We start from the raw sequence: 72,089 nt of genomic DNA on the forward strand, positions 1-72,089 counted from the left end.
GTTTAGATTCATTCATTTGCGGCAATATTTCAAGTATACCTATTTATAGTTTCAACCTTAGATGATGCCGAAGCATAGATTAAACTGTAGTCTGTAGGCCTACTATTGAGATCCAGTGGCGTAGCGTCTATGGCGCGAAGGGGTTCAATGAACCCGGGCCCACGACCATTAGGGGCCCACGGTCAAATAATCGTGCAAAGGGGTTGATTGCACTTGGGCCCATAACTCTTGATCAGTTGGACCCACTTTAGGGATGACACTAAAGAAAAAATAAATGCACTTTTGTAAAGTGTGATATAAAATCTGAAAAGCTCCCTTAAAATATCCAAATCGTTGCACGAACCTTTATATTAGTTTTAAAACATTAACCCGAGTTTTAAGCTAGAGTGTATGTACCAGTGGCTTCGGTTACTTTAATGAAAGGAACTGCTTTCCATCAGGTTTACTGTAATGTTGTCTCCTCAAAACCATTGATAGTATTAGTATTAACGCGGAGGGGGGGGGGGAGTTTGGTTTACAATATATAAATGTCTATAGGGATAGTCCTGATGGTCACGATTAATATTTCGAAACATCTTTTAATTATTCAATTTTTTTAAAGCTTAATATGTTTCTTTTATTTTCTGTATTTAAAATATTCAAATTATAGTTTCTATCTTTTATATTAGCTGGTTAACAAGTTTACAAGCTATATTGAGTTTGAGATATTGACTAACTAAACAAATAATTAAAACTATATTTGAACAGAGTCCGACTAAGCAGATACTGACTGTGTAATAGTGCGTAAAGTCTTCATCACATTGTTTTGTTGTCCTCTGTATTGTGTACAAAATGTTTACAACAGAATAAAAAAAAGGATCATTAAATATTAAGCAAACAAAAGAAACATCGAAGTCAATGTATGTGACATTACTTTCGTGCTTGTGGAACTCCAATGAATGGCGAAACTGAATTGAAGAGCAGGTTTATAACAAAGATCTAGAAGATAGAAAAATGTCTACATTAATCATTTAATATTTTCTTAGTATTTGGTTCATAGTTCTTAAAGAAAGTTAATACCATTATATTTAAACAAAAATTGCTGACCTGATTTATTTAAAATTGCAATGAATATTGAAATCTGACATGAAAACAAAGCCCCACAGATTCGAAACGAAGTAATAGACCTGTTGGGCGATGTAGTGCTGATCAAAATACCGGTACTATAAGAGGTCATAGCGGCGCCATTTTTCTCTTTCGTTGCACTTATGTCATATCAAAAGTTGATCAAATTACTGAAATTAGCTGCAAATAATGAATAATGCATAATGTGGCCTCAGAACGAGACAGCTGGTGGTCACTTACAGAGGCCTTGGGATACATATAATTGGTAGACGTAGACGGCGAAAAAAAAAATCTAAATCAACCACCGGCGGACAATGGTTATGCCTGCGCTGGATGTGGCAAAATACGTAGGCCACATCCGGGGCTGCGTAGTAACCACTTCTCCTTAATCTTCGGACTCAAAGAGAAGCCATTTTGTCATTTCTTTACAGTTACTTAACAGATTTCATTGACATAAAATATTGTCGTCATGTTTCAGTCGTAACTGCCCAGTTACATTTCAAGTGCAAACGACAAAGGCTTGTCTGATGCCATAATTATTCTAGTCGCATGTCCCAGGTGATATTGCCATAGCATATTGTTCACAGATGCAATCCTTTAAAGAAACCTTTCATAACGACAAATCAAGTCTGTGTACACGATTTTGATGTTTATTTTATTTTATTATAAGCAGTTACATTTTTGTTTTATAGACAATTACATTTTATCACTACATTTTCTTAACAATGTCACAGCATACATCTTATTTCTCACTTTGCCTGTATCAGTTTGTTAACCTTAGCGGTCACTTTCAAAATTTCGATTGATCAAAAATTATTTAAGAATTTCTATAACACAAAGCAGGTTGTGTTGTTTTTTTTCCATTGAGCGAGAAATAGCCAAAAGTTTAGAAATAGATGCACTGGTTACTGACTTAGCTACTTTTAAGGCCAGAAAAATGTTCGATCTATTTACAGTTAAATGATGGAAGTAGAATTAGATTATAGTTTGTATCAATATTGAAAACTGTTCTCCTAGAAGTGTTTTAGGAATATAAATGTGAAGAATGTACAACTCATAAAACATTTCTTTAGTCATTTGAAACATCTTTAAGTCATTTAATTCTGTTAAGAAATTGTACAAACATTAACTTTTAAGTCACTATTACTTGCCTGAGTCCTAACTGAATCAAACGTAATGACATTGTTACTAATTACTGATCTAAAAAGATACACCGCTTACATTGGAACGTCGTTTGATAAATGAACCGATACTTATAAATTATTCCATTGTTTTGTCTCACTTTACATTTTTTTTGGGAGGGACCCCATAAAAATATTCTTGAACCCGAGCCCACAGTTTGGATTTTCAGTTATTTAGATTTAGAAAAACCTACGTTTAGCGTGATATAGTAAACTGGCCCAATCATAAGGGTCAAGACATAGTAAAAAAATATATATATGACAGTTTAACAGTAATGTATGTAGGCCTAGTATAGATTGAAAGTGATATGTTTCATTGCTAATTATATTAACACACCTTGTCTTTGTAATACAGTGTAATGTTGCTTGTTCAGGCTGTCTTGAGGTCAACTATAGATGACTCTTGAATTTCAACCAATTACTCTGCAAGCGTTTGAGTTTTATTGTTCGAGTGTATTCAGTGTAGTTGATCAACAATCCAGACAAAACAAGACATCTATTTTAACAAGTAAAGAGATGTAGTCAACGCTGATGAACAACTTCACATATATTTATTCTAAGAAACGGCCACAGTAAAAGTCTCTGTCAACTAAACACGTCTTTACCCTAGAGCAGTGATTCCCAAACTTTTTTGTCTCGTAGACCCCTTGCCATTTTTTATGGTTTTCCTTAGACCCCCTGCTTAAGTTATATTGAATTTTTGAAAATTCATCAATTTCAAATTACACATTTTGTTTAAAATAGTATCTAACCTGTGACACGAGGAGGAAAAGTAATTTAAAACTACGTTTTAAGTTGAATCTATTTTTTTAAATAAATTTATTAACAAAATTTAAATTTTAACCCATTATTTAATAGTTAACACGTACAGCATACAATCACTATATATATAATAAACACATTGGAAACATTTGTTTTTAAAGGCTTGCAAGCTCACCATCCGTTGCTACGGAGATTATTTTTCAGATACGGATTGTTGTTTTATGAAGTAGTTCTTCAAAATATTAAATATTAATGTGCCTTAAGTATCACTATAAAAGTTTTCACAAAGAGCAGTTTTTCGTGGATTTCTTGAGCCATAATAATTTGAATGAAAAAATACATCATTACCAGACAAGGTTGATTCAGCCAGCTTTATAGAAAAATATGTTGATTGCAGAAATATGTCGTTTGCAAAGACTTACATAAGAAGAAAGAAATATTTGACAATATTCCAACAGAGCTCAAGAATTTAGTGAACTCTTCTACAAATCCATTGCCCTAACAACCGATAAGTCAGAGTTTGCATGGATGGTTCTCAGAAAGCCTCCACAAACGGAGGAGCTGGAATACTCATTGAACGATCAAATGGAGAAAAAATAATTTAAAAATTAAATTCATTGTAACTAATGAGCTCTATGACAACCCCAGAGAAGAAATAAGAGCACTGGATCTAACAGCTACCATGCTAGCCAATCAGCCAAGTTCACCAAACAGTTAAATTTATTTCGTGACCAATATAAAAACTAGTCCTTCAAAGCTTGACAAACTCTGATGCTTCCTAAATAAAACAACTCATGATGCCTGGACTGACGTTCGGTGGTCACTTTGCCTGCTCGCATCTCCCGTCGGGAGATTTGGGATAGGGTGTAATTATCCACATAATCAACATCCAAAAGATTTTGTACAAAACATATTGTGTGACCTTGTAAAGCTCAACAACAACAACAAGAACACTATTCCTCAATGTTGAAATAGAAGAGAATAGAAGGCTGACACTCTTGCCAGATGTAAGAAAACAAATACACACTTGAACATCGCACTTTATCAGGAAGAAATGAAGAAACTAATAGTGAATTGTAAAAACGAGAAATGGACAAGCTCTCATTCGATATACAAGGAAGATGAAACCTATTATAAACTATCCAATAGGACCACCTATAACTGTTCACATCAGAACTGTAGACATTATAATGAGAAAATATATGTTCCGGAAGCTTAAAATTGGGGCCATTGTAATTAGCCCTTTTGGAGTCTCAACAGAGAATGCCGACCATGTCTTCAAAATTGCATTCTTCATCAAGAGTCCCAAAACAAGACACCGGCCACAAAACCCAAACATGAAATTCTTTTAATGATATAATTTTGTGTAAGAGTTTTTTACTATTTCTTCAACGGCTGGTAAAAATCAATATCGTGTGAGGTTTTCAGTATTTTACTTTAATCATCATCTTCTCAATATCAGGTCAAAGAGAGATTTTGTGGGTGTATTCTGAACTTTATCTTTGAGTGTTTGAAAGTTTTGCAAACTTTTATCTTTTTATCAGGGTGGCATCATCTCAAATGATCCTACAGCTTAATTGGTTTCATAGCATCATAAAAAGGCACATTAACACCCCCTTGTTTGACTAGGAAGTAATGAAGTTCAATTTCAAATACTTAACGCTGTACAGTCTACATTTCTGTTTGTTAAAGTTATAACTAGACAAAACTACACTATTTAAATATAGTTATCAAATTAAATTAAACAATATTTCATTTAATCAGCAGGATAAAAATTTTAAGGATTTCCTAAGGTACAAATCATAAATGTGTGGATGAAAAAATTCCAATTGTCAAAATTAAAGTCACGACATGCTGAATTGCGATTCTTTATCGTAGACCCCCGACCACATCTCATAGACCCCCATTTCCCATTTTAACTTTCGTAGACCCCTTAGAAGTCTTCGTAGACCCCTGGGGGTCTATATAGACCACTTTTGGAATCACTGCCCTAGAGGATTATATCGCCAACTGATTTTCCGGTCTCTAACCCAATATATCCCAAACGTCACTAGTCCCGTTCAATATGCGTCTTCTATGGTGCGTCGCTAAATAACTAAACTATAAATAAGGTGTCTAACAACAGTTATTTCACACATTTCCACATATTGCAAAGCACATTTTGATATTTTAAATATAAACTTTAATACATCCCATAACAGGTATTAATGAAATCACATACACGTTATACCCTATTAATAGAAATGTAGATACTACTGTGTACTTTTTAACCATACGGCCAACTGTCATCCAGTTTATATTATTATTATTATTATTATATATATATATATATACTTTCGAAATTCTTAGACCTTCTACAAAATAAAGAAAAATATCTGGTCTATTTGTCCCGTCAATGAAAATATATAAACTTCATCTTCATTAGCAAAAAAAATAATTAATTAATTGATTACAAAATCTTGATGAACATTACTTATTGAGCAGTATCATTCACATCAGTTCTTTCGTCAATAGAAATGGAACAGAACATTGGGTTACCAATCTTTGAGATTAACTGTGATTAAAAATGTCAATGTATTGAATTCGACTCTAGATGTTACAATTCTTTGAGATAAACTTAACATCTGAAAACATTTATTGTCAAAATGTCTTTAAAAAACTTAAAGAGAAAGAGAGAGATAAAGAGAGAGAGAGAGAGAGAGAAAGAAAGAGAGAAAGAGAGACAGAGAGAGAAAGAGAAAGAGAGAGAAAGAGAGAGGGAAAGACAGAAAGAGAGAGAAAGAGAGAGAGAGAAAGAGAGAGAGAGAAAGAGAGAGAAAGAGAGAAAGAGAGAGAGAGAAAGAGAAAAAGAGAGAAAGATAGATAGAGAGAGAGAGAGAGAGAGAAAGAGAGAAAGACAGAGAGAGAGAAAAAAAAAGCATTTCTTTATAGGATTTTTTTTTTCAAATTCGACCTTTTCAATATTATTCGAATATTGTTGTTTTTTTTTTTCTTTTTAATGGTTACGTTATCAAAAGTTACGAAGGTCTATCAAGTTGAAAAACCATCATCTTGTTTCTTCAAACATTAGAGTCAATGGTTGAAAAGCTTTTAATAGAACGACAGTATAATGGAAACGAGGCAGTGTTCTAGTTTCTTAGATTCATGGCAACATTGAAACAAAACAAGTGTAATCAAAGTGCTTTAACTCTTTGAATGCTAGCAAATACATCGTGTCTTATCTATATATTATTTCTTTTTTAGTCTGGCTCTAAGTTTATAGTGTTGCTGGTGTATGTATGTGTGTGTGTGTGTCACTAGATCAGAAAGTTGGTACATTTCAATTTTCGACCTTGGTATCCAATTTTGTTTTGGTCTTTAAACTAAGCCCTAGACCTTTTTTTTTTTTGATGGTCATATTTAGTCTGTTCAAGTCATTTCACGTACGTCTGACATCAACAATTATGTAAGTTTAATTTTGACGTCTTTATATGGTCATCATGTGTTCAATTACGTTCAATTATGTTCAGTTATGTTCAATAATGTTCAATTATATTTAGTTATGTTCAATTTTGTTCTGTTAGGCTCAGTTGTGTTTAATTATATTCAAGTACGTTCAGTTTTGTTCACTTAGGTTCAGTTTCGTTTAATTATGTTCAAGTATGTTCAGTTATGTTCAATTGTGTTCAGTTATGTTCTGTTATGTTCAATTATTTTCTATTATGTTCAGTTATGTTCTGTTATGTTCAATTATGTTCAGTTTTGTTTGATTATGTTCAATTATGTTTAATTTTGTTCAGTTTTATTCCATTAAGTTCAATTATGTTCAGCTTTGTTCAATTATGTTGTGTTATGTTCAATTTTATCCCATTATGTTCAATTATGTTTAATTATGTTCAGTTATGTTCAATTATGTTCAATTATGTTCGCAATCGTAACATTGTTAAAATCTAAGCCAAACACACAAGATCTGATTGCAAAGAATTGACTCTTGTTTTCTAGAGACTTGCAGACATCAATCAGTGACCATGAAGTACTTCTGCCTTGTCATCACAGTGGTCATTAGTTGGACTAAAGGTCAGACGGTGTCTCCATGTAAGTAATTTCATCAAGTATCCAAGTTTCATTGTTCTATATCATTCTCTCTATATTATTTTGTTGTCGTACTGTCTATAGTCAGTGGTGTAGCTAGGGAAGGTGGGGGGTCCAAATTTGAAAGTTCCTCCGGGGCCCCTTCTTGAAGAGGAGGCCAAATGAGAGTCTGAACTTTTTAAAAATTATATATTAAATGGTTGTTATATAAGTCAGTGACCGTGTTGCATGTATTGTCTGTACTCCGGAAACACCAAAAATGTCCAGATTTTTCATAGTTTTTCCACCATGGATGATCTACCAAACTAATGTCAGATATCTAGACATAATTTTTCTTAGACGCTAAAACGGTTAGATAATTGGTTCATAATAACAGTATGTTTTGGTAACATGTAAAAGTTATATAAAAATGAATGGATAAATGATGATGATAATGACGATGATGATGATAATGATGATGATGATGATGATGATGATAAAGCACTTTCTCACAAGATAAGAAAAACTAAAAAGGGAAAAAAAAATATTTAAAAACTAAAAAGATTCTCTTTACTTCGCCACATCACCAGAAAATTCCTCAGTCGACACTGCTAAAGGGACAACACTGACTTTAGGTTCCCTTTAACGAGCCTTTAGTCTGGCAGTGCTAGAGAAAGAAAATTAGTTCATAGCTACACATTTAATAATAATAGTCTATCTGCTAGAGGGCGTTGCTGCTGCACACGTGACTTTTAAAGGAAGTACAACGAATTATGTTTTCCTCCTCACATAAGTGTGGGCGCGGTGGCTGAGTGGCTAAGAACTTGGCTTCCAAACCTGGGGGTCCTGTGTTCGAATCTCGGTGGAGATTTTGAATTTCGGGATATTTTTGAGTGCCAGTGAGTCTACCCAACTCTAATGGGTACATGACTTTAGTTGGGGAAAGTAAAGGCAGTTGGTAGTTGTGTTGGTCACATGACACACTTCTCGTTACCTTAACCTTAGAAACAGAAGGTCGGAATGTGGAAACTTTACTTACAAACAAATGTCCATCTAGGCCGCGCAATAAAATTTGAAACATATGTTTAATATATTAAATAATCAATGATAGTAATACTTACATTATAATGTGAGTCAGTTCATTAAATGCTTTAACCTTTTAGTTCCCGATGTTGTAAGTGCTTTGACAGCCAGTGGTCACTTTGAGACTTTTCTCGATCTGTTAAAGCCTTCTGGTCTCCTAGAGAGAATCAATTCATGTAAGTATGCAGGAATAATTAAGATTTTATCTTAGCTCATATCAATAACAGTTATTGGTAAACTAGAGTCCATGGCCCAGAAAAACAGTTTCAAAATTGTACCTAGTAGAGGCCTGTGATAGAACAATGTTATGAAAACCAACCCGGAGATCAATGAAAAGTTACAGTTATAAAGAAAAAAAAAAACGTTAACGCGGAATCTACTTATAAATGTCCTTCAGAAACAGAAATTCCTAAGAAAACAACTTGAATAATATTGTAATTTAGTTAATTAAACAAGAAAAATATTTTATTATAGAGCGATTATTTTGGTGTAATAACTGACGAACTTTACTTTTTAAAAAGTAGGAGAGTTTTTACCCCGTCCAATTCCCTCCCCTTCCCTCCGAGAGAAAAAAAATCCCTTTTAAGCGATTGTGTAAGCCTACTAGACTTTGTAATATACTCATGATAGGCCTTTAGATCTAGACTTGAACCACCCTAAGACGGTACGCAAAATGTTCCTGAAGATTAATTTCGAGTATTGTCTGTTGAAGCTAAAGATTTTCTAGTTCTCTTGCCAAATTTAAATAAATTTATTTTTACACTTGAAAAATTGTAAAAGCCAAACTAGTATCTTTTCCAATGTGGCCAACGAGCTAGTAATTCTTTTTCTAACGAAATACATTCACTGGCAAATTTGAAGGAAAATCGTTAAAGCCGTTTTCAAGAACCGAGTCTACCCAGGTTTTAGGTTTCGCTCGGCAGGTTTCGCCCACCATTTCGGAATGAGCAATTTTAATAGAGGTATTGTAATAAATTAATCATAACTGGATTCAAGAGTTAAGAAAAATTTAAAACACAATTTAATACGTTTTTCCTTTTTTTCAGCCAGTCATTTCACTTTGTTTGCGCCAACGGATGACGCCTTTGCAAAGTTACCCGCCGACACCTTTAACGCCCTGAAGAGCGACCCCAATCAGTTAGCCCTAGTTCTCGGGTACCACGTGGTTTTGTCCTCCAGTTTCAAGGCGGGAACACAACAAGACACAGTTCTGAAATCATCTAACGGCTTGCCTATTAGGATTAATACCTACAGCTTGATACACGTGAGGGCATACCAAGACATCGTATAGCAGTCATCTCCAGACATCATATACACAAGTCATCTACAGACACATTCTACACAGTCACCGACGGACACATTCTACACAGTCATCTACAGACACATTCTACACAAGTCATCTACAGACACATTCTACACAAGTCATCTACAGACACATTCTACACAAGTCATCTACAGACACATTCTACACAGTCACCGACGGACACATTTAACACAAGTCAACTACAGACACATTCTACACAAGTCATCTACAGACACATTCTACACAGTCACCGACGGACACATTTAACACAAGTCAACTACAGACACATTCTACACAAGTCATCTACAGACACATTCTACACAAATCATCTACAGACACATTCTACACAAGTCATCTACAGACACATTCTACACAAGTCATCATTAGATACATCAAGCACAAATTGTCTACAGATAAAGCATACACCATTTATGTACAGACACAATACTCAATGTACACCTACAGATGTAAATGTACTTACAGACATCATGTACACCTAGAAATTCTAGAAATGTAAATTTACTCACATATGTCATGTAGACCTAGATACATAAATGTTCTTAAGATGTCATGTACACCTAGATATATAAATTTACTCACAGATGTCATGTACACTTAGATATATAAATGTACTCACAGATGTCATGTGCACCTAGATATGCAAATGTACTCATATATGTCCTGTACACCTAGATATATAGATGTACTCACAGATGTCATGTACACCTAGATATATAAATGTACTTACAGATGTCATGTACACCTAGATCTATAAATACACACATATATGTCATGCACACCTAGATATGTAAATGTACTCACAGATGTCATGTACACCTAGATATGTAAATTCGCTCACAGATGTCATGTACACCTAGATATGTAAATTCGCTCACAGATGTCATGTACACCTAGATATGTAAACCTATACATATACATTGTTCTTACTTTCACTGTAGAGTAATGCAGCTAGTGGTGTCAACATCACCCTCAAAAACATACCTGTGGTCCACGGCTACATTCAAGGCGTGAACACAGTCCTGAATCCCCCTATCGGTAACATAGTCCAGATTGCCATGAACAGAACTGACCTGAAGACATTTACCTCCTGGGTTATTAGTTCCAACCTGGTGCAGTTCTTTTTAAGTAAGTAAAGTCGTTTGAGACTCTAGTAACCCTTTAAAATTATTAAGGTTATGCGTATGACTCTTTCTTCAATATATAAAGCATTGACATACTGCATTCTTATGCACCATTGAACGATTATTAATGTCTTAATAATTTCATCACTAATGAAGATGCCTTTCTTTGTCACCGTGAAGCATGTTAAACATCCATAGGCACTGTTTATACTTAAGAAAACCACAGCTTTCTATACTGTATCTATAAAGTTGATTTTTAAGATCCTGATTAAAAGTGTATCCAGCGGCCTTTGTGAGTGACCTCCAGCTGTCTCGCTCTGAGGCCACATGCAAACCAGGTGCTCTCTTCTATGTCAGCCAAGGCAAGTTGGCACCTAAGCAGTCTTTGAAGCGTCTCACACCACTCACACACACCACCCACACCACTCACACACACCACTCACACACACCACCCACACCACTCACACCACACCAAACTTTGTTTGAACTCGGTCACGTCTAGCAATCACGTTCTCTACTCATTTCAACTCTTTTATTTTTGTGTTTGATTGCTATTGCTATGTTATAATTTTTTGTGTGTAAATTATTCCCTAGATGACGATGACGTCACTCTGTTCGTTCCCAGCGATGACGCAATCAAGAAGCTAAGTCCAGCGACTTTAGACTACTTAAACAGTCATCCCAGCGCCTTGGCAGGTAAGACATTGCCAGGGCTGCTTGCTGCCCTGCCTCATCGTGGCGCCCGGGTGGAAACGGTCGTGAGAGGGGACGACTAGGCCAAATGGGCAGCAAAACAAGTCTCCCGCGGGAGTGCCTAAGAGGGTGCGAGAAAATCTCCATTGGACTGTGCGGTGGTGTAAAAAAGCTCCCGCAGCGATCTGTCAACCTCCCTCAAGGGACCGTTACATAAATTGTGTGTCCCGGGCGGTTAGCCTGATACGAATACGACGGGGTCCCAGTGGTGCGGCTTTCGGCCGTGTCTCTAGTCCGCGGGTCTGGAGTGTCCGTGTCCATTGGAAGTGATCACATAACAAACTGTAAGTTTAATCCCGAGTCTCACCCACCGTCGGACAGGGTTGCAGAAAGGAGGAACTCGCTGTCCAATTCAGGCTGGTGAAAGGGAGCTTTTGTTCGCTTTTGCTGGCCTTAGAGTTCCAAGTGGGACTCACAACACTACTAGACAATTTCAGGTGGTAAGAAATTGTAAATGCAAGTGAAGGGATATTCCTCAAGTACTTACAATCCATACCAACGCAGTACAACTATTTTAATTAAAAGTGTATATGCTATAATGAATGTTTGTAAAGGTTTGAACTCTTGCCGCCACCTGTCTTGTTCGCAGATGTTTTGAAGTACCACGTAATGAGTGACTACACGCTGTTCACCATTGGCATGACCCACAGCATGACCCTCAAGTCAGCTGACCAGCACCATGACCTCCTGATGATCTTAGAAGATGGTAGTGAGTACATGTAGCACGAGACTCATTTGTAACTTTCATCGGTTTTAGTTAATACCGAAACAAACAATATTTGACCTTTCATAGCACACTTTAATGTTATACTAGCCGGGTATTACCCGCGCCTGCGGGCCTCAGTTTCGGTATTACTAATCTAATGGATAAGATTTACATTTATTTCAACCATGGTGAATGTTCTCTTTACATTTTTTTTTAAATTTTGCCACGAAAATGAAAGTAGAGTGTGAAAATGGGTTTACCCGATTTGTTAAAACATTTCGTCCTTAAACAGAGATAAATTTGGGTATTATTTTGTTTATATTTTAGATTTATCCGGTTATTGGAGGGACATTAAACATGCACTACGGTCTCCGCCATGATCTAATGAACATTTATGCCAAATTTGATCAAGATTGGTCATACGGTAATGCCTATACAAGCTGCTATAATATAATGCAACAGTTACATGATAAAATCACGCATTTATATTCAGAAGACTTCATTAGGCAACGTATCTTAAACATATAACATGAATTGGGAAAGTGTATTGATAAATACAGAATTATGTGCGCGGTTGAACACAATTGAAAAATTTAAACTAACAAAGACATTGGTAAGGGTAGCATTATTTATGGATGTAGTTTTGTTTTCAAAAGACTATAGTGACGATTTTCTGTTGCTTTCAGACGGCGGTCTGTTCGTGAATCATGCAAAGATTGTAGAGAGAGACATCGCTTGTATTGAAGGTGTGCTCCACATCATTGACAACGTGCTCATTCCACCCCATGTTCTTGTTGCCATACAGGACGCGTCTGTCGCTGTGGGTTAAATATCAAACGCTGGGGGTCAAAGGTCGGAAATTCCGTGGTCCCTATGTTATTTATGAATATTTGGGAATACATTTTCTTATTTCATACAAACTGCGTTTGTTCTTTTGTTTGCTTTCCGTGTGTTTGTAACTTTATGATACAAGCTAGTTACAAAGCTTATATCAACTCACTCTTTCAGTCGGTCTGGTAAAAGGTTTGTGCACTTTCAGTTTTTTTCAAAAATATTTTTTGTACCTGAAAAAAACATAAAAACAAACAAGAATCACTTTACAAAATTAATCAATCAGTTAATTAATTGTTTCGTTTGGTATCGAACAAGGAATGAAATGGTAAGATGTGGTGGTATAAGTTTATATTATTCCCCTTGAGGAGGCTTGAACCCTAGAGTTCGAATTCAAATCGTACAAGTTTCTTTTTAATACATTGAAAGCGATCATAGTAATCTTCACAGATACCTCCTTCTTCCCCCACTGCCAATTCCCGACAAGGGATAAGATCATTGCGCTTCGAGAACGCGAAAAGCATTGAATTGCGCAGAACAAAAAACAAATTTATTATTCTTAGTCTAGATTCTAGATCTATAACAAATATAATTACATGCTAACTTTTTGATACAACTACACTTAATAAAAGCTTTGTTTTTATTTTATTTTTATTTTTTTTTAATTAACATTGTGACCATAAAGTCGTACTATGCTTAAAGAGATTTTTTTTTGTTTAAATTTTGAATTTTCTGGTCAATAGTAAAGAATAATAAGACGTAGCCAGCACAACGACTGATCAATGAGTGTGTATTAGGTCTCACATAAAGAAAGGTGGACATGAGGACCTCGCGTATCTTTTAAACTCTCCATTATGATAAAGGTCACGCTTCAATTAAGTAGTTATCACAATGCACTTAGCGGATAGTGACCTGAATTCGATGTCGAGGTCTAAGGCCTCTTTAGCCTCCTCAAGCCTCCTCAGTCTAAAGCCTTCTCAAGCCTCCCCAACCTCCTCAGCCTCCTCAAACCTCCTCAAGCCAATACGGCAACCAGGGAGCTGATAACAACAATTGGCTTTATAGTTATTTAGAAACTAGAAACTTTTCTTTCTACAAACAATAAAGGGGAATAATTTAACATATACCACCGTAAAATTCTTTTCGAGATACCAAACAAAATAATTAATTACCAATAGTTAAGTATCCAATTGGTAATTATTTTTTTATTGATTCTTGTCAGCTAAAAGAAATAATTGTGCAATATTTCAGCTTGATCCGAAATTGGGTGTAGGAAAAACAACGAGTATAACAGACCACAAACAAACAGACAGACAGACAGACAGACAAAAATGAATCCTGGCTAACAATCTCTGAAATCAAATGTCCGCCAGGATCATCAATAAATGTTAATTTTTTCTTCTATTTCAGTGAAGATTTAAGTTAATCTTATCTTATACATGTTCCTTTAAATAAGAAGATATCCATGTGATAATCTAATTAGACACTCTGTTAGTTGGTTGGTTCTCATGTCTGACTTAGGCAACCCGCTCCATTCTATAGTGACAAGTGGTAAGAAAGAGCACATGTACGACTTTGTCGTAGCATGTAGAATATGAAAATAAATGTGTTTTTTTTGTGTGTCTTTCTGGGTATTTATTACGTAGTGTGTTTGTGTATTTGTAGTTAATGGCTTAGTGTTTTATGTATTATTGCTAATTTACATTTTAATATTTTCTCCGTATTTTTCTCCAAATTTATTGATTTTACTTAAGATGTGACTTAATTTACACGTGAATATTTGTTTGTAATAAACCTTGTCGGTTCGGGTTTAAATGTTTTCTTTAGTTGAAGCGTCACCAAAGAGAGGATATATCTGAAATATTAAAGTAAAGTTCCCATTTCAGACTTGTGATCTATAGGACAACAAAACTCAGGGGTGCCCTAAAAACCTCGAAATTCAAAATCCCAGCCGTCACCGAGATTTGAACCCAAGACTCCAGGTTCGGAACCAAACGCTCTATTATATTTCCCGGGTGCCCTTTATCTGATATTGGTGTTGTCTTATTTTCATTGGAATAAATTTGAAATAGAATTGGTTACAAAAAAATCTATAAAAAACAACAACAACAAACATATGAACATCAAGATATAGACGTCCGCCACTCACCAGGAAGGACGCAGCCAACCTTAACTGCCCCACTGTCAATACTTTATGACCACGCAGTGACCAGGGTCCACTGTCCACTACTACTACTATACTAGCCCATCAGTCTCCAGTGTGACATAATTTAACTCTACATTGTCTAAGGTAACCAGATCTCCGTCCGAAAAACATTGTTTTCTTTAATTGTGAAAATGTCCGGCTTTTAAATCTGTTGTCTTCTGCATTACAATTGTATCTATCATTGGAATTCAATCCTTCAAATCTTCTGGTCTAAGCATAAAAGCCCAGCTAAAATAAGAGAAAAAGGACCCCACCGATTTTGAGAACCTTTTTAGTTAACACGATATAACCTTTTATTTCAAGCTGTTTAAAGATAAAGATACTCAAGATCTATGATTTTATTCCTTCTGCATGTACCGGTCTGATACTCAAAACGACAATGCGTTTTGTCTGACTTATATTTGTTGGACAAGCTTTATTGACACAACCTTTATAAGTTTCCCTTTCAGACCTTGCGATCTATAGGGCAGATGATGTTAAAGTCATCTGTTTCTTTGGCAATCAGTTTACGAGCAGGGTGTCATGTGGCCAGCACAACGATCAACCGCAGTTTATTTCCCTAACTAACGTCAGGTACCAAACAGAGTTCGGTGAATTCCGAAATTCAATATCCAAGTCTTCACCGAAAAATCGAATCCAGGACCCCAGGTTCGGAAGCCAACCACTCAACCTACTCCCTTTATTGACACGCTCAGAAGTATTCATCTCAAAAAGTACAATCTAAGTTTGTTTCTTTTTTTTAAACCCAAAGACATCAAATTTTATGACCTTAGGATCGTAATGTCTGTTAGCATACAATGAAAACATACGGAAAGTTTATCTCAATCAGCTGAAAGATAAGTCGATTCTTCCTCTTTATTGACCTATCACAGCCAAAGAATTGTCTAGATAAAATGTCCATGTTACGTTAACTTAAGAAAACAAAAAAAAAAACCCAGCTCAAGGTATGTTCAAGTATAAATTAAATTAATACACTTACACAGATCTGTGCGATACAGCCTAGTTGTATATTCTTATTTCTCCTGAAGGTAATATCTTCAATTTTTTTTCTGTGTTGATATATTTATCACTAGCCGATTATAACCTGCGAGCTGCAGGCCGGATTTACCCGATTTGTCTACGCGCTTCGCTCATTCATAGATATAAATGTAGGTATGTTCTGTAATTTTAAGGCGCCCAGGTTGTGGGAGGACATTAAAGATACACCACGGACTCTGCCATGACCTAAGGAAGATGTATGCTTTGTTTTATCAAGATTGGTCAAATGGTTTTGATTTCTATGCGGGACATACATACATACAAACGCATTACTTTCTGCTTTATATAATAGATTCTAACTATATTCTCTGGAAGTTTAATGGCAGAGTTGCTAAGCAGCTTGCTTCAGAAATGAGAAACTCTTTATTTTGATTTGAAACCTCGGTATTTTTAAGACGCCTCACTCTAATGGGATCATCTGTTTCTTCGGCCACCGGTTAACGATCAGGGTGTCATTTGGCCAGCATAACAACCAACCGTCTTTACTTTCCCTAACTAACGTCAGGCACCCATTAGAGCTGGGTGGACTCAGGGGTGCTGTAAAAATCCTGAATTTCAGAATCCCAGTCTTCACCGAGATTCGTATGTTCGGAAGCCAAGCGCTTAACCACGCAGCCACCGCGCCCCCACCTGATTTATGGGGGGGGGGGGAGAGAAAAGGCGTTTGGTGGTTGTATTGGCCACATGACGCCCTCATTTTGCGCCGGTCATCAAAAGCGGATGCTTTAGAGATTGTAAGGTGTGAAAAGGGTACATTACTCTTTTACGTTTTATTCATGGACTCAGAGAGGAAAGTGAGTGTTCAGTTAACGAAGCCTACCGTCGATACTAAAACAGTAGAGATGGAAGTCACAGCGCTTCTCTGTAAGGATAATTGCGCAATATTTGCTCAATGTCAGCTCCAGCTTATTGAGTACTCTGCTTCTACAGCCAAACTGTGAAATCTCTGTATATAATTCTATCCGTGGGCCAACCATGCGGGACACTATGAAAAAGCCTTGGAAAGATAACTCTTTTATTTCTGCAAGTCGAACTAGAGTTACCTCTCGTAACTTTCGCGGTGACAGAGAGCACGGCTCAGATAAAAAGAGGGGGGGGGGAATTATGTGTGTATTTATTTTTACAAAAGTCAATATCTGGTGTCCTTAGAATAGTTGCATGTTTTTTCTGTAACTTTGTTTTGCTTTTGCCCTTTCGTATTGCCTTTCGTTTCCTAACCATGGCCACCGCTTCACATATATTTCGTGGAGTCAACAGGTCTTTCAATGTAGTCGACATTCTTGCATCAGGTAACTGTTTATTTCTATTAGTCGCATAGTTCTGGAAAAATGTCATTGACGAAACTACTCTCGAACTTCGCAAGATGACCGTAAGCTTTGTTTGCGAACATTGTGATAACTATGGAGACGTCCTGTCCGATGTTCTTACTGACGGAAGCACAGTCTGCTCGACAATACGCTGCCTACATGAATACTTCCGGCAAGTAGCGGCGTATGCTACGCGCGGATCAACTTGCGTTATTTAATCCTTAAATATAGATTTTCATTCCTTGATTTAATTATTATTTTCATAATAATGAAGTTTCTCGGAAGACTATTTCTATTCGCCAATAATCTGAACAATTAAGTCGTGTTTTAAAAATATGGAGTAAGTATCAATTACGACTTCACTGTCTAAATCTGTATGCTATGTTCAACGTAATATGATAGATAAATTGTTAATACACATTTTTTCTCCATTCCTCTCTCTCATTTGCTCTGGATATAATTTTTTTCAATGACAGACCCGTCTAGTCTTTTATCTTAAAAATGTTCCGGACAATATAAACATAAATACCAACTATTTAAACCATAGTCTAGCGTCTTCTAGACTGCATTACGTAGATGTTAGTTATTCTACAGAATGTGCAGGAAAACTTAAGAAGTGGTGAAGTAAAAAGTCACTTCCAACTTTGTCAGAAACACAAGGCTTTGTAATCAATGTAGTTAGCATATTGACATATATTAAAAACAATATGACAATTATTTTCTCTATAAACGAATCTGTATCAGTATCGGACCAAACAGAACATATAACATTCTAGAAAGTCATTGTTAAAAGTTTGTAATATAACTAGTTATACTAATTTGCATGTACATCAATAATAACGCAAGAAGAAATTTCTTTCACTATACTGTTTTGACTAAATGGATTTTTTTTTTTTTTTTTTTTTTTCGAAATAGCCCGTAGAAACAGCAAATCATGAAAAGTATTTATCTGCTGCTTGCTGTCCTACTATTAAAACGAGGCTCTGCACAGACCACAGAAGCTCCACCCTGTAAGTCAAGTTGGTGTATAAATCATTGGGACTGGCGCATAAACTACGACATGTGACATAAACTAGGACATGTAAAATACACAGGACATGTCTCATACACTAGGACATGTGACATACACTAGGACATGTAAAATACACAGGACATGTCTCATTCACCAGGGCATGTGACATACACTAGGACATATAGAATACAATAGGATATGTCTCAGAAACTTGTACATGTAACAATTTCTATGACATATCTCATACCCCAGGATATGTTACATGTACTAGAGTATATTATATACATTAGGGCATGTCACATACACTAGGACATATGACATACAGTAGAACACATAACATACACTAGGACATCTCATTGACTAGGGCATGCCATATACAAATGACTTGTCCAGGACATGTTACATACACTAGGAATGTTATACTCTAGGACCTGTCTTCATACACAAGGACATTCACTACGACATTTCTCATACCCCTGAACTTGTCACACGCTGTGGCATACACTAGGACATGTTACATACACTAGGACATTTATCATATCTCAGGAATATTACATACACTAGGATATTTTACATACATTAGGACACTTCACATACACTAGAACATGGGACATATACTAGAACAGCTATATGTACACACCTAGTACTAGTACAGGTAGTAACACGAGAAGAAGCTTTTTTATTCTAAATTGATTTTCCCTCAGTTTCCCCTTAGAGAACAATAGGCAGATATTTAATTGATCACTTTTAAACAATACCACACATGTTTCACCCAGTGCCAGACGTGGAAGATGTCCTGGCTGCTGACTCTCGCTTCACAACTTTCTACCAGCTACTGAAGACCACAGACCTGCTGGAAGAGATCAATGAAAGTAAGCTGTATATTTTATGACGCAATCGTAACCTAGCAACCAAAATAGTTGCCAACTTAACATTATTTTAAAAACTCTTTTGACACTATTAGAAATTTGGAGCGAAAAGTTATTCATAGAAACACGTGACTTGGACTACATTAAAATTCTGCCATCTACATAATAGCTTCAAGAAACGGCTACTTCCGATGGCTTGTTCCTCAATTTGTCAAAAATACTCTTGTATGAAAAGCCCAAGATATCCAAAATCATTTCTCTTACGATTCGAATGTTAGTCCATCTTTCTCCACAGGCCGGCCTTAGGCCACTGTAAATTATTTAATTAAACCTTTATAATTTAAAACATGTTTTTTGTGGCTTCCTGATTTTCAAGCAGCTTCTGCAAATCTCCTAATATTGCAAAGTGTACAAAAAAATCCTGGAAATGTCTTGAAATTATTAAAATCTCCTGAAAATTAAAAAAAAAATCTCCTGACAAATAGACAAACTTGTCATTTTGGTTTGTCACTCAATATGGAAAACTCCAATCTTACGCTCGAAAAAAAAAAGAACAACAACAACGCATTATACAATACATTTAATGAAAAAAGCTTCTCGCGCTTCAAAGTAATCAAGAATTACTTGATGTCTACAACTCACGAAGATAGGTTAAACAAACTGGCAATTCTTGCTATTGAGCGTGATCTATGTGGGAAACATACTTTTGATGATATACTTTATGACTTCGCTACACGCAAGGCTCGTAAAGTTAATTTGATCGTGAGTTTGTACTTTGTAAAGAATTAATTAAATACCAAGAAGAAATTATTTTCGAATACAAAATTTTGATTTTCACTTTTTATCCTTATCCTTACCCTGACTAGGCCCCACACAATCCATTTAGCATAGGGCTCCGCAGTTGTTAGGGCCGGACCTGTTTCTCCATAACTTATTTAGACTTATTTCACAACTAAAACTAGTTAATAGTATAAGCAAAAGACTGGTTTGTCAGAGGCTATTAATGACACATATTATTGGAAGCATTTTATAGATTGGTAGAGTATGTTACTTCGATATACCGCTGTTAAGGTTTTAATGCTTTGATCATTCGTCAGGTAAAAAAATCTAGAAAATTTGTAAGGAGAACATTTATTTAAAGAAAACAATTTTTACAAAGTCGTTTATCGCATGCATTAACCAGAAACTTGACATAAATTATGTTAACATCCAACCTAAACTTACTATTGTGTAACAATTATAAATACCATGGGCCTCCACAGCCAATCATTTTACAATCTTCGCCCCGACGGACGCCGCATTCGCCAAACTTCCGGCCGGCAGCTTGGATGCTCTCAAAGCGGATGTGGATAAACTGAAAGAAACGATTGGTTATCACGTGGTACTCAACAGTTCCTACCACGTGCACGGAAGCCAGCAGGACAGCATCCTGAAGTCTTCAACCCAACTGCCAATTAGAATCAACACTTACAGCCTTGTACATGTATGTAGGTCAAATTATGACTATAAATGAGCTTCTTTTGTAAGGCACAGCGTCCAAGTAAAGGGAAGATAATTGACTTAAAAATTAAAGTAATATTGGAGTTTCTCACCCTTTTATTGTGACGCTTCTATGTTTGTTAAACCCATTATTCCAACTAAACACAGTTAATAGTATAGTGAAGCCATTTTAAACATGTGTTTTTCATTTCAACTAATGATTTCAGCGACTTTTTCCTGATCATAATCTAAGACACAGCTTTTGAGAGCTTTTTGCTGCTGAGCTGTCAGCTCTATTGCAGACTGTGCCAAGGAAAAATAGTGTGCAGTTTTCTTCAGTTGTTCAGCACTGCCGTACAGGGTGTTGGTTATGTTGGGCTTGAGAGGAAGTAGGGTCTGCCTAAGGTGGGTTAGGAAGGGACATTCAAAAAATAATATGGTTTACGGTTTCATAAGGGTGGGCGCAGTGTCTACAAAGGGGTAGTTGTGTGGAATTTATTTTGTTAAGATGGCAATTTAACAGAGGTGTGTGTCCTGTCCTTAGTTGAAAGATTGTAGATTGCTCTTTGCGGGGGAGGAAGTCAATACTGTCCTGTTTGTTAGGCATGTTTATTTCTTTGTACATGGCTCTGCCTTGTGTTTCCTGTTGCCCATTGGTTGAGCCACTCCTCGTTGAGGTTGTTGATATGTTTTATATAAAAGGGAGCTTATTCCTGCAGTATTGAGATATACGACAATATATTCAAGTTTACTCCCCTTAGATAAGCTTTTTTTTAAAAATGTGTTTAAATATTTTATTTATTCCAGACTGTGACCGCTGAAGGGGTCAACATAACTATCAGAAACATATCAGTGAACCATGGTTACATCCAGGGCATCGACGGGGTCATGAAACCACCTACAGGAAACGTAGTTGACCTGGGCACCACTAGATCGGACATCTCAACTTTTGAGAGTCTCCTGGTGAAGGCCAATCAGACAGCCTACTTCACCTGTAAGTTAGTTTGATATAGAAGTACTGTATGTTTTATTGGGACTTATTTGTTCACACGTAAACATGATGAAACATATATAGAGTTTGAAGCTTTCCATTCTGAAACAAATTATGAATAAACATGAAAAGCAACATATAATAATAGTAAGCTAGTTCTAAGATTAAGGAGAAATACAGTACATCATGTGCCTACTCAGTTCTCAGTCCCAGCTGTGACCTACATATTTTGTTACATACATTAATGACAACACTAAGTTACCAGGATTATCATTATGAGACGGTAAAAAACGTATAGCAATGCGGAAATCAGATAACAGCTATGCCTTTTTTTTTTTTTGGGGGGGGGGGGATGGGGGGATCCGGATGATCTAGATTCTAGATAAATATTATAGTGGTACATGGAGTCGGTTCAGGGTTCGAATCCTCCTCAGGACTTATCTGTGCTTCGACATATGTTCTTTACTTTTTTCTGCCAATAACCATTGCAGTGGCGTAGCTAGGTCAGAATTTGAAAATTCCCCTGGGCCCCAACTTGAGGGGAACCTCAAATGAGTGTTTTTCACATCAAAAATTAAATATCACGCAAAATGCAGGGGGCCCCAAAGAGGTCACGACCCTGGACCCCCAAACGATGGAAAATTCTTAGCTACGCTTCTGAACCTTTGAAACTTAGTGTATATTATATGACATGTCATATTAACTTAATAAACAGCACTATATAGCTTTCCGAGCTTCAGTAGATGACCTCCCCTGGCTTAGCCACTTTTTTTATTTTACGCTTAAAATTATTTGTTCTTTTCATTATATTTTCTAGCGGACCACTCGACCACTCTCTTTATACCCACGGATGATGCTTTTAAGAAACTCAGTGCTGAGACCCTTGACTATTTAAACAACCACATCTCTGATCTCACGGGTATGTCTATATTGATGAGTGTAGTTGGTTCTTGCACACGAAAGTAGTTACACACCCTGCTGGACTTGTAGGAAGAATGTACGAACTTTCTGTAAATATTTGTAAAATTTTTATTTGACATGTTTCGGATGTTCCTTTAGAGTTGAAGGTAATTTACTTCCTAGTCCTCCATCTGGACGACGGGGGATGACAGCGGGCAGGGTTTGGACCCGGAACCATTGATAAGTCTGAACAACTGTCCAGCCAGTAAACCGCACGACCAGGCAGCCTTCTGGACTTGTTCGCTAATGAACTATTTCAGCCAAAACTAAAGGATTGTCACCCTGAAGACATCTTGAAGACATCCTAAAGACATCCTGAAGACATCTTGAAGACATCTTGAAGACATCCTGAAGACATCTTGTAGGTATCTTGAAGACATCTTGAAGCAGGAAGCGTGGTCGAGAGGCTATGTGCGCTTGAACTTGGCTTGGCTTGGCTACCTAGAAGGGGGCTGGAGGTTCGACACCCGACTCGGGCAGAGTTGTGTTTACTGAGCGCCTAAAGGCAGCACGGAAAACCAATCCCTAGATACCCCCTCCCCCACTGGTCCACAAATGAGATTGGACCAAAGCGCTCTTTCATGCTATAAGCATGAAAGTAGCTCTATATAAAAGCTATATATATATATATATCCTGAAGACATCTTTAAGACATCTTGAGGACATTGAAGGCCTTTAATTTTTCCAAGTTTCTTGTTACTTGCCAGGAGGATGAGCAGCTTCATAATATTCCTCAGTGGATACTGTTAAAGATATTATACGTTGTTTGTACAAATGCTCCTTCTTCCTTAGTTCTATTAGAGTATGGAATGGGTTGCCTGAGCCAGACAAGAAAACCAGTGACTTGGCAGAATTTAAGTCATTGGTTAACATGCATGACTAGATGCATGACGTGTAGGAAGTAATCATCCTCTTTTTTTTAAGTAACGTCTGTATTTTATAAGATAAGGGGAGGTATCCCTAGAGAAAATTGAGTTTTAGGTCTAAGATATCGATTTTTAACTAATAACATAATTAAGTAGATCAATCATTTTTCTTTACATTACAATCATTTTTATTGCTTAAATCTGTGTCTAAAACATGTTTTTTAAATGTTTTTGTAAGGGCTATGAGACAAAATCTTAATAAAATTTATACTTTAAAGTCATTTTTCTCAAAATGTTAGTTTTTGCACATGTCATTGTGCTTTACTAGAAATTTCTCCTAAACTACTTGATAGATTTTGATGAAATTTGAAACGCTTCTTAAGGACATCATTAACTTTACTCGTACAATGAGTTTTTTTCAATATTTTATTTACTTTTTTTTTTAAAGTATTTTAAATTAATATTTATCCTGTTTTTTTAGGTCTAAAAAATACTAAAAATTCAAAAATTTGTAAAAAATTTAACATACTTAAATCTTTAATTCTGACGTTGTATCAATTTAGAGGATTCTTTTTTCTTATCTTTTAATTCAATTTCATGTATTTCTGATCAATAGTTTTTACAAAATTCAGAGTTTTAATTTGTATACAATAAACAATATGGCCGCCGTTACCATGGCAACCATCATTCAAAAAAATATTTTTTTTAGCATTATTTATTTTAGATTTTCATTATATGTTACCATAAAAAATTTCAAAGGCCTAGCTTCAGAAATAACAAAAATAAGATTTTCAGGGATACCTCCCCATAAGATAGTCGCGTTCTGTTGAATATAAAATATCTGATCATGTTTAATGACCTGTTTAAAGTCGTGCTTTTGGTTCCCCCCAGATGTCCTGAGATTTCATTACGTGAAGCAATACTCCCTGTACAGTCTTGGAATGAAGCACGCATTCACCATCCAGTCTGCTGACCACAGTCATGACTACTTGATGTTACTAGAAGATGACAGTAAGTCCTCCTGTCCAGGTCTTCCAAATGTCTCTATACACTTGTAGCACACGTCATCTGTTTTACCTATTTTTTTGTTCTTTCCAGATGGCGGTATGAGGGTCAACCAGGCGAAGATCATTGAGAAAGACATTAGCTCCATCAACGGGGTTATCCACATCATTGACGATGTCCTCATTCCACCAAGAGTTCTTGTGGCTATCCGCGACCAGTCCATCGTCGTAGGTTAATCTAGCCCTCCTGTAGGACCAGGGCAAACAGATGACTCAATGTTGACTTGTAATTTAACCCATTATAAACATTCTTGAATTTTCTACATACACTTTTGTTGATTTTTCTTTTACTGGAGATTTTTCGTAAAAGGGAATTCCACCCATAAACAATGGAGTATTTGATGATATACTAATACAGTATTTATTTTTTTAAGCAATTAAATAATTTTTGGATACTTCTTAGCAGTGTATAATAAAAAACTAATAAATGAAAATTAAATTTTCTCTAGAAAGTAGATTGGTTTGCTTAATCGTTACAAATTGTCTTCAACTCCGACTAGACTTTGAGTTAATACACGGGAAATACATTAATAGAATAGCAAAATAAAATAGATGAATAAAAAAAATGGATATATGATAGGATATTTGATATTTTGGTTTTTTTTGACACATCATCGAAATTGAGGCCATGTCGTGCCCATAATCCCTCAAGGGTTACTGCCCCTATCTAGGTCAAAGGTTAAGTTATACAACTGAAGTATTAAAAAATAAATAATACACTGAAAAAAAATAGGAAAAACAGAAAACAGAATTTAAAAAAAAAGCTTATATGAAGAATAGTCGATTAAATAGTCTCCATTAGGTACACGATTGTATTTGGAATAATTCAAAACAAGGAGTAATAAATACATGTTATTATAAATAAGTTTTTAATTTTTTTTTTTTTTGTAATTTCGCTTGTCTTGACCAGTTTGGGAAATGAAAGGGGAAGTAAAGACAGGGATATACAATCAAATTTACAGTGATCACCCTTTCAGTGCATAGAAATGTTCACTCAGGGCTCAAAATCTTTAAGGGGGTCTAATTCAGTGTATTACACAACAACTGTCAAGTACGATTTCTTCCCTTGTTTGATAAAAAAAAACAACAAAATAATTAATTGCCAATAGCTTTTTAACTTTTTTTTTTTTTTGTATCGATTCTTGTATTGTTAGGTACAAAAGATATATATTTTTTTAAAATTTCAACTTGATCCGAGATTGGGTGTGGGTGAAATAACGAGTGCAATTGTTTTACTAGACAGACAGACAGACAGACACACAGAGTTAATTGATAAAATCTTTGTAAAAAGTGTAATGTGTGAATTTCACCAAAATAATAATGACTTAACAAAGTCCAACCAACTTAAGTGTGCAAAGACCAATATCTCATTAGTAATTGGAAATTAAGGGAAGTCAATTTTAGATTACCTCACAAATAATGATATGCATGGATTATCTTCCCTCCCTGCTCACCACTTTATACAAGTGTTTTTTATTTCGTGATAAACTCTTACATTGTGTAGTTATCAGATACACTTGTTTCTTGTTCTCTTCTATACAAAATGTTTATTGAAATATGTCTCTGAGTTCTTACGTGTGACTTTCCTCACTATTGACTGCCTCTCTTTACAATTCTCTCTCGGTAGGACACCTGATCACCCCCCTTCCCTCTCTCTGTCTCTATCTGTTTCTCTGCCCACTTCTATATTTCTAAGTAAACTTCTCTATCCTACAATTCTGTATCATTTACGCCCCCATCTATTTCTTTGTGTTTCTCTCCTAATCCACTTCTTCTTGAAACTCCTTATCTAACTCTCTTTATTTCATCTCTTACCTTCTCTCTCTCTCTCTCTCTTTCTATCTCTCCATTTCTGTCTCTCTCTTTTTCCGTGTCTCTCTTTCTTTCTGTCTTTATCTCTCTCTCTCTCTCTTTCTGTATGTCTCTCTCTCCTTTTGTGTGTCTCTCTTCTTCTATGAGCCGCGGTGGCTGAGCAATTAAGCTTGGCTTCTGAACCAGGGGTCCCGGGTTCAAATCCTGGTGAAGACTGGGATTTTTAATTTCGGGAATTTTTGGCTTCTCTGAGTCCACCCAGCTCTAGTGGGTACCTGACATTTGTTGGGGAAAAGTAAAAGCGGTTGGTCCTTGTGCTTGCCATATGACACCCTTGTTAACCGTAGTCCACATAAACAGATAACCTTTACATCATCTGTCCTATAGACCACAAGGTCTGAAAGGGGAACTTTACTTTCTTACTCTCTTTTTCTGTCTCTCTCTTTTTTTTTGTATCTCTCTTTCTGTCTTATCTTATATAATACAGACGTTACTTCAAAAAAAGAAGATGATTACGTCCTACACGTCATGCATTCAGTCATGCATGTTAACCAATGACCTAAACTCCGCCAAGTCACTGGTTTTCCTGGCTAGCTCAGACAACCCATTCCATGCTCTAATAGCACTAGGGAAGAAGGAGTATTTGTACAAATTTGTCCTAGCATATGGGATGGGAATTTGACAGTCATCTTTGTGTCTTTCAGAGTATTTTATTAAATTTTGTTTTGTATTTCAAAATTATGGTTCAGTGTTTTATGCATTATTGCTACTTTACTTTTAATACTTCTGTTCTGAAGGCTTTCTTAGTTTAGTGACTTTACTAAAGGTGTTACTCTGGTCAAATGTGAATATTCTTTTGTTATGAATCTCACTGCTCTATTTTGTGTCTGTTCCAGTTTCTTGAAGTTTTCTTCAGTTGAGGGGTCCCAAACAGAGGATGCATATTCTATTATTGGCCTAACCAAGGTGAAATAACATTTTAGTTTTATGTTCTTATTTGATTTATAGAAATTTCTTTTAATAAACCCTAATGCTTTGTTTGATTTTTTTATAGTTTCATCAATATGTGGATTACATGACAGTTTTTCATTTATTATAACACCTAGGTATTTTGCGTTTTTAGTCTGTGTTACTGGTTTGCCATGAATAAGATGAATGGAATTAATTTCTTTTAGTTGTTTTGTTACTTTTAATTACTGACATTTTTTTGATTGGAAAGACATACTTCAATTTGATTCCCATTTCTGTAATTCATCTTATTCTCTTTGTAAAATATCTGTGTCTTGTGTTGTTTTTATTGTTCTATATATTATGCAATCGTCTGCGAATAATCTGACTTTTGTTCCTGAAGTAATGCAATTTGGTAAATCGTTTATGTAAATTAAAAATAGTAGTGAACCTAAGACTGTTCCTTGAGGTACGCCTGACTTTACTGTTATCGGTGTCTCTCTCAATATTTCTCTCTTTTTTGTTGTATCTCTCTTTCTGTCCCAGTATCTGACTCATCCATTCCCCCTCTGTGCGTCTGACCAAATAATTTCACATTTAGATTAATTTATACTATTGCTAAACCTTTAAGAAATCATAATTGTATTTTCCATATAGATCCAAGTCTTTTAGTTCGCTTTCTGTTGATTCATTCAAATCTTTGACTTTTCCGAGGCCATTTTTTTATCCACGTTATCTCTTGAAAACCGACAGATGGTCACTGCACAGATACACACACACACACCTGGTCACTGCACAGATACACACACACACACACCTGGTCACTGCACAGATACACACACACACACCTGGTCACTGCACAGATACACACATGGCTAATGCTAATCTTTCTCCAATAGTCATTTCTTTTATAATTCAAATCTTTTTTTTTTTTAAGCATGTCATCAGACTCGGTAGAACACCGCCATCATTCACAATAAAATAAACCCAATTCACTTGTGGACCCAGCATTTAGTGAACGTATCCGTCAAGCCGTTAAGTGTCACACAAGCCAATCAGATTGAACGTATCTGCAGGGGCGGCCAACAAGATATTTGCTAAGTCAAGAAAATAACAAATTATTCCATTACTAGTGTTAAATACTCCTTTATTTAAAAAGATTTCAATATACGGATGTTGAATTGGTAATCTAATTGGTGATTTTTATTATAAACCAAACAATATCAAGGATCCTTTATATGTTACCAACTAACCAACAACAAACGAGCTACAAACGGAAGTGCTTAAACATGTGATTCTGTAGTGCTAAATAGTACACAAACATTATTACACATCTTTTAAAAACAAAGCTTATCAAAACTTCTTTTATGAAGACTGGGATTTTTTATTTCGGGTCTCTATGGGCGCCTTTGAGTTCAACAAGGCTTTAATGGGTACCTGACTTTAGTTTGGGAAAAGTAAAGACGGTTGGTCGTTGTACTGGCCACATGACACCCTCGTTAACAGTAGGTCACAGAAATAGATGACCTTTACATCATCTGCCCTTAGAGCACAAGGTCTGAAAGGGGAACTTTACTTTACTTGCTATATATTTTTGTCGCCATTGATGAAAATATGTCATTTAAAAAATTGGACAAATAATGTGAATGGAAGTAAACATCATCCTGTTTAAATAAACTAAGTGGTTTTCTCTGTTTTTTAATTGTGTTCAACTTGTGTACATGCTAATTAAGACTCTTGTTCTGATACAATCTTATCTTTCATGAATGCTGAAAGGCTAGAATGATTTAGTATTGAGAACCACAGTAAAAAGAAAAAAAAGTCTACATGTACTAAGTTCTTTATCTTAAATGCGGCGTTTAAAAAGCAGGTCAATAAAACTATCGCTCTTAGTTCAAATTCTACAACAGAAGGTAAGACTATTTACTTTACAGTTAATGTCACATTAGTGTTTGTCTCAGAGATACATAGTAATCAAGGCTATATTTGTCGACATGGTCCCAGAGAATTATTTTTTTTGTATCAATATACTAAAAGTGAATATACACTAAAAAGAAAAAAAAAGGCTAAGGCTTAGAAAAATGAAAGCTGGATAGATGTGTAGACTAGAGGCAGTGAAATATAGTTCATGAATGAGACGGTGGGTAATGAAAGGATTGCGTTCACTAAAGACCTTGGTCTACCTCATGACTTAGGCTCTAAAACTATCCTGCGTTAAGTTGAGAAATGTATATTGGTCGTCTACTAAATCTTTACTCATGATAGAAGTTCCTTGCCCTCGCCTCTTTTGCTTTGATCGCTTCTATGTATCTAATGGACCTCATTCACCAATCGTAAATAAACACGTTTAGCCACGTCATAATATTGATAAAACAATGAAAAATACGTATCACGTGACAGACACTATGGATTACATAATTTGTATAGAAGATATATAGAATCACGTGGCTAAATGTTGTTTCTTTACGGTTGGTGAATGAGGTCCATTAGACAAGATTGTTGGCTCCGGTGAAGCTGATATTGTGGAACATTTCATTATGACCACTGCGACTTGTTTTGTTGTCCTTTGGGCGTGTGTATAAGCTATTGATGTAGCTACAAAAATACTGAATCAAAAAGAAAAACAATAAAAGAAAGTAACAACCTTCATGCCCCCCTCCCCAAATAAAAACAGGTTCAAATATCAGAGTACAAAAACGTTTAAAACATAACTCATTAGTATTGAAGAGTTGCCTTAACTATTTTAAGTCTTGACAACTACAAACTTTGTGATTAACAAAATAAAAACTAATCTAATTCTGTTAACGTACATAGACTCTTACATGAACTCATAGTTCTTAAATTGTGGCGGGTATAAACCAATGAACAATCTACAATGTCTCGATAATGTCTGGACGCCGTTTGATTGTCTAGTGTTTTATTCTTATTGAAATAGTAACTGAATACAAAATTATATACCTTCAAAAAAATATAAAGAGTCTAGATCTGGGACCCCTTTTACAATTACCCACTATTCAGCTAGCTAGTATTGTTCGTTGATAAGCATGCATTACTTGTACTAAGGTCATGAAATCGTGATCGTTATATAAAAATCTGATACACATTGCCAAAGTCTTATGTTTGATCATGAAACAATAAGACATTTTATTTGGTCTGATATATAGTTCATCGAATAACTAAATAACACATAAATGAAATGTATCCTTCACCGCTTTTGGCTAGATGTCTAGTGTAGAACTTGTTTAAAAAAATGTGAAATTTTCTATTTGAAAAATATATCAATGATTAAATTTTAAGAGAAAAGTAATCGCAAAGTTTGGTAATCTGTATAATGGATATTTTTTTTAAAAATATGTTTACTTTTATTCATGTTATTTTTTTTTTTAATTTTCACAAAAAAAATAATAATTCAAGGTCGAACGATGAAGGTCATTGGGTTTTTCTTAGCATTCCTGATTAGTGGAATCAGTTGCCAGGGGCAAACACTGACCACTCTTACTACACATGTGACGGCAACAACGGCTCCACGATGTAAGTTAATTATAAGTCAATCAGACACTTAACGTAAACTATAAATAGACTTAGACAAACAAACAAACAAACAAACATTTTAGAGTTGGATGTTTTTAAAATAAGAAATGTCTACATGTCTCTATATGTCTCTATACAAGTCCAACTAAAAGGAAGCGTTTCTATATCCAGAGATCGTAAAACTATGTAGATGTCAGTCGACGAGACGAGTCTTTCTATCTACATTCAAATCGAAACGATTATTGAAAAGTGTCATAGGTTTTAAACAGGGCCGGTCTATGGCCACTGCAACCTACGCGGCCGCAGTGGGCCCCGCACTTTCATAGGCCCCGCGCTAATTCTTGGTGTAAATTATTCAATTAAAAAATTCCCTCTTGATTATTCAGGAAATGGAAATCTCCTGACCGCACTACAAAAAGTGATGTCATTGCGAACGCAGGTAAGGATAGTATAGATGGACTTCTTTTGGTACGACAGTTACGCTGGGTAGGGCACGTATCCCTTATGGGGGACGAACGTATGCCAAAGGCAGTCTTTTTTGGTGAGCTAAAAGGTGGTCGACGTAACAGAGGCGCCCCACGGAAACGCTTCAAAAACCAGCTTAGGCGTCAACTTTCCTTGGCTGACATAGAAGAGAGCACCTGGTTGGATGCGGCCTCAGAACGAGACAGCTGGAGGTCACTCACGATAAACATTTGAGACCAAAAGAAAATCCGCTGCCGTGGACAAACGCAGATGGCGAAAAGAAAACCTAATTCGACCACCTGCGACAATGGTTATGCTTGCCCAGTATGTGGCTAAATATGTAGGTCACGGCTGAGGCTGCGCAGCCACGGGAAATACTGCATTCCTCACTAATCTTCGGACTCGAAGACAATCCTTATTATTATTATTATTAGGTGGGAAAAAGTCGTTTTGGGGTGTCATTTAATTTCTTGAGGTCAACAGTTCACGAAGATAGATTGAACAATATGGCAATCTTGTTTTTTTTAGAGTTATCTATGTAGAAAACAGAATTTTCATGATATGACTTTAATACACGTAAAGCTTGTAAAGTTAATTTGATCGTGATTTTGTCCTTAATGAAGAATGAATAAAATGCAAAGAAGGATTAATTTTCTAATACAAAATTATAATTTTTACTTATTATCCATATCTCTACCCAGACTGGGTACCGCACAATCCACGCAATACTAAAGTCCGGCCCTGGTTTTAAATACCCATGAGCCTCCTTTCAGACGAAGGAATTAAGCTTCAACGACTAACTTTGACTGCACAGTCCACATCAGCACTTGCTTAGCTGAAGATAAACTGGTAATACAATAGGGTTAGCCTGGTCGAGCGGTTTGTGCGCTGGACTGTTGTTCAGACTTATCAATGGTCCCGGGTTCAAAACCTGCCCGCTCCCATTCCCGTCGTCCTGCGGGAGGTTTGGACTACGATGTAAATTATCTTGAACTCTGAAGGATCATCCGAAATTTGTAAAACATTTTACAAACAAACCCTAGGGTTTACAAGTCAGACTGACGCGCTCCTTGGTCATGGCCACAGAATGCTTGGTCATCTTGGACGCTTAATGCAAATATAAGAGGTGGATCCTTTACCTTAGAACCTATAGACTAAAGAAGGATCCAGGGCCGGTCCTAGCAATTGCGGGTCCTATGCGAAACTGATTGCGCGGGGCCTATTCTGTGTGGGAATAAGGATAATAAGTGAAAATTAAGATTTTGTATAAGAAATAAAAATTGACTTTACTATGTTAAAAATTGCGATCTGTACTTTACGAAACTTGTATCCAATGGCATATTTATATGCTAGTGACTATAAAAGTAAATAAAGTATTGGAACTTCCGATTAAGGTATAAATTCGCCCGATTATTACATGAAAGCTGACAGTGCCTTTTTTCCTTTTACTACGCATATGATTGGCGTTTTCCGCAATGAATGACACCCCACAAATGACAATTTTGTCTATTTTTCTGGAGATTTTAAAGAGTTTTCAGGAGATTTTAATAAATTCAGGAGATTTCCAGAAGTTTTTCGTATATATTTTGCAATTTAATAATTACACCCTGAATTTGCGCGGGACCTATAAAAGCGCGGGGCCCACTACGACCGCATAGGTTGCAGTGGCCTAAGACCGGCCATGGAAGGATCCTAGATATTACATACAAAGACCGCATCACACACAAGGACATTTGAAACTAGATCACAAAGGCAATAGAATCTGACAATGAACTACTGACCACAATCAGAAACCACTAACTTAAACTGTATACTGACCACAGTCAGAAAAGACTAGTTTGAACTGTATACTGACCACAGTCTGAAAAGACTAGTTAAAACTGTATACTGACCACAGTCAGAAAACACTAACTTAAACTGTATACTGACCACAGTCAGAAAACACTAACTTAAACTTTATATCAAGAGGTCCTATCGCTTTCTCGGTCTGCCTCTACTTCTTCTACCTGGTGCTGTTCTCTGAATGCTTAGAATTATATTTAAATTATCGCTTATCATTTCAGTTCCAGATGTAATCGCTGGTTTGTCATCAACTGGACAATTCACTGTCTTCATCGACCTACTGACCAAGTCTGGCGTGCTGCCCCAAATCAACTCTTGTAAGTGTTTATTCTAGTCCTGTATATCAGCGTCAAGGGTTTTGTCTATGACGTTTTTAAGAAACATATTTCCAAACGTTTTTCGCTATCAATAAATGTTTCAATGCTATTTATAACATTACTATTTAACTATTCATGTCAATAAACTTACATTTCGAACCGGTATTGACAGTAAAATATAGTAAGGTACCCATCTTAGACCTTACTGTCTATAGTGCCAATGATGTAAAGGTCTGCAATGTCTTTGAAACTCGAATGTGTCTCAAAGTGTCTTTTTTTTCAGCTCTTCATTTTACTGTCTTCGCGCCCACCGACAATGCCTTCACCAAGCTGTCCCCGGATGCTTTTGAAGCTATCAAGAACGACCCAGCCAAAATAACCGAGCTGGTCAACTCCCATGTGGTCTTAAACACAAACCTCCGTATCCACGGAACAATGGAGGATGTCCTGTTGAAAACTATCAACAATCATCAAGTTAGAATCAACACTTACAATGTGCTTCACGTAAGTATATGTACGTATGTGTGTATGTATGTGTGTGTGTATGTATGTATGTACGTATGTATGTATGTATGTATGTATGTATGTATGTATGTATGTGTGTATGTATGTGTGTATGTATGTATGTATGTATGTATCTATCTATCTATCTATCTATCTATCTATCTATCTATCTATCTATCTATCTATCTATCTATCTATCTATCTATATCTAACTGTCTGTTTTTCGGTCTGTCTGTCTGCCTGTCTATCCATCCATCAATCCATCCATCGATGTACACAAGCAAAAAATTGTTTACAGTACACAGGTAACGAAAACGACTGCACAATGGTTTCACTTAACTGTACTGGTTCGTACAGAGCCGAAAGGTTTTATCTAAGATTTAGCGTTCTCTCACTCTCTAGCTTATATAAGGGTCCCCGAAAGTTTCTGGAAGCTCGCGGTATCATAACTGAGCCTGTCGCGAGTCCATTCTGGAATAACACAAAGAAATGGAATAAAAGTTAGAACCATTTTTTTAAATGATCGATATTTTTTTTAATTGCTAGAAAAATTGTTTAACCTTTCTTTACAGCGACAGTAATATTATCTTATAAATTACAGACGTTACTCTCTTCGTAGAAGAAGCCATGTGTACTTTTTAAATATGTTTAATATTGTTATATTGTTTTTTACTCTTTCTGTTTTTAGAAATATGTTAAACGTTGGCGGAGACGTATCTGAGTGAAAAGATTTCGCAATTAATCTCGACCCCATTAAATTAGGGAGCCATTCCTTGGACCCCTTAAGTTAGGTAGCCATTCATAGACCCACTTAAGTTAAGGAGCCATTCCTCGAACCCCTTAAATTAGGGAGCCATTCCTCTAACCCCTTAAATTAGGGAGCCATTCCTTGAACCCCTTAAGTTAGATAGCCATTCATCGACCCCCGTAAGTTAGGGAGCCATTCCTCGACCCCCCTTTAAGTTAGGGAGCTATTCCTTGACCTCTTAAGTTAGGGAGCTATTTCTCGACCACTTTAAGTTAGGGAGCCATTCCTCGACCTCTTTAGGTTAGGGAGCCATTCCTAAACCTCTCAAGTTAGGTAGATATTCTTCGACCCCCTTAAGTTAGGGAGCCATTCCTAAACCTCTCAAGTTAGGTAGCCATTCTTCGACCCCCTTAAGTTAGGGAGCCATTCCTCAACCCCCCTTTAAGTTAGGGAGCTATTCCTTGACCTCTTAAGTTAGGAAGCTATTCCTCAACCACTTTAAGTTAGGGAGCCATTCCTCGACCTCTTTAGTTAGGAAGTCATTCCTCGATCCCCTTAAGTTAGGGAGCCATTCATCGACCCCCGTAAGTTAGGGAGCCATTCATCGACCCCCTTAAGTTAGGTAGATATTCTTCGACCCCCTTAAGTTAGGGAGCCATTCCTAAACCTCTCAAGTTAGGTAGCCATTCTTCGACCCCCTTAAGTTAGGGAGCCATTCCTCAACCACTTAAGTTAGGGAGCCATTCCTCAACCTCTTAAGTTAGGTAGCCATTCATAGACTCCCCTTGGGCTAGGTAGCCATTCCGTCCTATGCCATACTTCTACTTTGTCTAGTACAACTACTTTTATCTATGTCTTTTCGCTGACTTTTAGACTGTCACTGCCAATGGCGTCAACATTACAGTCAAGAACATCCCTATCGTTCACGGCCTCGCCCACGGTATTGACAGCGTCCTTGTCGCTGCCCCTGGAAACATCATGCAAATTGCACTAAACAGAACTGACCTAAGCACCTTCACCGGGCTGGTCATCTCCTCCAACCTACTGAACTTTTTCACAGGTAGAAACTAAAAGACTAACAATGCGCCTTGAATAGGGAGTCGATGTTTGTGTGTATGTGTTGTTGAATTCATCGTGTGTAATCGAGATCGCCTTCAGATTTCCCAGTTTGAGCTTCTGTGTTAGATAGAGATAAATTAACAACACTTTCTAGACTTAACAAATAGTGCCTTCAGATTTCCCAGTTTGAGCTTCTGTGTTAGATAGAGATAAATTAACAACACTTTCTAGACTTAACAAATAGTGCCTTCAGATTTCCCAGTTTGTGCTTCTGGGTTATATAGAGATAAATTAACAACACTTTCTAGACTTAACAAATAGTGCCTTTAGATTTCCTAGATTGTGCTTCTGGGTTATATAGAGATAAATTAACAACATTTTCTAGACTTAACAAATAGTGCCTTCAGATTTCCCAGTTTGTGCTTCTGGGTTATATAGAGATAAATTAACAACACTTTCTAGACTTAACAAATAGTGCCTTCAGATTTAACAGTTTGTGCTTCTGGGTTATATAGAGATAAATTAACAACACTTTTTAGACTTAACAAATATTGCCTTCAGATTTCCCAGTTTGTACTTCTGGGTTATATAGAGATAAATTAACAGCACTTTCTAGACTTAACAAATAGTGCCTTTAGATTTCCCAGTTTGTGCTTCTTGGTTATATAGAGATAAATTAACAACACTTTCTAGACTTAACAAATAGTGCCTTCAGATTTCCCAGTTTGTGCTTCTGGGTTATATAGAGATAAATTAACAACACTTTCTAGACTTAACAAATAGTGCCTTCAGATTTCCTAGTTTGTGCTTCTGGGTTATATAGAGATGAATTAACAACACTTTCTAGACTTAACAAATAGTGCCTTCAGATTTCCCAGTTTGTGCTTCTGGGTTATATAGAGATAAATTAACAACACTTTCTAGACTTAACAAATAGTGCCTTCAGATTTCCCAGTTTGTGCTTCTGGGTTATATAGAGATAAATTAACAACACTTTTTAGACTTAACAAATAGTGCCTTCAGATTTCCCAGTTTGTGCTTCTGGGTTATATAGAGATAAATTAACAACACTTTCTAGACTTAACAAATAGTGCCTTCAGATTTCCCAGTTTGTGCTTCTGGGTTATATAGAGATAAAATAACAACACTTTCTAGACTTAACAAATAGTGCCTTCAGATTTCCCAGTTTGTGCTTCTGGGTTATATAGAGATAAATTAACAACACTTTCTAGACTTAACAAATAGTGCATATATCGATGCTGTAAACCAAAACAGTATCGAAAGAACATTTAGTGCAGGCTGGGCCGGATTTATGTTTGTGGAAGCCCCGGTGCAGAATTTTATAGAGGAATCTACACTTTAAAAAAAACCACAACAACTAATATCTAAAAGCATGCCATGTTATAAAATAAAGTACTTGTAAATTATATTTAATTTTCCTTCGTTTAAAAATTATATTATCTAATATGCATATTTTAGTTTAAAAAATAGGGTTTACGCAATTTTATTTTGTTAATTTGAAGTATATTACTAGAAAACGAGGACACTCTAAGCGGACACGTTTCCCACGACAGTGTTGCCAACTGTAAGATTAAAGTATTGTTGGTCAAAATGAAATCAGAAAAAAAAAGGATAAAAAAAAAAAAAGTTAAGTTTCTGAATCGTCGAAATATAGATTTGTATTTTTCTCTTTTTTGGAGAACCCTTTCTTGTGGAGCACCCCTGGGCTGCCCTCCCTTAGATGCGGCTCTGAGTGCAGGTATCAATGTTGTTGGCGTAAACAGTATCGATCGGATATATAGTGCAAGCATGAATATAACTTACGTAAAGAGCATAGATAGAGCATATAGTGCAGGTATCAATGTGGGGTTCCTTAACAGTATCGCTAGATACAGTACATTGGTATAGGGCTTACTCAGAATATATCGATTCTTGCAGGTTTTTTTTTGTATAACCAAAAAGTACGATGAATTAATGGGGTGTGACTATTGCAGTGTGATTGACAACAGCCTGCTCATATCTGTGTCCAGACTTTTATCTCATTCATATCCCATGATGTAGTTTTAAACTCTTAAAGATATATAAATGTGTAACATGGACTTCTCCAAATTTTTTGTGGCAGCCGACAAGGACATCACATTGTTCGCACCAAACAATAACGCCTTCAGCAAACTGAGTGGAAACGTCATGTCCTACCTCCAGAGCCATCCCGCAGACCTGGCTGGTAAGAGATCTGGTTCAATTACTTGTGTTGATAGGAAGCTATATAATTAGTGTGACAACAGACTAATAACAACATCAAATGGGAGGTTTGAATGTTCCCCTCTCTCACTCTCCCTACCACTTCTCTCTAACTATCTCTCTATTTCTCCCCCCCCCCTTTCTCTCTCTTCATTTTATAACACGACGCGCTTTCCAGATCACTGGTCCTCACTCTTGACATAACTACCTTCTCTCCTGCACCTCTGGTCTTTTCCCTCTTCTTAAATCTCCTTCTCATGCTCTGTCTCTTCACTTTTCTCTTTTCCTTCTTTCTCTTCATCTTTCTCTCTCTCTCTCTTCTCACTTTAAATCTTTCTCTCTATCTCTCTTCTCACTCTAAATCTTTCTCTCTCTCTCTCTCTCTTCTCACTCTAAATCTTTCTCTCCCTTCTCCATCTTCATCTTTATTCTCTTTCTCTTCTCTGTCTTCATTTTTCTCTCATTACTTTTTTCCTCTTCCCTGTCCCTTTACATCTTTCCTTTCTCCCTCTCCATCTTTCTCTGTCTGAATCAATCCAATCCTATCATGCACACGTTCTCATCACCTTACTTGCAAGTGTAAAATTCATTTACAGCAACAAATTATCATCTGGAAATCTTTTATTTCAATGTCTTTTAAAACGTGTCACAGAAACGTTCAAAGCACGCTGCACGTAGACCTACACATTTAGACCTACACACTTAGACCTACACAATTAGACCTACACATTTAGACCTACACATTTAGACCTACACATTTAGAGGCATTGATTATGAAATCGTCCTTTTTTTTTCAGAGACTCTCAGGTTCCATGTGGTAAGAACGATAACTCTGTTCAGTCTCGGCATGATACACGGAGTTACAATCCCTTCAGCTGACAATCACCATGACAACTTGATGCTCCTCCAGGCAGCGGGTGAGTTGACATTCCAACTCGTCTGCATGTTCCCACTCTGGGCAGTAGCATATTTACTGTTTCTTCTGGGTATTCTCATGGCGTTTTGCCATTTTACCTCAAAAGTTGCTGTGCTTGCAACAATTAACATTTGGTCTCAGATAGACAGAAATGTTCCATTTTCGCGCCACGCGGTCTATAGGGCAGATGGTGTAAAGGTCATCTGTTTCTGTGGCTCACGGTTAACGAGGGTTCCATGTGATCAACATAACGACAAACGACCTTTACTTTACCCCCAACGAATGACAGGTACCCATTGGATTTGGATGGACTCAGAAGCGCCTTAAATATTCCGAAATTAAAAATCCCAGTCTTCACCAGAATTTGAACCCTGGACCCTCTCAGTTACGAAGGCAAGTGCCTCCTTGGTCTCTATGCATCATTTTATAATTAGGAGCCTGTGCGCGCTATTGTAGTTTGCAAAAGAGTCTGAGTATTTTATTGACTACAATTAATCACTGAAAAAAAACTACCTCTATTTTGGAGTACTGTATACAAACTGTATACTACAAACATGCAATGACTGTACGTATTTGACAAGCTAATTTAAAGCTTGTGTAGAAGAAATGAGCCCATAACTACTACCTTTTATGTCTCAATACTTCAAGATTTATCTTCCCTTTACTTTTTAAAATAAATTTATTTATTTACCAGTGATCAATTATTTCATTGGTCAATCTTTTTCTTGACCCATGTGTCGTCATCGGCACTGGATAATTGTGCAAAGTTTTAACTCTATTCGTGAAAGGTAGGTGAGAAAAAGAACGTGTACAAAATTTGTACTACACAAAGACAGCATGAGTTGATATACGTTTTGTAAAAAAAAAGTATAGCATGTAGAAGATCACGTGATGCTGCCACTCGTACACGACGTGACCATCCTTTATGCTTCTATTGAGCTAATGTCTTTTATTTCACTCCACAGACGGCTCGTTAAACGTGAACACTGCCAAGATTCTCGTGAAAGATCTTATTGCCACAGACGGAGTCATTCACGTCATTGACACCGTTCTGATTCCAACTCACGTTTTGGTCCGCATCCAAGATCAGGGCATCATCGTGGGATAACTCCTACCTACTATTGCACATTCTACAACGCCTAGAAGTCTATAATTATTGCCCTTTTGAATGCTGATGTTGCATCCACACTTACGGTATATTTGGTCCATGTCTTTGTTGTTACGATTGTAGAGAGAAGACTCTATTAAAACTTTCATATTTAAGTATGTGAACTTTGTCTTTATTCTCTATAAGTTTTATGTTAGATAATGAATCAGAACCAATGCAGATTTGAAGAAGGTGATATAACATGTGGCTCAACAAAAATGGCTGAGACGGATTTTGGGAGTAAGTTACACAGATCGGGTCTCAAACAAGGAAACCCTATGCCGAACTGTGAGTCGGACACTTAGTGAGGTTGTGACAGAGCGTCGCATGAGGTTTGCAGGACATGTTCTACGACAAAATGAACTACGCATACCAAGAGTTGCGATGATATGGAGGCCAATACGAGGAAAGCGCAAACAGGGACGTCCTCGTATAACTTGGCGTCATACCTTCGTGGAGGACCTCAGAACAGTGGACACCAGGTGGGAGGAGGCTTCAGACATTGCCAATGACAGATCTTTATGGAGACAGCTTGCCGCCCAATACGCCGAACGGCGCGGGAGGACCTAAGTATAAGTCTAAGTTACAACATTTCCTCTAGCGTTGCTATTTGTCTTATGGTCAGACAGTTAAGCTGACCAGGGCACGTATCCCATATAGGGGACGAAGGTACTTCAAAAACAGTCTTTTTTTTTTGTGAGGTAATAGGTGGTCGACGTAACAGAGGTGCCCCACGGAAATGCTATAAATACCAGCTTAGTCGCAGCTTGCCTTATCTGACATAGAAGAGAGCACCTGGTTCACGTGGCCTCAGAACGAGACAGCTGGAGGTCAATAACAAAGGCCGCGGGGATACACATATGAGATCAAAAGAAAACCCGCTGCCGAGGACAGATGCACATGGCGAAAGGAAACTCTTAATCGACCACCCTCGGACAATGGTTATACTTGCCCTGGATGTGGCTACTTATGTAGATCACAGCTGGGACTGCGTACCCACGGGAAATACTGCATTTCTCATTAATCTTCGGACTCGAAGAAAAACGTTATTAGCATAACATTTCATCTGTTTGTAGGCCTATTGCTATTTTTCCTAGTCCTCATTGACTCCTACTAATATCGACAATAGAATTGATGGCTTGAGGTATTTTAAGTGGCCCTTTACGACCATGGTCATGAGTTCCCTACCTTATCGTCACAAGTTTAGGCTTAGGTCAAGTCTGCAAGATCAATGATTAAGTCAACATGTGAAACTTTTTTTAAATTCAGTACTGAAGAGATGACATTGCCAACAAGACATAAGACACTAACATAAGTTTACTGCTTACACAACAGTTCACGTTAAAATTGTTCATAAACATAAAATTAAAAAAAAACAAAAAAACATAGAATTGTTCAAGGTTTTATTTAAATATTTTTACCTGCCACAAATTAAAAATTGTTGTCATTAGTTGTACTTATTGTAAAATTACATTTCATTAGACTGGTTTCTGCTATGTGCATTTCTTAATTAAAAATGCACGTTATGATATAAAATAAAATAATATACAGCAGTGTTCCCGAACTGTGTTCCGCGTAACCCTAGTGTTCAGCGAGAGCTGGTGTTTCACGAACTAGTGGAATAATTCTTCTTATCCTATACAGGGTTCCCGTTCATTTCATCCCCGGTCACTTCATCCCCAGTCACTTCATCCCCGGTCATTTCATCCCCGGTCATTTCATCCCCGGTATCTTCATCCCCGGTCACTTAAACCCCGGTCATTTCATTCCCTGGTCATTTCATCCCCTGGGCATTTCATCCCCTGTTATTTTCATCATCTGTTCATTTTATCTAACAAATAGTAATTGTAAAATTCGTGAAATGAGCAATATTTAATACATTCATTTTTTATTTAAATGACAAAAAGTGTAGCACATTAGATAGGAATAAAATTAAAATTAAATGCCATTGATAACAATAAAATTTAACATATATAAATATAGAGGTAATGTAAAAAAGTGTTATCCTGAGGATGGGTGAAGTCAGCCTTTAGTAGAAACAAAAACAAAACAACTCATTTCAAGGCTAAAAATGACGTACCCAATTTCATGAAAGAGCGATTGAAAAATAAAATAAAGTGAAACATGGTCGTACTTTCATCACACCTTGGCCTTTGATGATAAGTTATCAGCGGCACGGTCATAATTATTCTAATCGCACTTCCATCTCTCAAATGATTTTCACTACTTGCACCACACCTTGGCCTATGATCATTACGTCATGCGCAGGATAATATTATAATATTACATCCCCCACATCCAATATATACAATATACAATATATTATAAGATTTCTCATCAAGAATGCAAAGTGGAAGAGAAAACACTATAAACGCATTTGTAACATGTCAAAAAATATTAAAAAGCATTCTACATAATCATATTTATATATCACATGAAATAAGGGCTTAAAGTCAAAGCCTTAACAACACTATTAAAATATGAAAAAAGAAAAATATTTAATTGGGGATGAAATGACCGAGGGATAAAATAACCGGGGGATGAAATGACCAGGGGATGAAATAACCGGGGATGAAGTGACCGGGGATGTAGTGACCGGGGATGAAATGACAAGGGGATGAAATAACCGGGAATGAAGTGTCCGGGGGATGAAATGACAAGGGGATGAAATAACCGGGAATGAAGTGACCGGGGATGAAATGACCGGTCATCCCAATACAGACGTTACTTAAAAAAAAAAGAAAATGCTCGCGTCCTACGCTTCATGCATCTAGTCATGCATGTTAAACAATGATTTAAATTCTGCCAAGTCACTGGTTTTCCTGGCTGGATTAAGCAACCCATTATAAAAAAATCAAACACAGCATTAGGGTCTATTTAAAGAAATTTCTATAAATCAAATAAGAACATAAAACTAAAATGCTATTTAGCCTTGGTTAGGCCAAGAATAGAATATGCATCCTCTCTTTGGGACCCCTCAACTCAAGAAAACATTACAAAACTGGAACAGACACAAAATAGAGCAGTGAGATTCATAACAAACGAATATTCACATTTGACTAGGGTATTACCTTTAGTAAAATCACTAAATTTAGAAAGCCTTCAGGATAGAAGACTCAAAAGTAAAGTAACAATTACACATAAAACACTGAACCATAGTTTTCAAATACAAAAACAAAATGTAATAAAATACTCAGACAAAAAGATAGAGGCATATTCCTCGTTCTATATGTCAATACTAATTTTTACAAACGCTCCTTCTTCCCTAGTGCTATTAGAGCATGGAATGGGTTGCCTGAGCTAGCCAGGAAAACCAGTGACTTGGCAGAATTTAAGCCATTGTTTAATATGCATGACTAAATGTATGACGCGTAGGACGTAATTATCTTCTTTTTTGAAGTAACGTCTGTATTATATAAGATAAGAAGTCTACCCTCAGACAACAATAAGTGTAAAAAAAATGTTTGTCTATTAATTTGAAAACTTTCTGCCATGTTGGCAAAGCGTCTTTCGACTCTTAATGGATCGCTACCCACAGATTTGTATTCACTGGAATATTGTGCAGTAATTTTCAAAGATTTTTTTATCCCTAAAATATTATAGAGAAAGAATTTCGCAGGTCAACGCACACGGAATTGTCAGCAATTACAAAACAACTCAAACTAATTTCTTCTAACAGAATTGCTCCGAATAATAGTGTATAGTTTGTCCATCGTGCATCGATGATGACCACTTTTGTCATCCAGGGGGCTGAGGGCTTTGCACTGGAGTTATGTGCCTCCTCAAGTGACTAGTGAGACCAATATGAGCCCGGGATATTCGGCTGCACACTGGGCAGGTTATCCCGGCTGGAGCTAGTGACATTAGCCTGTTTATTCTTCTCTGGCGCTTTTCTACTGCCAGCGCTGTTCTCTTTCTCTCAGCTATTTGTGCGGCAGTTTAATAGTGTAGAGTTTTTAAAAAATCAGCGGAATTATTTGTTTAAAACTCACCTCACTCACTTGTACTGGTCTCCTATCGCTCTTATCTCCCTTATCACATGATTTAGAGCTAATTTCGTACCTTACACTACAAAACATTTTTTTTTAAATTAATAATTTAGGTGAGTGGTGGTCACATTGTTTCAGCCTGGCACCGTAAAACAATTTCAATATGTCATTTGTGTCGCATACTTGTAAAATACAATCACAAAATCTTGTGAAAACAATCTGCTGCGGCTTCATTTTGAATTATAGTCAGAAGTTTCCGGAGAGGTCAGATATCACCGCGTTACGGACCAGATATGACCCACGGGTCATAGCATGGGCATCACTGATGCTGTTTGAATTATTTTTTTTTTCAGTTTTACTTTCTGATAGCAATTAATTTGGTGAGTTTATTTTTTTTTTATTTCTTTTAAAACGATACGTATCAAATGATCAGATTATATTGAGTGTGATATAATTGAGTTTTCTGTTTAAGTTTCATGGGCGTCTGTTTTAGGATGGAAATGATGCCGTCGAGTTTTGTGTTGAGTTTTCTCTTAGGTCTAGTTACTAGCCAAACACGTAAGTAAACAGGATTGATAATAGTTATGTATATTCATATCTGTCATATCTCTCTTTCTCTGTATCTCTCTCTCCATCTTACCACTTTCTCTCTTTCTCTCTCTGTATCTCTCTCTGTATTTCTCTCTGTATCTATCTCCATCTTACTACTTTCTCTCTCTCTCTCTCTGTGTATCTCTCGCTCAATCTTACATTTCTCTTTCTCTCTCTCTGTCTGTCTCTCTCTCTCTCTCTCTGCATCACTCTTTGTATCTCTCAATCTTACTTTTTTCTTTCTCTCTCTCTATCTCTGTGTATCTCTCACTCTATCTTACTACTTTCTCTCTGTGTATCTTTCTCTGTCTCTCTCTTTCTGTTTCTCTGTCTCTCTCTCTTTCTGTCTGTCTCTCTTTCTCTCTCTCTGTCTCTCTATCTCTCCTCATTCCACCATTTCTTTTTTTTTCTCGCCCTTTTTAATTTCGACATATTATGTCAAATATCGAAAGTTAAAAAAATACAACAAATCTTTGGACACGTTAAATCAACCTCTAATACTTTAAGACCCAGCAGGGCCATAATATATCAAGTTCAGTTTCATCTTTAGGAATGCAACTTCTTATATTACAGATCCTGATATTATGCTGGCTTTGAGAACTGCGGGACAATTTTCTACATTTATAAGTTTCTTGGAGAGAACCAATATTGTTCCGTTCATTGCGTCCTGTGAGTTGATGTTTCAGTTTTTTATAAAGTTTCTTCTTCATGTTTTTAACCCCTTCCTGATACAACTTCATACCTTTCATAACTTTAGAACCTTTCATAACTTCATAACCTTTTTAACTTCATAACCTTTCATAACTTCATAACGTTTCAAAACGAAAACAAACTATAAATAAAATACTATAACAAGTAAAGCGTATATAAGTATTCATATCTCTCAATACTACAAGATTCACCTACCATTATCTCTATGAAACAGCGTTTATTAATTAACACTAATTAAGTAAGTAATTGTTAGGTGGTTTTTTTTTTCGTTTCTATTGATTTATATATTGTTTTTGACGAGAATGAAAAGAGGGAGAAAAAAAAAACGTGTTAAAAATGTGTACCAGACAGACAGACAGACAGATAAACAGAGAGGAGTTGATATCTGCTGTGTAAGAATGATGCCTGGTGTTGTGAACTCCTAGCCTATGACTTTGACATGGATATATAACGTATGCATTTCAACACTTCAAAGAAACACTAGGGATATATTTGAAACAGGATATATTTAATAAAGCACTAGGAATAACTATAACTGTAGATAACGCCAACCAAAGTTGAATCCCTAAATATACATCAAACTATAAAACTGCCTTATATCATACTCCTGCTATTAAATCTCAAAAACTCCGGTCCCTGACAACAATAACAAAATCTCCAGGGCCGTCACCCCACTTTACCTAATCAACCAATAAAATAATAAATAGTAATAAATAACCATAGAATTCCTTAAATCTTACAACCAAAGTTCTATCAAGGGTTTCTTATCCTCCACATTAAGTGTATGATAAGAGGAATGACTGAGATAAATCAATTAAAAGCTTGTATAAATTCTTCCCTCTTCTATTTATTCTAAGCTCCACATTTCACTGTATTTGCTCCCACTGACCACGCCTTCGCAAAGTTAACCCCAGCAGCACTGCAGGCGTTGAACAACGACCAGGCCAAGATGGCCGACCTGATGGCGTATCACGTGGTACTCAACCAAGCCTTCCACCTGCGAGGGAGCCAGGACGTCACCCTGACATCGTCCAATCATCACCAGATTAGAATTAACACATACAACATCGTACACGTGAGTATGGCGTCATAGCAATGTATATATTAGTAGAACACCAAATTATAATCTATGCGTACTTGTTTTACAAACGAAAAATCAAACATTTAACCTATTTTGCACGTAGCTCAAAATGCACTAAAATGCAATTAATATAAAAAAAATGTTGAATCAAATTTCAACATTTCCCCGTATCACTTTCCCTTCTTTTTCTCTTTTACCATAATTCATCGTCTAAAGACTGTCAATCAAAAAAAATATATATATAAACAAGAAAAAAAATACTTTAAAAAAGGCTTAATTGTATCAATTAGGTCGAATTGGTCATTTAATTATATACAGTATTAACAGAGTCGCAGTGAAGGGGGTGGTGCAAGGGGGCATGAAGCCCCGGGCGTTACCCTCAGGGTAGGTAGATATTTTAGTTGGGTAATACATTCTAAGGTGACTTGTATGATACTATTATTTAATACTTTGTTTTTTTATAAGCCTGGTAAATGGGGGTGGGGAGGGCGCCAATAAAGTATCTCTTGGCGCATGTTTTGCTCACCACCTCTGTGATTATTAACCTAGACATAATAAATCTGTATGATTAACAATATTTTTTACCAATTGTTATCGTATAGCGTTTAGCTTTCTCAGTCTATAACCTGATCACTTGTCTGGACCAGTTGTGAAAGAGGAGGGAGGAGAGGGTATCTTAATGAATGTTTACGTGGTCGTTTTGTTTTTCAAATGTATAATAGAAAAAACAACTCAGGGCTGAAGAGTACTCAAGAGGACCAATTTAATTTCAAAACGTCTGTCAAGTACGATTTCTTTCTCTTCTTTTAGATACCAAACAAAATTATTAATAACTAATATTTAATTAATTATTATTATTTATTTTTTTATTGATTCTTATGTTATCAGGTAAAAGAAACATTGTGCAAAATTTCGGATTAATCTGAGATATTTTGTGGGAGAAATAACATGTACATACTTTTTACCATAGAGGCAGACATACAGACAGAGTGATTCGATATATGCTTCGTAAAAATAAAAAAAAAATGTAACTGATATTCGTATGAAATTTTTTTAAAGCACATAGTAATGTCTTTTATAGCAAAGATTATTAATAAGCAAGACTAGATTACCACTCATAAAAAGTGATTATATTTTTTTCTTCAGAAATGTCTGTAATTCATAAGATAAAAAAATATTATCTTAATTTCTCTTAAAATTCTATGTAACTTGCAGACAGTAACAGCCAACGGGGTGAACATAACTATCAGAAATGTGCTTTGTAATCACGGTGTTCTCCACGGACTGGACAGTGTGCTGGTCATCCCCACAGCAAACACTCTCCAAATTGGGATAAACAGACCAGACTTGAGCGTGTTCACTAACCTGGTGGTCGGAGCAGGACTTCTTCCATTCTTTACCAGTAAGCAACAAACCAATACTTTTATTTTCTTAAGTTGTTAACCTGGCTGCCGGGCCGTGCGGTATGCGCTCTGGACTGTCGTTCGGACCTCTCAATGATCTCGGGTTCAAAACCCGCCCGTACCTATCCCCCGTCGTCTTGAGGGAGGCTTGGACTAGCTAATTATCTTCAGCTCTAAAGGGGCATCCGAAACATGTAAAAAAAAATACACGCTACTGTTCTGCTTTTCTATCTCTAATGTATGCTTGACTTAATGGAGATCTAAATTATGTCTTTGATAATCTTTTAGACATTTCTCTGGGCACTAATTACTAAGAAACAAAAACTTTGTTTTTCCCTGAGCGATTGAACTAGTTAAATTCATTCCCTTACTTGTGAAATTATTCACTTACACACGCTCTTGGTTATCCCCTTCCTACACGGTGTGTACACAAAGTACACGCGTCTTTAAAACCATTCTTTTTTCAGAGGAAAAGCTGTGGACAAATTTCTAAAACACCGCACAGATAAATCTATCACGTCCTCTTTGCATAGTCATGCCTCAGTGAACACCGTATTTCACACAGGAAGCGAATACTTTTTAATTTCAAAATGGATCCAGCATCTAGAAAAATTACGATTTGGTAAGTTTCTTTTGTTATATGTTCTTTTTTAAACTATTCTTCTAAGGATAAGGTATGTTAAATAATATAAATTGAATAAGTAGAATTCATTTGTTCTTCCCTACTGCTACTTAAGCCTGGATTGGGTTGTCTGAACCAGCCAGGATAACCCGTGACTTGGCAGAATTTAGGTCATTGGTTAAAATGCATGACGCATTGGACGTAATCATCTTCTTTTTTTTGAAGTAACGTCTTTATTATAGAAGATAAGAAGATAAGATTTAAAATTTTAAAGAGTAAAAATGTTTTTCTATAAGCACAAGGGTTGCGGGAAACGCATTTGAGACCACACAAAAATCCGCTGCTTAGAGCAGACGCAGACAGCAACAAAAAAATCTTTCTGGACCACCGGCGGACAATGAATATGCTTTCCATACGTCTCAAAAGAAAAAAAAAAATGTGTTATTTATTTTACAGTCTATTTGATGACTAGCTTGCCCTTGGTGTGGCAACATATGTAGGTCACAGTGGGGACTGCGTAGCCACGGGAAATACTGCATTCCTGATTTATCTTCTGACTCAAAAACAAGCCTTCTTTTTTTAACTTATATTTTCCTATATAATATGTATATGATGTGTACAGATGTATAAAGAATCACCAACGTGTAAAAATATAGCCAAGTTTGATAATTGGTGGTTAATTTTCAGGTGGCCTTTAAAACCCTGTTATTACATATAATCTAATCTGGATCAAAATCTAGAAGTTATTGCATGCAGCTATTACAGCATATAAAAGAAACTCTGCAATATCCTTTTAATGTGGGTATCAGTATAGGTTAGATCTATATGAATTTTTACATCTAGATCTATAGACTAAAATGTGAATTTCTAATAATGTCAATGTGTTCTATTCCGAAAAAATTAACTCCAAAATCAGTATACAGTAACTTTGGTCTACACTTCAATATACATTGCCTTAAAAAGAAAAAGAACTACATTGATGTACGATCTAGATATAATTACTCACTGTCACTGTGTTGTTCTTTTTGACTTTGTCTTGAGATTATAGTTACGTCTATATTAAGGTGGTAGACTTAAGTCTAGGCCTAATCTAGATCTCTAGTTCTAGGTCTAATAATTATACGTTTTTAAACTAATATCCTGTAAGTTCCAACGCTTAGAACTTTTGTGATAAATGATCATTTTATGCATAAAAATAAAGACCTGGGGGATTGTTAGATATTTCCTAAGATAAAAAGTTTAGATCTATTCTTTTTTTTTTCCAGTGAACTTTCACAGACATCTACAGTGGAGGATATGCTACAACATCGTATGTCTCAGACTTTGGGCTGTCTGATTCAGAAGACTCTCTCAATGACACATTTCATTATTCAATTGCTTATAAAGAAAGCAGCGATTTTTATTTTAGCTTCGTTGGGCGCCTCTGAGTCCACCCAGCTTTAAATGGGTACCTGACATTAGTTGGGGAAAAGTAAAAGCCGTTGATTGTTGAACTGGCCACATGACACTGTCGTTATCCGTGGGTCACAGAAACAAATGACCTTTACACCATCTGCCTAATAGATCGCAATGTTTTAAAAGAGAACTTTAGTAGCGACACTAACATCAAAATCCAAATAAAAGCTGTCAATCAAGTGGAGATCTCCTAGAGAAACTTTCTAACAACACGGCTGTGAATGTAAAGATATTCTTCTTTAAGGTGAAGGTCTTACCTTCATATTTCCTAGAATATTTCAGCCAGAAAAATAACAGACTTTTACTCAGTAAATTTTGTTTTTCAAAGACTGAGAAAGTACTTGGAACAACAACATCTGAAATACAAATATCCTAACTATTGCTTTGGCCTATTGAAGCGTTCCCTGAATAAGAAGAAACTGGCAAAAAAGCTACTAGGGTTGATGCAGTGGCTTATGCTATGTCAGTCAATGGGTACCTTTTTTGGAGGCAACATATACACATTTATGCCAACCAAACACCACCTGGTAGCAATAACTTTTGGAAAGTTCAGCCACTAAGTGAAGCTGTTCGAGGCCGATGTCTTCAGCTTCTTGGGGAACAATTTAGTGCTGTTGATGAGCAGATGGCACCCTTCAACTGCAGAGTACCAGAAAAACAACTAAGAAAGAGTTAACCAAATTCTGTCGGAGCTAATCACTTTGTTATTTGTGGCAAATCAGGAAGGGACATAAACTTTGAGCGCCTCAAAGGTTGTTGAACCAACATATCTTAGGAGAATATACACCTAGGACATGGAGAGTCAATAGTTTTGTTTCGAGACTCGCTAAAACCATTTCTCAACTCACAAAATACAAAATATGTTTCGACGATTGTTTTTACAGATATGCCTCAATGTGGAACTTGGCAATAATAGAATACAGTCGTTTGGCGTTGTGAAAGCTAACATACTCATGGGTTGCCATTTGAGATATGAAAAAGAGCTATAAAAATGGCCGCGGTTCCATGGACATTAAGGGGGATGTTTGTGTAGTTCGATGGATAGACAATGATGCTGTCACCCTGGAATCTAGCTTTGTTGGATTTGAAGACATAGACACTGTTTGGAGATGGAGTGAAAGCACACAATCTTATGTTCAGATCAACATGCCCTTATGTGTGCAACTATGGTATGAATTCATGGGCTGGGTTAATAAAATGGACTCCCTAATATCAAAGTATAGGGCAATAGCCAAACTCCTAAATTTGCTTGTGCAGATGATTATTCATTTTATGGACTTTTCCTTGGTGAATTCATGGCTGGAGTATAAGAGACATTAAAAATAGAAAAGATAATTTGATATTGAAGAAATTAAACATATATTTGTATTCATTTTTAAAATCTTTTGTTGGATTTTGTTTCATTAATGTTACAATGTATAGTTATGCCCCCTTTTTGCTACATTGATACTCAGTTTGTACATACGTACACCATATGTAGGGTGCATATTTGTTGACTGATAAACACAATATTTTTTTTGAAATATCTATACACAACAAATAATATTATGGCCTGCATATCTCCTCGTTTTTAAAACTTCTATTGAACAGGCAACATACTTATAAGTCGCGAATTAGTGTATCTGTTACAATGTATCTGTTACAATTAAATGTAACGGTCCACTTTATTGTTTTATTTCTCTCAACTTCTCTTTCTCTCTATTTTCTTCTCTCTCTGTCCTTCTTTCTCTCTCCCTCTTTTTTTGTCTCTCTCTCTCTCCAACCTCCTTTTTCACCTTTCACCCTGGGCATCTTAATGTACTCTGACATAAACATATAACTTTATAATAACACCATCACCCCGACACAAACACACACAGGCTCACGTTTGGCCCGTGAATCACTTTCCCACGCCTAGCCTCTTTGCCCTCTAACCCACACAAACAAACAAACAAAAAAACTTTTCCCACCTACAAACTCTGAACTGTTTCCATTTCTCAATTCAATATCGAAATATATAAGCTCCTCTGTGTTCAGTTTTCACCGGAAACACCCCCCCCCCCCAAACACACTATCACACTTGTATTACATGGACCTTCCCTATACTTGACAAATTTGGGGAAAAGTAAAGGCGGTTGGTTATTGTGCTGGCCATTTGACATCCTCGTTAACCGTGGGCCACAGAAACAGATGATCTTTACTTCCTATGTCCCATAGAGAGCAACGTCTGAAAGGGGAACTTTACAATCTTTTATTCCTTTGTTTTTTTTTTCATATTCAGGCCTTGATGAAAATGAATGCATTTTCCGAGAGCCCCAATAGAATCCTGATTTTCACATCTCTCAAATTTTTGCAAAGCTTATATCAGCTCACTCTGTCTGTTCATCTGGTAAAAAGTTTAAACATGCATTTTTTATGAATTTTTATTCCCGGATTAAGTTAAAGCATTGCACACTTATTCATTAAATCGAACAAGACATTAATCACTAAAAAAATAACTGACTATTTAATTGTTATTGGCATTTTAGCTCATTTGTGTGATATCAAAATAATATGATATAAATGTTACTTGATGAGAGCTGTTTATTTCATATGGATTTAAGCCCCTTGTGACTTTTCAACACGTTTTTTTCTCCACTTCCCATTCTCGGATTAAGCTCAAATTGAGCAAAATTATTATTTATAGTCGATGACACAGTACGAATCAATCCAAAAGTTAACCAATTATTTAATTCATACTAATTAATTAATTTTGTTTTATATAGCAGAAAGGGAACTAAACTTTGTAATTTCCAGACAAGGGACAATAATTAGAGATTCTTTCCCTTTGATAACCGTTTTAAAAAAAAAAGTATACTTTGCATTGTGTCCTGCTATAAAAGGAAAATATCAAAATAGTTTTATTAATTATAATTGATTATCTGACCTACTTTTCATGTGTGCTAGGTGTTGTTTTAATTTTTCACATTATTAAATTCACATTCTGCTTAATATTTTAATTTTTCTAAGCTGATCACAACCAGACGTTGTTTATACCTAACAATGCTGCCTTCCAGAAACTAGAGCCCAGAGCCATGCAATATCTGGAAAGTCACCCAGCAGACATGAAAGGTACTTTGAAATTATGTATAAAACTACAAAGGCGTATCTATATAGTTTGTATGACAAATGACAACGGGTATATTAATTTTATTGTACAATGGAAAGACTTGTAAAGTCATTAGTACACAACTGTAGCTAGCTCAATACCTGGAGTTATCTAGGTCAAGAATTTGTTTGTCGTGTTGCCAGTTTATCTAACTTTGTAAGAAGAAGAATTTTTTTTTCTCTTTATTATTGTAACATGTTATTAATTTTGAACGTATGAATAAGGTTAATAATTATTTAAAAAAAATATAAGTGAACGCTAAATGAAAATATGGAGATGTTGTGGCTGAGGGGTAAAGCACTTGGAACCGGAAGTCCCGTGTTCGAATCCTGGAGAAGACTCTAGGTGGACCACTTCGTGAGCAAGGTTTTGAGTTTGTTTCCACACAAACTGTTTCTGTAACCTTGTTTCTGGAGACTTTGAATACGAGATTGACCCTTTACAAAACAATTAGATCAATTAGATAATGATTATATCACATCAGTTAGGCCAGGTTCAAATCGAGCTTCACCTTCACTTTAACCTAGTTCCTGTTCTGCTAAACATATGGGGCACCATACAACGTCTGTCAACCTTCTTTCTCCATTCATTTCTGTCATTTGCCTTTGATTGAATTTCATTCTGATATTCTTTCTGAAAATATTGAAAACTGCCTGGGTGGACCACTTCGGGGGCCGATTTTGAGTTTGTGTTTCCACACAAACTGTCTTTGTAACCTTGTTTTATTTTTAAATTACAGAAACTTTGAAGTTCCACTTGGTCAGAGCAACAACAATCTTCACCTTAGGCATGCGTCATAGTATGACTTTACCATCTGTGGACCTGCACCATGACGCCTTGATGGTCCTTGAAGGCACAGGTAGGTGTTCCTAACGACACTATTAAACATACGTCATAGTTTTGTCAAAAGTTAAATCTGATGACCCAATGTCCCACTGGAGAATATGCGGATTCCTCTTCACCAATTGAAATGTTTTAGTCAGAAATTATAAAATGACACTATTAATAAGGTCCATTTAAGATCCCGACGCAATATTCGATAGACATTACTGTAGTTATTATTACGTGTGTAACATCAACTGAAAAGATTGATTGTTGGACCCCCAGTATAATCTGGACTTACCAAACTTAGAAATTGAAAGTTCTCTAGATTTCTGGTACCGGAAGCAAATTATCTCTCCTAATCAACTCTTCCTTGTAGAAACTGAAAGCTTCTAGAAGACAAATTGTATAAAAGAACCACGCGACAATAACATACCTACGTATATTGATTATCCAGATTTAATGGGAACGGGGTCTGTCCGGATAATCGATCGTCTGGATAACCAAAATGCGGAATATTATAAAGGGTCCATTTCATCCACAATATAAGGAACATTCCTTTGGGGGTAACGCGAAGTACGCCAACATAAAATTCAAGTAAAATATACAAAGGATCAAAGAGTTACACATAGTAGCCTTCCATTTAAAGGTTGACTTGGAGGCAGACGATCAAAGACAAGAGAAGAATGATGATTGACTAGCGCAGGCCAATATTAATATTAACACTATACGTCAATCACAGTTACAGACTAGTCAGGGACGGTTGTGAACAACTGATAGTCGTAGCTCTTAGTTCTGAGTTTCCATATCGTAGACTGATTGCTGACCAAGGCTATAGAGACCTGTCAGAGAGTGGCTGCTGACCAAGGCTATAGAGTCCAGTCAAAGAGTGGCCGATGACCTAGGCTAAAGAGCCCAGTCAAAGAGTGGCTGATGACCTAGGCTATAGAGTCTAGTCAAAGAGTGGCTGATGACCTAGGCTATAGAGTCCAGTCAGAGAGTGACTGCTGACCAAGGTTATAGAGTCCAGTCAGAGAGTGACTGCTGACCAAGGTTATAGAGTCCAGTCAGAGAGTGGCTGCTGACCAAGGTTATAGAGTCCAGTCAGAGAGTGGCTGCTGACCAAGGTTATAGAGTCCAGTCAGAGAGTGGCTACTGGCCAAGGCTATAGTAACCAGTCAGAGATTGACTGCTGACCATGGTTATAGAGTCCAGTCTGGCTGCTGACCAAGTAGTCCAGTCAGAGAATGGCTGCTGACAACGGCTATAGAGTCCAGCCAGAGAGTGGCTGCTGACCATGGTTACACAGTCCAGTCAGAGAGTGGCTGCTGACCAAGACTATACAGCCCAATTAGCCAAAAGGTCGACATGTTTTATTGTTTCCCAATTCTTATTCATGTTGTTATTTCAATTTTTCTTTCTCGATGTTGTTAAACTGAGAAATAAATCGCTAATATTTCGCTATACATCAGCAAAACCATTTAGATACCATGCAGTAAAACAAAACCAAAAAGATAAACAGTCCAGATATTTGACGTACCGGATAACTGACGCCCGCATAAACGATGTTCTTCTGTAATGAAATCTTATTGATCCTTTAATATGTTTTTGTGTGTCTAGATGGCAGTTTAGGCATCAACCAAGCCAAACTTGTAGAGCGGGACATCATCGCCACAGATGGAGTGATCCACGTTCTAGACAGCGTCCTCATCCCTACCAGAGTTGTGGTCAACATCAATGACCAAGGGATAGTACTCGGCTAAGCAAATGACCTTAGATAGACCATGACCTAGGAAGACGTAGTTATATTTAGACTTTACGCCATTAAACGTTTTTTCGAAATCTACATAACGTAAATATTTTGTTTGAAATTATTGTATCATAGCAACCATATACAAATACACCTAGGCGCCAGACAGAGAACTTGAATAAACTGTATAGTACATTTGTAAAAGTGTCAGCTCTCTTTTTTCATTTATACTCATTTGTTTTTATTGTTGTTTTTTTTAAGTAAAGTTCTCCTTTCAGATCTTGATATCTAAGAGGCAGATGATGTAAAGGTCATCCGTTTAGAGCCCACGGTTAACGATACTGGAGCCGGCCATTTTTCGTATGACACGCTTTTCTCCCAGAGCCGAGGCCCATGTATTTTCGCTGTCTATAGCTGGTATGACAAAGTAGAAAACACCAAACTGTGGGAGATGAGTGGACAGAAAAATATAGAAGTGCAGATCTTAGAGAGGAAGTGGAGATGGATTGGTCACACCCTTAGAAAAGATACCAGCAACAGAGCTAGGCAGGCCTTAGAGTGGAACCCCCAGGGAACAAGACGCAGAGGAAGACCAAAAAGAACATGGCGACGCAGTGTACTTGAAGAAGCAGAGAAGACCGGGAAGAGCTGGGAAACCATAAAAAAACTAGCAAGAAACCGTGGAGAGTGGCGTGTTTTTGTAGAGGCCCTATGTTCCATGAGGAACTCAAAGGAGTGATGATGATAGCTTTCTTGGTCACCGTCTCTTGCCATCTAGTGGTACGGCGATGGCAATGAAAGTATTTATATTATTATTATCATCATCATGTAATTAATTTTCATTAGCTATCTCTCCTAGGTTCGAGATTCTATAATTAGAAACAAAATACATTGTGGCCCTTTTATTATTGTTAGGAATAGTATTATTTTGTGTGTGTGTTACTTTTAATAGAACTCAATTGGAAAAAGTAAAAATTGATGTCAGAGTAACATTGAGTAGAGAGAAAAGAAGAAGATGAAGAAGAGAGAGAGAGAGAGAGTGAGAAAGAGAGAGAGAAAGAGAGTGAGAGAGAGAGTGAGTGAAAGAATGAGAGAGAGAGTGAGAGAGAGAGAGAACGTGTGAGAGAGAGAGAGAGCGTGAGTGAGTGAAAGAGAGAGAGTGAGTTAGACAGAGAGAGAGAGTGAGTGAGTAAGAGAGAGAGAGAGAGAGAGAGTGAGAGAGAGAGAGAGTGAGTGAGTAAGAGAGAGAGAGTTAGTGAGAGAGAGAGATAGAGAGAGAGAGTGGAATAGACAGAATAAAAAAAAGAGGGTGAAAAGCAATGAGCATTGTCATGTTTGTGACATAACAAATAAGAATTGTTGAATTGTCAAATTGCTGTTTATGTGCCTACAAAATGAAGTTAGTTTAGAAACGTCAGCACATAATTGCAGGTGTTATAATTAGTGTATGTGTCACATGATGATTGTTTGGACATTTCGCCGAGCCAGTGGGAACTGGTTCTAACCTCTCGTGACTTGGCGTACATTACGGACTAATAGAAAAAAGAAATGTATTGACTTGAGAGAGTTAGCAGATACAAGGCTATGATTGTCGAACAACGACCCGCGGGCCTACTTCGGCCCGCAGAAAGATTCTATCCGGCCCGCCGCATGTTTTGTAACAATAATTAAAAAATAATTTAAAGACATTGTAAAAAGTAACGTTGTTAGAATATTGAATGTTTTAGTTTGAATATGATTCACTACTGGTTGCTTCAGATGATTTATAATTTGCACATGCGCAGTCAACGGCGTTTTGGTATTCGTTAATATTTATTTAGACCTGTGGTCGTTGACTTGCTGTTTATTATTTCTCCATTTCACTGGGAATGTTTCTAAATCAGTTCAACTCTAAAATCTGGAACAAAAAAAGTTGAATGCCTTACTTTAGATTCAGATTTGAATGGGTGCGCGGTGAATGAGCGGTAAAACGCTTGGCTTCGGAACCAAAGAGTCCCGGGTTCGACTTCTCTTGATCCTCTGGATCTTTAGGGCGCTTCTGAGTCCACCCAGCTCTAGATGAGAAAAAGAAAAGGGCGGTTGGTCGTTGCGCTGGGCACATGACACCCTCGTATATCGCAAGGTCTAAAAAGGGAAACTTTACTTCGAAGTACTTCTGCAGTATTTGTATTAAATAAAAGAAAAACAATATGATAGCGTGCCAAAATGTTTCCCTTTTGTATTTTAGCCCGCTCTAAAAATAAAACAACAGCGTTTTCTCATTACTCTCCTAAAAGGGAGGGAAGGCTCAACCCTAGAGCGTGTAGTCTAAACAATAGAAACATATTACAGAGGTTCCCATTTCTTTTTTGGACAAAGGACACATTTCCGACACGAGTATCATGGGATGCATTGACACCAAAATAAACCAAAACACTCGTCGAGTAATATTGAACAGAGTTGTTGCTGTTACATAATGCTCTGTGAGTTGGAAGGGGCCGGATAGCACAGCGTCATCTGCAGTCCGCGGTTCATAGTTTTAGCATCACTGGCACCTTTTTTTTTTCCAAGTCTTCCAACTGTATGAGCTCAGCATGTCTGTCTAATGAGATGGAAAATGGTTTTTCAGAGTTAAAAGACACGAAAGACTAATTTTATTTTTTATCCCTCGTTTCAGCGTGTCTCAATTACTTTCCAATTCTAATACCATTGATCAGTTTTGTAAAAATCTTTTCAGACGATGCAATTCACTTTACGTCTTATATCATGTCACTCTGTCTGTCTGTCAGTCTGGTACAAAGTCTGAGAACGTTATTTCCCCTGACTCCTATTCTCTGATCAAGTTGTAAGTTTGCACATTAATTTATCGTCCCCCAAAAAAAGGTTAATAAAAAAGTAACCAAATTAGTTCATTAAATAGTGGTAATTAAATTAATGATATATGAAAACGTAAAAAAATCCGAGCGCTCGTGTTGTAAAAGTGGAGTTCTTCCCTTCAGATAGGTCCCTTTATTATAATTATACCTGTTTCCTTATTTTTTTTGGAAATGTGACAAATTCAAAAACAAAAAAACTGTATTTCCAGGCACTCCCACTACATCGCGAGCTACAAAGCGAACGCCTATCTTTTTCATTTTGGGTATATCTTATCTTATATGATACAGATGTTTACGATAGAGAAATATATTGAGAGAAATAAAGAGAAAGAGGCAGAGAGAGTGACGGAGATGGTATTAGAGAGAAATAAAAACAAAGAGAGACACGAATTGATTTAGAAACTAGGAGACGGACAGACTAGGTTACAGTCAAAACAAGAGAGACACAAAGAGAGACACAAAGAGAGACAAAAAGAGAGACACAAAGAGAGACACAAAGAGAGACACAAAGAGAGACACGCAGAGAGACACACAGAGAGACACAAAGAGAAACACAAAGAGAGACACAAAGAGAGACACAAAGAGAGACACAAAGAGAGACACAAAGAGAGACACACAGAGAGACACAAAGAGAGACACACAGAGAGACACACAGAGAGACACAAAGAGAGACACAAAGAGAGACACACAGAGAGACACACAGAGAGACACAAAGAGAGACACAAAGAGAGACACACAGAGAGACACACAGAGAGACACAAAGAGAGACACACAGAGAGACACACAGAGAGACACAAAGAGAGACACAAAGAGAGACACACAGAGAGACACACAGAGAGACACACAGAGAGACACAAAGAGAGACACAAAGAGAGACACAAAGAGAGACACAAAGAGAGACACAAAGAGAGACACACAGAGAGACACACAGAGAGACACAAAGAGAGACACAAAGAGAGACACACAGAGAGACACAAAGAGAGAAACACAGAGAGACACAAAGAGAGACACAAAGAGAGACAAAGAGAGACACCGAGACAGGGACGTCAAAAGGATGGTACAAAGAGAGAGAGAGACTTCAAGCGAGACAGAGAGTGAAAGAGATAACGATGAAGTCAGAGTTAGAGGCAGAGACAGAGCGAGAGTAAAGTAATGAGAGAGGATTGAGGAATGACAGAAAGACAGAGAGAAAGGAATCTGGGAGAAACAAAGGGAGAGAGAGAGTAATAAAATGGGAGATACAGAGAAAGAGAAACAGAATGAAAATGAAAAACAAAGAAAAGGATAAAGAGAGAGACCAACAGAGAACGAGATAGAGCGAGAGAAAGAAAACAATTTAGATATTTAGACACTGATATAGACAATGCGAGAATTTGGAAGAGAGAAAGAGAGAGAGAGAGAGAGAGAGAGGGAGAGAGAAAAAGAGAGAGAGAGAAAGAAAGAGAGAGAGAGAGAGATAGAAAGGTCTTTCACTTGCCAAGAGGAACAAATATCGTTTTATAATCTATAATTAGGACCTAATTGTCACAACATGCACATAGCCTCCTAACACACACACACACACACACAGAGACCAATCTTCTCACGAGACTATGGGACAATGTGTACATGACCAGATTTGGCTCTTCAAAACGTCTCTCCCCCACCCCCCTCCCCTACACATCACTTATGTCAAATACAATCATTAGTAATAACTATTTAAATGGCTAGACTCAGTGATTCTCAACCCAAGGCTCCGATATTTGACTAACCTGTTTTAAGTCGATATTTGACTAACCTGTTTTAAGTCATATTATTTCTTCGGAAAAGAGAAGGGAGCTGTAGAATATATACGGTTCCATCCACACATATCTTCTAACCAAGTGGTTGTCTGACATACTCACATTACACGTACCTCAATAGTCACTCACACTTCAAGACTGTCTCGTGTCCCTCCTTACTTTAAATCTTCCTTTCAGACCTTGCGATCTATATGGCAGGTGATGTTAATGTCATCCAGTATTTTGGCCAGCGGTTAACGAGGGTCTCATGTGGCCTGCACAACGACCAACCTTCTTTACTTTATCCAACTTAAGTCAGGTACCCATTAGATTTAGGGGGACTTAGGGGCAACCGCAATCCAAAATCCCAGTTTTCATCGAGATTCGAACCCAATACCCTAGGTTTGGAAGCCAAGCGCTTAAACACTCAACCTCCGCGCACCATATAAATTATTCTTATTTCATTTAAAGGGACCTGCAGGCAGGCGTCAGAAGAATACATTTGAGATGCTACGATTGCAAGAAAACGCTTTGATCAATGCTTTCTCTTTTTTTTTTTCACGGTTGCTACTTTTGCTATTACATTTGTCTGGCCTGTCCACTTCTCTCTACCCAACTAGATCAAGTCCACACTAAAACTATTTGCGCTCCCACACTTCTTCACGTTACTGCTTGCTATTGTTTTCTCCAAAACGTCAGTGTGATGTTTTTCGGTCCTGTCCATTTCAACCTGACGTGGGGCGGGGGGGGGGGGGGGGTGATGCTTTGTTTGTAAGCGGATTGATATTAAAATGGTTACTGTTTCAGTCTCCTCCCCCCCCCCACTTTACATCAATATTCTCATCACAGCTGGATTGTTTTTTTTTACATATGCATCGTCACTACTTCCTGGGTCCAGTCTACTTGGGCATGGAGTATGTGTTTATGTGTGTGTGTGTGTGTGTGTGGGGTTACGTTCTGCTTTTGCAGTAAGCATGATTTTCTTTTTTCTTGACCCCTCTCTCTTTCAGGAATACACCTAAGCACTCAGTCTGACATGTTGCAAGCCAACCTCTACCTGGCCAGTCAATTCTATAGTGACCTCTTCTCCTTGTATCCAGTGAGAGTCTCTTCTGGGACAGTAAAACGAGGATTCTAGATCAAAGTTTTATTTTAATTTTTGTTTGTTGGTTTGTTTGTAAAACCTGTGCTAATTTCACTCCCTCTTTTTTAATTTTTCATTAGGCCAACGTACAGAATGGCTATAAAATATACGTGTTAGTGAGTCAATTGTTTAAGCCAATTTCTTAATGGTGGAAGCCACTAGAGAAACAGAACACGAAGTCAGGGCCAATCGTTCCAAGGATGGAGGTACAAAATGGAATATTCCACACGTGTCAACTTTGACCTTAACAAGATCGTTTTTTTAACACATTATCTCCCAGACATGAATAACTTATTCTCTATATGTGCCATATATGGCTGCCTGGCCGTGCGGTTTGCGCGCTGGACTGTCGTTCGGATTTATCGAGGGTTCCAACCCTGCCCGCTCCCATTCCCCGTCGTCTTGCGGGAGGTTTGGACAAGGAAGTAAACTATCTTCAACTCTGAAGGAACATCCGAAACATGTAAAAAATTTTACAAACAAACATGTTTCAAAAGTAAAACAATAAATCTGCTTTCAAAGAGATCTTTGACAACCTGGCATATTATTTAGCACATGACACTGCACAATACTACTGTCACGGATGAATGTGTGCATGTATGTATAATCTATTTTTACACTCTGCGCGAATGACCGGAAGTGTGTTTGTTGTCAGAGAGTGGGCAGACAGAGTCCAGCTTGTGCGTGATGGTAGACTTTCTGTCTACAACTAAGACTGTGTGTCTTCATCTTCGAAGACTATTTGTCTTATATATAGACTGTGTGCCTATTACATTGAAGTATGTGTGACTTCATTGAAATCTGTGTGACTATGCTCAAATCTGTTTGGATACATAAACGCCTGTGTGGCATACCCAGAGCCTTTGTGGCCTATCGAACGAACATTTTTGTTGTATTGTGGTGTAATGTTTACTATTTGTCTTATAACCGTTTTATGTAGGGATCTTTGTAAAAATCGATTATAATTTTAGGAGGGGCGAGATGTCACTGATGAATGTGTGTATGTATGTATAATCTATTTTTACACTCTGCGCGAATGACCGGAAGTGTGTTTGTTGTCAGAGAGTGGACAGACAGAATCCAGCTTGTGTGTGATATGCCGTAAAGATGATTAAAGGTTCTGTGTTTGATCTAGTGGTTGAATGGTTGTATTTCGTTAACCACAGCCGAACCAGGGACACCTAGAGACGTAGCGAGACTTAAGGTAGTTTCTACCGAGTTTTAAGTATAAATAGAAAAGGAACGCTGTGACAACTACACATGACACTACACAGTACTACACATGACACTACACAGTGCTACACATGACACTACACAGTGCTACACATGACACTACACAAGACACTACACAGTACTACACATGACACTACACAGTACTACACATGACACTGCACAGTACTACACATGACACTGCACAGTACTACACATGACACTGCACAGTACTACACATGACACTGCACAGTACTACACATGACACTACACAGTACTACACATGACACTACACAGTACTACACATGACACTACACAGTACTACACATGACACTACACAGTACTACACATGACACTACACAGTGCTACACATGACACTACACAGTACTACACATGACACTACACAGTACTACACATGACACTGCACAGTACTACACATGACACTACACAGTACTACACATGACACTACACAGTACTACACATGACACTACACAGTACTACACATGACACTGCACAGTACTACACATGACACTACACAGTACTACACATGACACTACACAGTACTACACATGACACTGCACAGTACTACACATGACACTACACAGTACTACACATGACACTACACAGTACTACACATGACACTACACAGTACTACACATGACACTGCACAGTACTACACATGACACTACACAGTACTACACATGACACTACACAGTACTACACATGACACTACACAGTACTACACATGACACTACACAGTACTACACATGACACTACACAGTACTACACACGACATTACACAGTACTACACATGACACTGCACAGTACTACACATGACACTACACAGTACTACACATGACACTACACAGTACTACACATGACACTACACAGTACTACACATGACACTGCACAGTACTACACATGACACTACACAGTACTACACATGACACTGCACAGTACTACACATGACACTACACAAGACACTTCACAGGATGGCTGCCTGGTCTTGGGGTTTGCGCGCTGGACTGTCGTTTGGATTTATCGATGGTCCCGGGTTTAAACCCTGCCCGCTCCCATCCCCCGTCATCCTGCGGGAGGTTTGGACTAGGAAGTAAACTACCTTTAACTCTGAAGGGACATCCGAAACATGTAAAACATTTAACAAACACAATACTACACACGACATTACACAGTACTACACATGGCACTATACAGTACTACACATGGCAAAGAGTACTAAAAGCTCATCAGCTTACTAGAACTGTTAAGTTTACACTCAATTAGTCAAACTCGTCTCCTCTATTGCATTATACTTTTTTTTTAAATGTGTTACTTGTGACACTTTACATCTAACTATTTCATCTAATTGTACGTGTCATTTACTGTGTAGTATTATATCTCAACAAACAATTACGATCTATCGTGTTTATGTGTAACACAGGAACCTAGAACTGTTGAAAAAGTCCATAGAAAACACAATTAAAAAGTTAATTCGGCTACAACGGGTTAAAGACAAACAAAACTAATGGGTCGGATGTGTAAAAAAAAAAATTGACATGCGCACTACTATTATGTTAATTTAGGCCAGCCAATCAAAGTAAAGTAGTATTTAAGTCCATCCGCGCACTAGGGGAGCTGCTATGATTAAAGAACACTAGGAGTATGAGATACTAAAGATCCCTATTTTATCTATCTGCATCAAACGCTGTTAGGATTCCTTCAATAATGCAAGGCACCATTTTCTAGTTGCAGCTCTCTGTGTTCACGTGTGATACTAACATGTAAGTAAACATTTCATTTTTTTTAAATCTACTAAACTTGTTTGTACGTTTAAACATCAGGATATGAAACATTTTATTCCATTCATGCAATTTGTTGCAAATAAGTAAAATTGTAAAATTCAGGCATTTTCATACTTAAGGCCAATGCCTGACGGACGCTAGGCACGGACATCTTTTTTAAAAGGCCAACGTTTTATAAGGGCCTTGTGAGGCCATCTAAGCTATAAATCGAAAATGTTCTGAAACATCCTAAAGATCGATGAAATTGAATGTATTCAATCTTAGTTTGAAAGAATCTCTTGTTCTTCTAACTGGCTAGTAATTAAAGCCACATTCCATTTATTGTATTTCTGATTACAACCTGTTTGTGGTATTTATGATCACATTTATTCAGTGAAGACCACATTTATTATGGGTGCTTATGATAGTATCCCATATCTTGCATTTAAGAAAACATACCAATTTTTTGTAATAAAAACGGTTTGCCATTCCTTGTATTTACCACTATATTCCATTTTCGGTAATTAGTTCTTGTATTGGCGACGCGACCATATCCCATTTTTTTTGTTCAAAGCTTAATTCAAGTTATATTAACTTACTCTATATTTTTTTGTGTAAATTGCTTGATAATACCTCGTACATTATCTTGTAGTTTAGACCCGATCAATTAATTCTTACCATAGCATGCCAATGATTGTATTTGACCTCATTCCATATCTAAATGACGACTGTATGCTAAGTTAGTACTGTAAATCTAATAGATCTAATAGAAGACAGGAGAGCCGCTGGTCGCCCACTTTTACATTATACGGATGCATGCGAACGCGACAAGAAGCTCTTCAAAATCGACACTAGCAGCTGGGAAAAAGTAGCACTGGATAGATCCACAATGAGAGAGAGCATAAAGGAAGGGTCTCGGATTGCAGATGCCATACACAACAGAAGCAGAAAGAAGGGTGAAAGGCAACGGCGCCTGATGATTACAGATGCCCAACCTGCGATCGCAGCTGTGTATCAAGGATTGGCCTCTTTAGTCACACAAGAAGTTGCAAAGGGAAAAGATCGTCTCTCGAGACTTAAAATGCCACAGACTGTACATTTATAGTCCTGATCTAGATTATGTACTGAGTGACCTAGATAAGCTCTACATATCTAGATATTGACAGCGAATGATATATCTAGCATTGAATGTAAAACAAAATAAAATTTTCAAAATCGACCCCCCCTCCCGAAGTGGTCCACCCAGGCAGGTGTGTTTCAATACTTTCATAAAGACTATCAGAAACTATGAACTTTAAACTATCAACAACTAGAACCGTATCTCCGACGATACAAAAAGAAGAGACATGATCATGTGGAAAGTCTTGCCCATTATGTTGTGCTGTTGGTTCGACTAACTGTGTTTCTTTCATGCTGTCCGAATGTTTCCATTCTTGTGATTTTAATCTGATCATGAATAGATGATGAATGTATTGATTGTTTAGTTTTTAAAGCGTAGTGGGTCTACCAAGCTCAAGATCTATAGAATTTATGGCTAGATCTGGATTAGTATTACACTCTGTGATCTCAAGTACCGATTCCTCATTGTCTTAAAACAACAAACAAACAGTTAACAGGTTCCATTTATTATGAAAGCCTAATTCAAAGATTGAAATCAGAACCATTCTTTTTACATTTTACAAACTCAGTGTTGAGTTAATACAAGCAGACGACTCATTGTTGAGTTAATACAAGCAGACGCCTCATTGTTGAGTTAATACAAGCAGACGACATAATGTTGAGTTAATACAAGTAGACACCTCAATGTTGAGTTAATACAAGCAGACGACTCATTGTTGAGTTAATACAAGCAGACGACTCAATGTTGAGTTAATACAAGTAGACACCTCAATGTTGAATTAATACAAGTAGACACCTCAATGCTGAGTTAATACAAGCAGACGCCTCAATGTTGTCACTAGCGGATCCAGGGGGGGGGGGGGGCGGTAGGGGCGGTCTTTATATTATGTCGTTCTGCTTTGGCCGATTGAAAGTGGAGGAGCGAATACCTCTACTGCCCTTCCCATCTAAACCCTTTGAGTGGGGGGGGGGGCGGTCCTACATTTATGGAGAAATCATAGTATGTGAACAAAATTAGTCGAATATCTATATAATATAAACAGGTGGAAGTGCGATACATGCAATCATTTCCCCCCCTCCCCCCCCCCCCCATCGGATAAACCAATACTTTTTCTTTTTGTATTATAGTAAGAAATTACAAACTTAAACAAATCTGTCACTAATATAATTTATATATGCTATAAAGTAAATTCTTATATCGAGTCGCCCAACCTCTATTCTTTAATGCAAAATGCAATCATTAGCAGAAATTATAAAAAGGAGGGAGGATTAATCATTTTCATTTTACCGCCCTTCCCCTTTCCAGACAGAGTTTATGTAATTTCACATGTATTTATCATAACTATTTTAAGAAAGACTTTGCTTTGGAAAAGTTAGAATTCAAACGAAATTTTTCAATATAACAGTTGAGATGAGTTCAAAAGCCAGATAATCTTTTCCTAGTCGACTTTTTCCAACCTTTACTCTGTCTCATATTTTTCTAGTTAAATAAATTTAGGACTATAACTCACAATTTATACTTACACTTTATTGAATATAATTAATCGAATATTTTTTCTTTCGGCGGCGATCCTCAAAGCCTTAATCTAAATATGTTGGGTATCTTATCTTTTCAAAGAACAAATCGGTTGTATTTGCAGACGCCTCAATTAGATCTAATCAATTCTAGCTCGTCGCGTCGAGGTAAAAAATTATAGTCTATAGGCTTTGTCTTTAATGTCTATTATGAGGTGTAGGTAATGCTAATGGTATGGTAAAAAAAAAGCTTAGGGATACATAATAGTAACAAGAGGCTATATTTGAGGGTGAATGCACTTTACATCAGTGGAAATTGCAGCTGTAAAGTGAACTATGAATACATGTCAAAGCCTCTCCTTATTAAAAAAAAGTAAGTAAAGTACCCCCTTCAGACCTTGCGATCTATGGGGCAGATGATGTAAAGTTTATCTGTTTCTGTGACCTATGGTTAGCAAGGGTGTCATATGGCCAGCACAACGACCGACCTAAAAACTAATGTTAGTTACCCGTTAGAGTTGGTTAGACTCAGAGACATAGTCGCCCCCCCCCCCCCCCATAGATTCTTGGCAACCAAATTGTAAAAATTTTTTGCACCATCCGATAAATCAAAATCTAATTAACATCTGAACAAGTAGTTCTTCCACTGGTGACTGAAGTACAGTTGCAGTAGATTAGCCTAGGTCAGGAATTGATGGCTGACCATGTACGTGCACCCCTCTGAAGCCAGTGCTTGACACCTTCAAATCAAGGCACCACATGGCCTAAATTGTGCCGATGTGCCTCAAATCAAAAATCAAATCAAATCCTTCAAATCAATTAACTTCGGCTAGGAAGCAACTTAACATGTAGCGCTTCCATTGAAATAAAGTTAATAAGGATAAGCTATTATAGTAATAAACTAGAATAAGATAATCTGTAGTTCACACTGCTGGCAGACAAACTTGGTTATGAGTTGATGCTGCCGAGACTTTGCAGTCGACAGATACACCGAGCAAAAACTACATGTTTGCATTTTGGGATTATTACAGAACACGTGACTTTACATTCTGTATTTTGATTCGTTAGTTTCTTCATTTTACGTCTCTCTTTTCAAGTAATAATAATGTTCAGTTCAACCTGTTTTGTCTACATACTAAGATGTTTTAAGAATTGCAAAGTACAGAACAATATCAGAACTGCCAGATAAGCGTTCATCGTCGGCTTGTCCCTCGCGACCAGAAGCAGTTCAGTAGTAAAATTATTGACAGTTTTGAAAGAGATTGCATTTTTTGTTTGATCGACCGTTGGGATGCACGGGCCGCACGGATAAACAGTAAATAGTTTTTCTCCTTTTTCAATTTCATGAAACAAGTATTTACAGTGAACTTATTATCACATGGGTATATGGGAGGGGGGGGGAGGGTACACAAATTCTTTTCTTTAATATTCTCTGTAATAAAAAAGTTGATGCTACGACTGTGAGCCATAGGTGGCAACTTGCACACCCCTGCTAAAAATCCTGCGAGCGCCCATGCTCAGAGACGCCCAAAGATCTTCACCAGAATTCGAACACGGGACCCCCGGGTTCAAATGCCAAGCACTGTACCGCTCAGCCATCACACAATTAACTATTTATATTTGCTATTATTTTAACAATCTTAATTGAAGAGTGCTGCATTCCGCATACCTTACATGCTTTGCATTTTATGGATTGCCTCCCTTCGTCAGTATATTTCTTTGAATTAACTCTTTCTCTCCGTAATTATTTACCACATTCTGGTGGAATCAACGCTGGTATCGTCAGTTAGGAGAGAAGGAGTTAATGTTCCTTGAAGCAAACATTTCAAGGTCTGGGGCTCCACCGTTAAATTTTGAGATAAACATCTCATTAAACTAGAGCTACAAACAGACTAAGGCTCATACTCATCAAACACTTTCATAAAGTCGAGCATTTACATAGAAACATTTTGTAAAACAAAACAATTATTCATTGTTCCTGAGAGAATCGTGATAAAACCAGTTTGAAAAATATTAATTTGGTGTTGACCTGCGCAAGCCAATTGCCAATATCAAGTGAACGTGAACTAATGCTTTCATTCTAAGTCTCTAGACTGGACGACAGGCCAGTACAACTATGGACACGTCGGTAACTGACATTTGAGTGACATCAAATAATTTTATTCGGAAAACAAGCCTCAGAAACAATTTTTAATTTCTTTTTCAGATATTTACGTAAATTGATCCCCCAAGCTTGATAACGTTTGATAAAACATAAAATTTAACACAATTTCAACCCAGAAAAAACCCAACTTGCTGAATTCCTTTCGATGAGTATGAACGGCAGTCGACGAGTCAAAATCCCAAATCTTATACTTACAATTAAAGACATAGATTCGGTGAGCTTTAAGTAATAAATAAGCTAAATTACATGTATGTGTGTAATTGTGGATAGCATAGAGGTCTTTCTTCCCGTGAGAATTGCATAAATTCACATTGATTTATTAAAGCTTGCATTACTGTCTTTCTCATAGTCACACTCCCCTACACATTCTGTATGTTTTTTTTGGGGAAACAATTCACAATCCCTTATATCTGCCATGTTTCATTCTGAACTTATTATAGTAAAATGTATAATGACATAATACTTGTTTCTCCCTTTACATTGTATCAATTGAAAAGTACTTTCGATTATATAATTTGTTATCTCCCTGTTGTGACACGGTTCCTGTGAGGTCAACCGTGACACACGGTCAAGTGTTGGGTATCGAGAGTTAGGGGACTTGCGGGAAGTGACGAGTGTGTAAACAAGAAGAGAGGAAGTCAGCGAGTGAAGTATGAGATCTGTAGATAACGTTGCCGTGTATATATGTAATGTTGAAATGTTTCACAATTAAAAGCACTTTATCTTATCTTATCTTATAGAATACAGACGTTACTTCAAAAAAGAAGATGATTACGCCCTACGCGTCATGCATTTAGTCATGCATATTAACCAATGACTTAAATTCTGCCAAGTCACTGGTTTTCCTGGCTATCTCAGGCAACCCATTCCATGCTCTAATAGCACTAGGGAGGAAGGAGTATTTGTACAAATTTGTCCTAGCATATGGGACGAGGAATGTGCCTTTATCTTTGTGTCTTTCTGAGTATTATTAAATTAATTTTGTTTTTGTATTTGAAGATTATGGTTCAGTGTTTTATGTATAATTGCTACTTTTTCTCTGTGCAGTCTCTCCTGAAGGCTTTCTAAATTTAGTGATTTTACTAAAGGTGTTACTCTGGTTAAGTGTGAATATTCGTTTGTTATGAATCTCACTGCTCTATTTTGTGTCTGTTCCAGTTTCGTAATGTTTTCTTGAGTTGAGAGGTCCCAAATGGAGGATGCATATTCTATTATTGGCCTAACCAAGGTTAAATAACATTTTAATTTTATGTTCTTATTTGATTTATAGAGACTTTAAATGTAAAGGGACTTGTTTCTTCACACTCCCTTTGATTGCATTGTAAATTCATTGTTTCGTTAATATAATGTGTTGTCTCCCTTTGATAACATTGTAAATTCATTGCTTCGTTAATATAATGTGTTGTCTCCCTTTGATAACATCACTGTTTCGAGTTGTATCCCAAAACGTTATTGTTACAGGTTACTTACTATGTACCAGCTAAAGTGACCTGACAACATCGAAAGTCTTAAAGTGAAGTTTAACTAGCGTGTGGGTGAAGTTGGCGTCAGAGAACGTCTTTAACTTATCACTCTTATTGCATAGCGTCAGATGTCAGCAGTGAAAAATGTTTAACATAACTACACTAGCGTATGAAGAAAGAATCCTTTAATAAAAGACCGTACAGTCTATGATAATGTTAAGCCATAAGATTCAATGTTTAGTTCCAACCCTCTCTTCCTTATGTTAAGAGTATCGTTATGTCGCTTGACTAAATGTATGTCATCGCAGCACCTCCCTCTCTAGAGGCACACGTTTGTTCAGCTCTATAATTTACATTGCAGGTTCAGATATTTCTGATGAACGCGCCGTCACGTGAGCACCACTTTGAGAACCCTCGCCAATACCTACCTGAGCGATGGATGCGATCTTTTGAGGGACACCTGGGAGATTCCATTCCCAAAAATGCAGTCTTACCATTCAGCATGGGGCCTAGAAATTGTATTGGCCGACGCTTCGCAGAACAAGAAATGTATTTAGCAGTCATTAAGGTATGGACGTCAGGTATCATACGCGCATACAATAAATATACTTTAGTATTTGTAACTTCATAATGTCTTATCTAAACCGTAACTTACAAATACAAAAAAAAAAACGCACAACTTATTTCTTATTCTATATGCTAGAAAAAATGTACACAAGTGCTCTTTCTTTCCTGAGTTGCCATTATATAACGAGAGTAAATCATCCAAGAAAATCAATGACTTAGAAAAGTCAAAGTTCAGTGGGGCTGAGATTCTGTGCCTTAACTATGAACTTTGGGCAGATGCTTGAGAGGTCCGAAACACTTTATCACGAGCAGAAAATTGCACATGATATAGGCGTCACTTTTCTAAGACATTTACCATTCGGCATCTTGATCTACACTACAGTCGCATTGAAATTCATAGTATTTTAGTGGTTCTTTTGTTGTGGTTCTTGAACTTTTTATCTACACATTTTGTCATTTTTTAAAAATCAAGCAATTCATAATCCATAAAGTAAATGTTTATATATATTGTTATATTATTTGACAGGAATCTTCTTGCGTAGCCCTACCGGATACGGAGATGGAAAACATGGAGACTATATTCAATCTTAGGACAAAGCAATTCAAATCAAGTCGGGTAGATTACCATATAGTCAACCAATTACAGAAAAAATCATATACATACAGATGTAACATAACATCAGCTTCAAATCATGCCACATCAAGGCAGATGACAAAACATTAA

General features: G+C 36.9%; 3 protein-coding genes and 1 long non-coding RNA gene across 6 annotated transcripts in view; all 4 read left to right on the forward strand.

The window, feature by feature from the left end:
- The first annotated feature begins 6,332 nt into the window (after positions 1–6,332).
- Positions 6,333–13,004, forward strand: LOC106065561 (transforming growth factor-beta-induced protein ig-h3-like). 2 transcript variants are annotated; one of them, XM_056037820.1, is made up of 8 exons: positions 6,333–6,492; positions 7,029–7,121; positions 8,261–8,356; positions 9,227–9,444; positions 10,443–10,629; positions 11,220–11,321; positions 11,968–12,087; positions 12,771–13,004. In XM_056037820.1, the coding sequence occupies exons 2-8, from the start codon at positions 7,055–7,057 to the stop codon at positions 12,911–12,913; spliced, it is 933 nt and encodes a 310-aa protein (XP_055893795.1). In that variant the 5' UTR covers positions 6,333–6,492; positions 7,029–7,054; the 3' UTR covers positions 12,914–13,004. The 2 variants fall into 2 exon arrangements, with proteins under 2 accessions (XP_055893795.1, XP_055893796.1); XM_056037821.1 differs by lacking the exon at positions 6,333–6,492 and adding an exon at positions 6,603–6,636.
- A 3,017-nt stretch (positions 13,005–16,021) lies between these two features.
- LOC106065560 (periostin-like) lies at positions 16,022–40,353 on the forward strand. Its single transcript, XM_056038068.1, has 16 exons — positions 16,022–16,149; positions 18,382–18,476; positions 19,255–19,350; positions 20,610–20,830; positions 21,634–21,820; positions 22,635–22,736; positions 24,535–24,654; positions 24,742–24,882; positions 29,255–29,380; positions 30,882–30,998; positions 33,527–33,622; positions 33,906–34,126; positions 35,748–35,934; positions 38,056–38,157; positions 38,972–39,091; positions 40,056–40,353. Exons 2-16 carry the CDS (start codon positions 18,401–18,403, stop codon positions 40,196–40,198), a joined length of 2,055 nt encoding a protein of 684 aa, XP_055894043.1. The 5' UTR covers positions 16,022–16,149; positions 18,382–18,400; the 3' UTR covers positions 40,199–40,353.
- A 4,262-nt stretch (positions 40,354–44,615) lies between these two features.
- LOC106065562 (periostin-like) lies at positions 44,616–55,992 on the forward strand. The gene is made up of 7 exons (XM_013224396.2): positions 44,616–44,784; positions 45,391–45,486; positions 46,386–46,603; positions 47,825–48,011; positions 53,078–53,179; positions 53,956–54,075; positions 55,659–55,992. The coding sequence occupies exons 1-7, from the start codon at positions 44,703–44,705 to the stop codon at positions 55,799–55,801; spliced, it is 948 nt and encodes a 315-aa protein (XP_013079850.2). The 5' UTR covers positions 44,616–44,702; the 3' UTR covers positions 55,802–55,992.
- Positions 55,993–64,390: 8,398 nt separating this feature from the next.
- LOC129927590 (uncharacterized) overlaps positions 64,391–72,089 on the forward strand; it is an 11,906-nt gene continuing 4,207 nt past the window's right edge. The window contains exons 1-3 of one of the 2 annotated variants that reach the window (XR_008779169.1): positions 64,391–64,537; positions 71,160–71,366; positions 71,892–72,089. The exon at positions 71,892–72,089 is cut by the window's right edge and continues 4,207 nt beyond it. This is a non-coding gene — a long non-coding RNA (uncharacterized LOC129927590). Of the gene's footprint in view, positions 64,538–69,465; positions 69,550–71,159; positions 71,367–71,891 lie in introns of those variants that run through there. The other variant, XR_008779168.1, reaches the window with a different exon arrangement.

The sequence above is a fragment of the Biomphalaria glabrata genome, chromosome 8, assembly GCF_947242115.1.
Source record: "Biomphalaria glabrata chromosome 8, xgBioGlab47.1, whole genome shotgun sequence".
Classification (NCBI taxonomy): domain Eukaryota; kingdom Metazoa; phylum Mollusca; class Gastropoda; family Planorbidae; genus Biomphalaria; species Biomphalaria glabrata.

Excerpts from the sequence above, each read along its gene's own strand:
- LOC106065562 (XM_013224396.2), top strand. The coding sequence starts at position 44,703 with ATGGGCGTCTGTTTTAGGATGGAAATGATGCCGTCGAGTTTTGTGTTG. Across the intron at positions 44,785-45,390 it reads TCTAGTTACTAGCCAAACAC|ATCCTGATATTATGCTGGCT; the intron begins GTAAGTAAACAG and ends CTTATATTACAG. Across the intron at positions 46,604-47,824 it reads ACACATACAACATCGTACAC|ACAGTAACAGCCAACGGGGT; the intron begins GTGAGTATGGCG and ends TGTAACTTGCAG.
- LOC106065561 (XM_056037820.1), top strand. The coding sequence starts at position 7,055 with ATGAAGTACTTCTGCCTTGTCATCACAGTGGTCATTAGTTGGACTAAA. Across the intron at positions 8,357-9,226 it reads CCTAGAGAGAATCAATTCAT|CCAGTCATTTCACTTTGTTT; the intron begins GTAAGTATGCAG and ends CCTTTTTTTCAG. Across the intron at positions 9,445-10,442 it reads ATACCTACAGCTTGATACAC|AGTAATGCAGCTAGTGGTGT; the intron begins GTGAGGGCATAC and ends CTTTCACTGTAG.
- LOC106065560 (XM_056038068.1), top strand. The coding sequence starts at position 18,401 with ATGAAAAGTATTTATCTGCTGCTTGCTGTCCTACTATTAAAACGAGGC. Across the intron at positions 20,831-21,633 it reads ACACTTACAGCCTTGTACAT|ACTGTGACCGCTGAAGGGGT; the intron begins GTATGTAGGTCA and ends TATTTATTCCAG. Across the intron at positions 24,883-29,254 it reads CCAGTCCATCGTCGTAGGTT|TTAGTATTGAGAACCACAGT; the intron begins AATCTAGCCCTC and ends GGCTAGAATGAT.